This window comes from Papaver somniferum, chromosome 10 (genome assembly GCF_003573695.1).
Source record: "Papaver somniferum cultivar HN1 chromosome 10, ASM357369v1, whole genome shotgun sequence".
NCBI classification, from domain to species: Eukaryota; Viridiplantae; Streptophyta; class Magnoliopsida; order Ranunculales; family Papaveraceae; genus Papaver; species Papaver somniferum.
In genome coordinates this window covers 71,713,282-71,785,370 of record NC_039367.1, presented here as the reverse complement: position 1 = coordinate 71,785,370, position 72,089 = coordinate 71,713,282, and the positions used below count along the sequence as shown (strand labels likewise).

The 72,089-nt window shown below is 36.3% G+C and overlaps 1 protein-coding gene and 1 long non-coding RNA gene across 3 annotated transcripts; both read right to left on the bottom strand.

Annotated features, from left to right (window-relative positions):
• Positions 1-36,794: 36,794 nt before the first annotated feature.
• LOC113318319 (probable pectinesterase/pectinesterase inhibitor 21) lies at positions 36,795-39,100 on the bottom strand. The gene is made up of 2 exons (XM_026566463.1): positions 37,915-39,100; positions 36,795-37,816 (listed from the first exon to the last, which is right to left on the bottom strand). Exons 1-2 carry the CDS (start codon positions 38,933-38,935, stop codon positions 37,089-37,091), a joined length of 1,749 nt encoding a protein of 582 aa, XP_026422248.1. The 5' UTR covers positions 38,936-39,100; the 3' UTR covers positions 36,795-37,088.
• A 9,549-nt stretch (positions 39,101-48,649) lies between these two features.
• Positions 48,650-51,264, bottom strand: LOC113319092. Of its 2 annotated transcripts, none has more exons than XR_003345077.1 (8): positions 50,948-51,264; positions 50,642-50,695; positions 50,324-50,399; positions 49,885-50,042; positions 49,717-49,793; positions 49,265-49,632; positions 49,032-49,136; positions 48,650-48,947 (listed from the first exon to the last, which is right to left on the bottom strand). It is a non-coding gene; the product is annotated as an uncharacterized LOC113319092 (long non-coding RNA). The 2 variants fall into 2 exon arrangements; XR_003345078.1 differs by having other exon boundaries at positions 50,354-50,399.
• Positions 51,265-72,089: the final 20,825 nt, after the last annotated feature.

Sequence of the window (72,089 nt, the reverse complement as noted above, 5' to 3'; positions counted from 1 at the left end):
CACCCCTTCTATGATACCTTGTGAACATATTTATACGTGATTGCGACATTGAATCTCCTCCATTAATCCAAATAATCTTCATTTACTCGAGATATTTTCTTTCTTTTTTTATCAATGATTTTGATTTTTTCACATCTTCAGCTGGATTAAATTCCTTACAAATCTTCTTCACGTTCCAAAGTGTTGATTAAGGCTTCCAAACACGTGCAGTACACGTTTAGATTCACCACAACTCGTGTAAGCTCATATTTTTCCTCCAAATACCTGTTTGGATTAAACCAAGTTATCCAGACAAATTTGATCGAAACAAACACCCAGACTAGCTTTGTTAGGACATATCACAACTACCCATTAAGTTTCAGCCCTTTATTCTACCCAGAACTCCTTCAAGAATCGATCGAAAGTTACACAGTTGAGAATAAAATTTTCCCGCCAAAACGAATTTTTGAAATGTTGAATATGGTGTCCCCCTAACCAAACTGGGGTTGCGAATAGCAGGTGCCCAACTGAGGTGCCCCTTATCCAAATTGAGGGTGCCTTTAGTACTTTTCTCGGGGAGTCCAAATAGCACTTTTTGAGAAACTTTTTACACACAAGTGTATTTCTCCAAAAACACCTACAAACACACAAAGCATCAAAATTAGTACAAAAATCGAGCACTAACAATAGAGACATTGAGTACAATTTGGACACAAAAATGTGTCTATCAATCAGCACGGAAGTTATTTATGAAAGATACTTATAATATTCTTCTCCCAGAAGAGTCCGTAGAGCGGTCAACTAAGATATCTCTAGAAGAGACCCTCAAGAAATTTACTGAGAATACAAATAGGATTGTGGAAAAACTTGCTCAGGATAGTCTTAATTTCCAGTGTAGTTTTCCCAATACCACCCTCGAAAATAAGGATAGTTTTTATTCACATAATCAAGATGACGAGGTTAGAATTGGTAACACTACTTGTTTTGATAAGGTTCGATCATTTTCATGTTATTATAGTGATGATTATGATGAGGATAGTATTGATGAAGAACATGAAATATGTAGGCATAGTGATCAGGAATTTGTTACTCCGATTGAGCCCCACAACATGCCACGAGCCATGCGGGACCCAAGAAACCCTATGAATGGCGCCATATCATAGTCACTCGTAGCAATTCTTGCTCCTGTGGCCGTTTCCACATTATGGCCTTACTATAGTTCCCTTGGCATGACTATGGGGCCGTTTGCACAAAAAGCGTTACCATGCCGTGACTGCATGCCACACGCACTAATTAGAGTTTCGGCATGCCAAGCCCTAATTTAGGCGAAGTTGCTACGCCAACCAAGCCAAATCATGCTACCCAGAGCATTGGGATTGATGTGGCAACTAGAACTAATGTTGCCGAACCATATTTGGGTTTAACACCAATATGCCAAAAGCTAGCGGTCATGGCTACGCCAGGCGCTACTTGCACCACCGTGCCACTGGAAAGCACAAAATATGCCAAACACGCCATTGTGTCATTATCATGCGCCAACAGAATGTGGCCATAATCAATGGCCACCCTTTCTCATGGGTCACAATCTTAGCCGTCCAAATTCGCCACAGAATTGACAGGCATGTGGCAAGTCTTAGGCGACCATCCAAGACAAGCCTAATAGCATCACATGCTATTCTCCTACGGCAAGTCTCCTGACTTTGACTTTCCACACATAGCAACCTGCTACACGTTTTCCACGAAAACACTCTAGACATCAAACATGTCACAAACTGGGGGATACTCATCAGGGTATTGGTATGGCGGTTTACAGTGTGCGGCGTGCAACACGCCCTTTACAAGAAAGTGTCAGAAAGCAGGGCAGTTAGTGGTTGCAAGAAGCAGCGGGTGTAAACTAAATCGTCTCCCTCATAATGGGAACGTGGTTTTCTGGCCTTTACACACGACCCCACTTCTCCATCACTCAATCATTCCAACTTTCTACAAGATCAGGGTGCGTTCAATATGACTTGTATAAATAGGTTCTACCTATTTCAACCAAACGACAACAGTTTGGTTAACAACAATACAGTATCCAGAAAACACCACATAACTGATATCTTACATTCCACATTCTGATACAAGTCATAAAATAGCCACACCTTCAGAATTAACCATTCTGGTCTCAACACCTTCTTCGCTTCCCTCCCTAAGACCAACACTTCTCCTCCACTTTGTGACTGAAGCAAAACTGGAACGGCCATTTCTTGGTTTAGGCCAGGATTGTACAGATTGATCTCTCGAATCTAAAGTACTCCTGAGCAGTGCATTCGTTTAAGGTTTAGGCTCGTTTCTCATCCACACACCCAAATTGACCAAAACCAGCAGAAACAGTTTTTACCCACAAACAAAAAGATAAGCATTATACTTCATATTGTATTCATTAATACTACGTCTAACTAGAGTGTAATCTTTCATGCTTCGCAGTTATGTTTTTAATATGCACGACTTGAAAGATACGTTAGGGAATGAAACAGTTCAAGTCAAATATTACTAACCTCAAGTGGAAGGATGATGTTGTCGTTGTAGCTCCTTACTTCTTCACTTATTCAAGTCTTCGCATTACTTGTAATGTCTCATATCCTAATACTTTCAAGCTAACCTATACGAAGTTGATTCTAGTACATAATCAAGCGACTCCTTAAATGATTTTGGTTCACTAAAATATGACAACCAAACTTGACATACCAACGCTTGGTGGGTTAAACCGAGCTATGCTCTAACACCTTGTAACATCTTACATGATTTTTGTGAGACAGTCATTTGATGTAGACTCGGAGTGTTCTGTATTGATCATTCGATCACTTGAAAATTGCCTTAAATCTAATAGTTTGTGTGAGACAGCTATTGTCGCCTTCTAAGAATGTTTCAATGATTGAAATGGGAGTTTAGATCAATTAACCCTCATTGGATATAACACAGTATGTGTACTTGTATGCTAACTGTTGCAAGTTATTCCAAGTTCGGGAACCATAGTATGCGTACAGGTTGATTAATAAAAGTCCGGGAACTTAGTATGCATACCGGTATGCGTACTGGCGTGAGTTTCGAGTTCCGGAAATTCAACTGAGTTCGGAAGGTATGCGTACCCGTTTGCATACTTGAGTAGGTTATGTTCTAAAATCGGTTTGTTCATGAACTAATACATTTAAGGAATGCAATCTTTTGCAAAACGTGGCTATAATGTTCATGAATTGATTCGAGAGAATCAAAATTGATTTTGCTTCAATTGTGTCTTGTATACTTCTATGAGAATATAAACAATTGAATAACTCTAGAACTAGTTTCATTTGAGTCATTTGAAGTAGTTATGATTAAGATGAATATGGTTGATATGAAAGTATTCATATGGCTAACTTCTGTTAACTATTGTTGAGCCAACAAGGTGTACATGTTTAGGTACGATTAATCATATCTAAATGAAGTCACTTTTCATTTGTATGTAACAATCTAAGTTCGATCTAACGGTTGAAATACATTAGCTTGAGTCTAATCAGGTTTTCATCTAACAGTGAATATTGAATGCTTTGTTACCAAGGTAACATTAATTGCAAACCCTGATTGGAAGACTATATAAAGAATAACTCTAGCAACTGGGAAACCTAATCCCCACACCTTTTGTGTGATACTAGTTGTGACTAGAGTCGATTCTCCTTTAACCTTAGGTTTTTTCCAAAACCCAGTAGGTTAACGAGTTGAAGACTTCAATGGGATTGTGAAGCCAGATCCAACTATTTTCTCTGTAGTTATGTGTTCTGATCTTACTGTACTCTACCATGTTGAGTACTATCTTCTCTAATATTTGCTCGAGATTTAATCTCCGATAAGAAAGATAAAAAGTAGTCAAAAACATCTTCGTCTCATCGTTTGTGATTCCACAGTATCTTGTTTCGCTACCATACTATTAAGATTATTGTGAGGTGACTGATATTACTAGGTTGTTCTTCGGGAACATAAGTCTGTTTATCAATTGGTTCATGTTCACCTTGATTTATCAAAAGACGGAACAAAACTCATAGGTATATCTATGGGAGACAAATTTATCTATTCAATATACTTTTCTGTGTGAGACAGATTGGTTAATCAAGTCTTCGACTTTGGGTCGTAGCAACTCTTAGTTGTGGGTGAGATCATCTAAGGGAATCAAGTGCGCAGAATCCGGCGTGGTTCTAGAGGCGTAAGGAACGAAACTGTACCTTGATCAGTGTGAGATTGGTTAGGGATCAACTACATTCCAGTCCGAAGTTAACTTAGAGTAGGCTAGTGTCTGCAGCGCTTAATACAGTGTGGTGTTCAAATTTCTGCATTTGCGGTTTCCTCGTTAACAAAATTTCTGGTGTCTGTGTAATTTCTTTTCCGCATTATGTTTGTTTATATAATTGAAATATCACAGGTTGTGCGTAAGATCAATTGTGAATCCAACCTTTGGTTGTTGATTAAATTGATTGGCACTTGGATATTGGTTTTTGATATCGTACAAGTTATTTCTTATATTCAATCGGGCTCGCAAATTCCTATTTGTTTGATTGCAGATTGAATTGAGAAATAGAGATATAACTCTTGGATGTACTTTTCTTATGATTGAGTTTGGCTGTCTAGTTGATTCTCTTGAAAGTGTATTGGAGTTTGTCCATACATATTGATAAGCGAAATATTGGGTGTGGTTGTTGACCCCCATTTTTTCAAAGTTAACCAGATCAAGTCAAACAAAAATACCAGATTCGGATACTGAAGAGTACCACCAAATTATAGCTTGTCGATCTAAATACGACTAGCAATAACAAGTCTATCAAAAGATAAAGTCGATCTCGTCGGATCCCATCACATCAAGTTTGTGCACGAAGCAAATCACAAAGATACGAAACCAATATAAAAAATGTTCTTGTCTTCAAAAGTCTTTTGTACCTGCACAATGACAAACTTGATTCCAACTTATGATCGGTTATGCACAGAACATAGTTTGTTAAAAATGTATGGTCAGAAGTGAATATCAGATCTAAATCTGAGTTGTCGCTAATCTCTTTATCTAGTTTGAGTGACCTTATGTCAGAATAGAAGGCTCTCAAGAGTTAACAAAACGTTAGTCAATCAAATCAACAATTGTAAATTAAAAAAATCTCACTATTTATAGACCAAGGTAGTTTGAACACCAATATCCAATTCGATTTTGTCTAATATTCCAACCAATATCCAATTGTATAACCAAAATCTCTTGGAAAACTTAACATTAGCTAACACTTAACTAATATATCTTTCTAGAGAAATGTTTTGCTTGCTGGTAAAACAAAACATATAACTTCGAAAATCTCAAAAAGATTTTCTACTATTTCGGTTTGGGATCTCACCTTGAGTATCAAAAAATATATTTGAAAAATTAAGAAATAAGTTTTCAGCACATGTTCAAATTACTCATTATGTCGACATCTTGAACTTTCCTATTTTGCAAACCCAATTTCCAAATCACACAAAACCTAAAGTGTACGTGATTTAGATAAATCAGTTCTGCCATTGGGACCAGTTCTACTATGACTCCTAAAAGAATTTTGATCGATTATACCTTGACTCCTAGTATAGGTAGGGATTGTTTCTCCTTTACTCCCAGCATAAGCTAGGATCGGTTCTACCTTGATTTCCTATATAGGTTAGGATCGGTACAACCTTAAGATCTTCAATGAAAACTGGACCTTCAATCCTCTTGATTTCCATTAAACTATGAAACAAGTTCGTACGTCTACTTCCTCATGTAATTAAACATAGTTTTCTAGGTATGAAATCAAACCTATGTTCACTACACAATCTAGTAACGAGTTACAAATATTACGTTGATGTGGCAATTACGGAGTTCAAAAGATAAGCATTATACTTCGTAATTCAATATACCAATATAAAGTACTTATCACTATTGATATATTGTTCCTTGACACTTTGATAACAATATGATGATCAAGTCTCTTATACTAGAGTTTCATGTATATGACTTCGCATATTATGTTTTCAATCAGCAACGACTTGAAAGCTTACGATATAGATTGGAAACAATTCAAGTCATGTATTACTAACCTCAAGTGAAAGGATTATGTCATCGTTGATGTTGATACATCTTCGAAATCTTCAGGTCTTCAGAGTAATACTCGTATGTCTCAACATTTCTAGACTTCCTAGTCTAACCTAACGAAGTTGACTCTAGTAATCTAATCAAGTAACTTATGAGTTTTGATACTAAAATATGACAACCAACCTTGACATACCAACACTTGGAGGGTTCAACCCATCAATGCTCATTTTGATCTTTATAATGTTGCTCATATTTCCGTTCGTATGAATGGTTCACCTACGAATAGTAATTGGGATCATGAACCATGTCCCTCAGAAGGTCGGTACGGGTCCCAAATACTATCCACACTATGGTCATAGTACGGAGAATGTCCATTTGTAAATTCAACAGATAATCATTGTATTGGTTCCCATAATACTAGTTCGACATAGTATTTTGGTGCACGTGCAAATACAGGGTCAACTGTAGTTGGGTAGGCTCATGTCACCTTAACAAAATATACCTACAGTCAAAGACTGGTCAAAGGTACAAGGCTAAGACTTGTGGTGGTTCGACTGATGATGCCCAGAGGGTTCAGCGTACTATCCCACGTGTTTTCCTATATATCAGTAGTAGACTATGCAATATGTTGTGCACGTGTATTTTTTCTAATAGAATAAAGATAAAAAAAATAACCAAAAATAAAAATGTCCTAGTTATTTAAAAAAATAATACTCCCTCTGTCCTAAATTATTAGTCCGCTTTGACTAAGTCAGGATATTAAGGAGACCCGAGGAGTGTACCAAACTATCCTTATCAAATGTTATGTTATTACTAAAATTAAAACGAGTATACGGAGCATGTAAGAAAAATACATTTTTGGTAATTTTATTATTTATAGAAATGTTTAAATAGAAGATAAAAATAAAATTATTTAATGATTTATTTAGTAATTTTGTTTCCTATTAAGGAACATATCATTTAAGACGTTTAAATATAAGATAAAAATAAAATTATTTATGGATTGATTTAGTAGATTTGTTTACATATTGAGGAAGATATTATTTAAGATTTTGGATTGGTATATTTAAAAATAATCTTATAATTATAAAAATTGAAGGATATATTTGAGAGTTTGACTAAAAAATATGACGATAAACAGAAACTGGCCAGTATTTTAGGACAAACGAAAATAAAATAGAGGACAGAAATTTTAGGACAGTGGGAGTATAAAATAAGATAGTACCAAGATTCTACCTACCTTAGATTGCAAATTCTACTTCCACTTTTAGTTTCTAACAAAATCTACACACCAGATATATGAAATACCAAGAATAAAATCTCGAAAATAATAAAATAATAAAATCTAACCTAACCTTATATATACAAAAATTTAACAGTAACTAAAAGTAACAATCTTTTAGTCCCGGCAACGATGTCAAAACTTGATGGAATAAAAATATGTAGAGCGCAAAAGCACGACTGTCGATGAGACAATATGCAAGTACGGGTCCTCTCAGAGACTAATTCATTGCAATTGAAAATTTCTATCAAATCCTAAGCTGAAAAATTAATAAACAAATACTAATTAAAAACAATAAAATTAATAAAGTAGAAAATAAGAGAAAATTAGGGTTTCCAGAATATATTTCAATTGATAATCTCTAAAAAAATTGATAATGTAACTCAGACAATATCGAACCTAATCTCATGTCTCGGAATATATTTCAATTAAAACAGTTATCACGATTTTTCTTTGTACCGAAAAATAGTATAATTTTCTTTGCTTATAAAGGATCAATAGCCGAACACTACTCAATACGCTTAAAAAACAAACCCGTTAAAGAAGAGAAATTGATGAAATCAATTAAACCTTAAAGATAATATTTATTATTGAAACTATCTTAGCGTTTTACATGATATAATCGGCTTTATCTTCAACCCCAATGGAGAGGGTTAGCTACCCATTATTACAAAAAGTGAAAGAAAAATAAAAGAGAATTAAAATCCTAAAATGCTCTACCGTATTGCTCGCACCCCCTTTTTCCATATGCTTTCACCGCTATTTATATAGTTTTTAAAAGAAATCACTTTCCTTTCCCATTTCCACTACCACATCATCGTCCAATGAGAGTAGGCCACGTGTCAACTAATAAAAGTAAACCACGTGCAATCAAAATTTTATTATTTGGAATATATATTATTCTTTATTAATTCCACCCATAAAGAATTATATTTTTCCATAACCTTTATTTTTCTTTTTATTTTATTTTTTATTTTTTCATTAAACTAAATATCTCAAATATCCTTTTATCGTTATTTCTATTTTGCAAATGGTCTCCACACTTCTATACACGTTGTGACACATTTCTACACACGTTGTGGCATATTTACCACATTCCCATATCCAATAATTGGACCAATCAAATAATTCTCCATGTTTTTCCTTTCGGGATTAGCCTATTAAATCATAAATCATTTCATTTCCTCCATTTTTCCAGCAGAATTTCGCATTTGAGTCCATCGAGCTTTATTTCCTAAAAACTGCAAAAATGACCAACTTCTCAAATATGTACACAATGGAAAACGCTCTTTGATGAGCCCACGTAGTATTAGGTAGTTGGTCGAATAAAGGCTGACCAAGCCGATGATGCTTAGCTGGTCTTTTCAAATAATCAGCCACACTATAGTAAATATGTAAGAATTAAGCACTTGTCACCTTGCATGAATTTCCTAAGGGTTAGTCATACATTGGACTAGCACATTGGCCATTTTGTTACCATTAATATGTCGTTAGATTCTTCTTGAACTGCACATACTTTTTCATATGTCTCTCATAAGTCCAATATTGCGTCATTTAATGTTACATTTGTCATTGACATGTTCTTGTCTTCAATAGTTCCGCTGCATAGCTACATTAATGTATCTTCGTAATGATAACACTTAACTAGGGACTAACAAACCTACCCAACCTTTCGATTTAACACCCTTAGTAAATACATTATCTCAGTAAATGCATCATTTATATCTATTGTATATGCTTCAGAAACTCCAATATCTAAAGTTTAACAGCTTATACCTTCTAATGTCATTGTCGACTTCTATGCCTAATACCAGTATCATGACTTATTTTATCGCCTTATCGTCAATGCAATGAACTTAAACTTCGTTGTCTCCTTGTCGATTACGCTCTAAACCAAGTCAAAATATATATTAATAGTCAGATGCGACTCGAAAATTGACGCCTTGTATTCTTTTTTGAACCAGCAACCAATTTTTTCCAAATTAGTATGCACAAAGTACACGTGTAATGATTCCATGTCACCCATTCTTTTATTTTATGTTGTTTTGTTTTGTTTTGTTTTGTGTAGGTCCAAAATTATATTAATGGATCACAAATCACATAAGATGTTTGCATAAGATAGCTACAAGAAAAGAGGTAAAGGACCCCCAAAACTTGCAAACTATTTATAACTATAATACGAAACATAAGGGAGTTCCAGAGAAAGTAAAAAATTTAGGCAGGCCCGTTTTTATATTTATAATACAACCCATTATTTCCCACAACAATCCCGTAAACTTCAGCCACAAAATTAGTTGTTACACCAAGGCTCAAGATCATAACACCTAGAAAATTACAATCAGTATCTCTAGCCACAACACCAACAATTGCAATCCCAGAGTTCCCTCTCGCAACATCATCGCAACATGTAAAAATCTCATCACTAGAAGGTGGCTGTCATAAGTGGTAGGTCGGAAAACCGACAATAAAATACTACAAGTACACAGCGTCTAACTAGTAGACAATGACAAATACATGTCGTTCCCATGAGGAGTGTGAAAATACTTCTACCAACTAATATCAAAAATAACTAATGAACAAGATGATGTTTAACGAGTTTTCAGATATTCAGGACAAAATGAAATAATAAATAAATTTAACGATAAACAAAATGATAATGGGTTATTAAGGTTTTCGGTTTGCACCAATTAGTTACACAAACTCTATTAATCTTTAAAAATATATTCCATGCATTTTCAAGTATTATTTCTCCGCTATAGTTTTCTTCGCTTCATGGGTAGTGATTCTAAAGCATTACCTATCAATCCTAAAGCATATGGCGTCAAAGAATTTAACCAAGCACGCAATATCAATTGAAAAGCATAAGTAATCAAGAAAATCACATAATCGATTAAATACCAAGCTATATGAAGAAAAAACTATTAATCAATCAAATCATTATTTAGCATACAAATGTAGAGTTCACACAATAATTGATTTCTACCTAGACCCTAACAATCAATTTAGCAAACCATCAGAAAAGAAAATTCTAATACACCAAACCCTTGTTTCTCTTCTCTGTCACGGCTCTGCGGCCGCCCTCTCCCTCCGTCTTTCAGATTTGACTTATCTTTTTATTTCTTTTCTTCCTTGCGTCACAAATATAATATCAACCAATGACAGCACGCCACATCATCCCTTCCAACGCCACCGTATTCCAAATTCAGTCCACGTCCAAACACTTTCCAAAACTGGCCGGATACAGTTTTCTTCAGTTCTCTGGCCACGTAACTTCTCGACCTCAGTACATGGAACAACTAGTAACAAACACTACTGCCATACTTTTCATCAGCTATCACACAAACCATAATTCTCATGATGCTGCTGAACCAAATCTCCGCACAAGTATCTCGTTCAATACCCATCTTCCTTCCTGCAAACGTAGAGTCCATCAGAACTCCAGCTGACACACCGACTCCATTGATTGCACAGCAAACAACTCCCATCGATCTTCATCACCATGGGTTGTTAATGGCAGCCGTCATTTTCTTACGTAACCCAAAACTGCACCTCGATCCTGCAATCAACTTCTTCGCAACAGTTCTCTTTTCTTCCGAAGTCAACACCAACCTCGTCCCCTGAACTTCTTGTTAAGTTTCTTCTCCAGTCCATCTCCGAGTTTCCATTGCAGATCTCTTCACTGTCCATAGTAGCCTGACATTCTTAATTCCGGCAAACAACGTCTCCATTGGACCCCTGGTTTCAGCCATCAATACCCACGAATGAATTCGGACCAAACAACATACATCTCTTAAACAGCTCCAATTTCTTCTAGGCCTTCTTGCAAACAGGTTGCAGGCAATTCCCCGTGACATTCGACATATGCAGACGAACTCCATCACTGCCAGCTACCATTCTATCCATGCACAATTTCCATTCAACCACAAACTCCAAAATTCATTACATCCATCCAACATCAGATCGATTGCCTTGGATGCCGATTCATTCTCCATCTTGGCTACAGCTCATCCATAAGCCACCCAACGCATTTGCATGTAAACTCCAACACCACCAGCTCCGTTATTGTCGTTGTGTCATTTCTCAGTTCACTACAAGTATTCATAATACTAGCCATCATCACCAATTTCCATTATGTCTGCTCCTGACCAGCTAGAACATCACCGGAAGTAACAGCCACATCATTCGGTCCATCTCAGAACCGAGCTCCATAACACAGCCAGCCATACGACAACAATTCTTCACAATCCAAACCTATTCGAGATAACACCATTGCCGGCAGACAAAACCCATCATCACCTGCATAAAGCCCCAGAAATCAATTCCATCTTCATTAATTCATCACTTGTTTGAACGGCACCAAAATCTAGTCTTCGTTTAATCTTCTGGCGTACAATTCAGGCGAAGTATGACCCAGTATCAGTTCAAGCCACGAACTCACATCTGCAGACACTAAATTAATCATCACTATCAACTTTTTCTAAACGCCACCTGCTGGAGAGTTTCTTCGGTTTGATAAAGAGATGAGATGTAGTGGAAGGTCTGTAGTCTAGACCCTAGTTAGTAAGTTCGCGAATGATTCGCGAATTATTCGCGAATTTTTCCGTATCACGAATTTTACCGTCTTATTCGTGTACGTTTGCAACTCCGAACCCAAGTCGTGTATTATGTGGCATTCCCGGATTATTCACGAATCGTTCACGAATTTTACGTATCCCGAATGATACGTCCGCTTGATTCGCCATAAATTTTTTAGCTTTTACTTTTCAAAGATTCCACTTTTTGGGCTTTACTGCCTCCCGAGCATACACGACCGAATATTAGACGTGTTATAATTTTTATGAAATAAAAACGACTGAAGAGATTTGAAGGTGAAGGTGAGAGAGATCTCAAACTCACTAACCAAGCATCTAAACCACCATACGACGTCCTCTTGGATAACTAATGTTGTATATATTATTAATATCATCATATTAAGTTTATTTTTTCTTTAAATAACTCACACATGCATAAAAATTGGTCTATGACTTTATAAATACAAATTATTTGTTATATATAGATACCGAATTTTCAGAGCCGAACTCACATTTATAAATCGAATTATACACGTACGTATCCCGTTCCGAATTACTGACGAATCACGTCCCGTTGACCGAATTTTGGACCGAATCTGAATTTTACAAAACCGTATAATACTCGTACGTATGCCGTTCCGTACGTTTGCCGAATTTCGAATTGCTAACTAGGGTCTAGACACGTTATACATTCCTTTGGCTTTAGTGGGCTCCACAATCTTGCCCAAGTGAACAAAACACGATTATGTGTACCATTGTTGATGTGCCTGGCCGTGACATTGGGCATGGTCATCAAAATTAATTACACGCCAATGATAAATTTGGTTCAATCTCCATTTGGTGCCATGAGTTGCTTGAGTGGTTGCTGATATATAGAAATACCAGGCCAACCGTTTTTTGGTGAATTTTGTTGCAAACGCTATTTAGTTGTGCATTTAATCGCATATTCTTTCGATCATCATATTTGCTTGTACTTTCTACAAAAGCATTAAAATAATATCATTAGTCAAAATATCGAGTCCTAACTAATATAGATATGGGTATAAAACGTAGCACTTACGTGCTTATCAATAAGCATTCAACCGGCTCTTTAATCCTCTTGATTTTTCTATGCACCATATGGAAGTAGGTCACTGCACTCAAATCATCCACGATATTATGCATGTGAGCTTTCATTTTTTTTGAATATCCATAAATCTACTGAAAAACTATTGTCTTGAAGAAGTGAATGCAAGCCTTATTTTTATCATATACTATCTTGTTTCTTGTCTTCCAAAACTTTGATTTAATGACCAATATAACAATTAGCCAAAGATCTTTAAACATGCGATATCTTCCTTTTGCAACTCTACAACAAGTTATTAAGCTAAACACGTATCTTAGCCCAAAGTCATCTAAAATCTACGGCCTAACACTAGTTGCAAAAGTACAAATGTACAATACCATAAAATATGGTCCAGGATTCCTTCTGCCTTGTTACACATGAAACATCTGTTAAAAACTATAATTTGATTATGCTTATTACTTTATCAATTGTAATATAAGTATCACGTAAAAACTTCCAGTTCTTATCTGCTAAAAGAAGGATGAAGCACTCGCTTCCAAACCAATTTTGCACCCTCCAAAGTCTCGAATTTATCCCTGATGCATTGTCATGCAAGCGCAGCAAAGAAAAAAAACCCCTTTAGTATGGGCATCTAAACTCTATAATCTGCACCACCCATAGACCTAGGTAAATTTTATAACAACGCTTGTATATACTATAATAATCTTATAATTATGAGAAATAACCCATGTATATTCACGATCTAGTCACTTACCCTTGTCATGAACTGATTTGTTTCAGAACCAGGAATCCCATAGGGATCAACAATGCTTGCTTTCCTATACCAGTTATCAAAGAAAAAAGATGTAGACTTGCCATCCCCAATTGAAGTCGTTGTACTTTTATCTACATCCTTATAGACACAACGAAACCTAGGAATAATTAATGATTTAACATGATAATCAGTGATCTCCCCATTCTTTTTCAAGTATTTGGCTTTCAAGAATTTACCCCAGTCTTTACTATAATTTTTAATATTCCTACAAAGTTTCATAAGAAAATCCTTGTTCATCGGTTCCATTCTTGTAAACCCTAAACCACCTTCTTCATATGGGCAACGGATATAAAGGTATTCTTTGTTTCCTCCCCAGTAAATATTTAGTTAGAAAAACTTCCTCTGGAGTTTGAAAATTGGAAAAACCTCTTATCGTTAAGTTTTTTATCCGCTTTCTAGTAAGATGCTTAACATTAGTATACGCGTGCCAAAGACAAACTACTTTTAATAAATTATCCAAAATACGCTTAGGGATGTGACAAATAATAGTAAATTATGCAAGGAGTATAATTTAAGATAAGAATAAAATGCACGCAAATTTAGGGTCCCACCATCTTAAGTAAACTTACTCGTCATGTTCTTTCATTTCTGCTGCCAGTCGACAACATTATCAACATAAATTCCAATTGAGTTAATGTGAATTAGAGTTTCAATCCTATTTAGGTCGAGTAAATAAGAAGGAAATCTAGAGATTGAGTATCATCAAGATCCAGAACTTCGAGGAAATACTATTGAAAATAAGCAGAAAGATTGATGATTTTAGATAAATTTGAGGGTTTGTTCAATGTAATTGGTCACACAATCATCAGTGTATCCCATTTTAATCATTAGATGAAAGAATCTAAAACAAATTGAAATACATTTAAGGCGGATGACATATTGAACATGTCTATTTGATAATAAAAATGAAATCCATTTTTAATCCTATTAGCAAAAACGTGTAATAAATAATTCCATCATGTAAACAGATCCTACTATGTTAAGAAACTCTATATTGTATCTTAGTTAACACAGATTTCATCATTTTGGTAAAAAAAGGGCTATTACTTTCAATATTGAAGAGATTCACTTTAAAAGTAGTAACTCGTTCTACTCCTACTACTCCTTCGATCTTCAAAAATTTTGTCAATTACTTGTTCCACTAAACCTGACTTTCTAGTAATAATGGGTTTTAAATATAATATTTGACTTGTAACTGTGTTATGGTTGGATAGTGAATAGGTTGGTGTGGTGGCGCGAAAGAAAGGATGACTATCATGGAGAAATTGATGGCAGAGCAGGCGATGAAGTATATGGTAATATTATTTTTAGGGATCTTTGCGGTCCGTCAGATTAGATTGTGAAAGCGTATTTTTTGGTTTTATAAAATTTAATATTTTTATTTGAAAGGGTGCTTTGAATATTTTAGTAAAAATATATTTATCTTTGCCAACAAGAGGTTTTGCTAATTTTAAATCTTTATAGTTCTAGGGAGGGAAAACAAAATACTTTAGGTTTTATTAAAGACTACCAAAAATGCCCTACTAAGAGTCGATTCACTAGACCATAAAAAGTTTCCAATAAATTTTTCACATTGGTGAATGAATTTACTCGACCAATTTTAAACTTCTGTACTATGACCAAAATAGAAATAAATCATTGATTTAGAAAGAACCACTTTATCTTGAAAATATAAAAACTTACCTTTCCAACCGTACACGTGTTTGTCTACTACCTTTTCTTTTCCGACTTATTGTTGTTTAATAGATACTAACAAATAATAATCATTTTACATATCTCACGTCTAAGATTATCTTCCATATCGGCCTATTAAACACCAACTAACCAAGGAATTTATTGTTTTTTTATTGACGAAGCAAAATGACTGAAATGTATACCTATATAAAGGTTATGAATAACTATTATATTATCGTTCATTGAAAACTATTGTGTCTTTCAAAATTGTTAATCACACCCAATTCATTTCGTAATGGATCGTCTTTTCTTCCTCGCGGCATCCTTACTTTCGCTGCCAACATGCCATCATGATCTATGCGACTCGAAATATCAACTTTATCTAAAACATCAAACTGAATTGCCTCACATACTAGAAGATTGGTCATATCCAATCTCATGAATATTATGCTCTTAATTACTTTTTAAGGTAGGCAGTCTCAAATTTTTGGGGACCCAGTACTGCACTATCCAATATTACATTTATATTGGCATGTTTTAGTCGACAATACTACTTGATTATGGACTAACAACAGTGATGCATGGGAAGCAGACTCTAGTTCTAAATGGTTTGCAATTGTTGTGATGCATCCAAATTTAAATAAAAACTCCAACATGTTTGTACCTTACGAAATATGGTTAGTGATCATCGAAAACCTTTTAGTACAACAACAATCAGTGACTTTTCAGATTAAGTAGTTTATCATTGGGAAATAACTAATGATATATGAGATGAAGTTCTTCATAAATTTGTGATTTCTTGTAAATATGTTTTGTACGAAGATCTAGAGTTTTTTTTCTAACGTTTTCTTTAAGATGTTGTACATTTTGTTGGTCAATAACAGTTTCAATATCAAGGATATGAATACGATCATGATAATATCATAATAATGTTACAAGGCTACAACAATTGCTTACAATTTTCCCCTATAAAAGCAAAACTCATTTTTTTTGTTTTGTTTTTTTATAAGCAAGCAAGAGAGGAAGAAACCACCTACCTAATCCAACCTATGATCGCCTCTAAGGGCAGGTAGGATCCAGACTAGTGGGACTGACCATGCCATATGGATGACATTCTTTACGGCCCAGTGGGAAAGTTCATGTGCAACCCTATTACAAGTACGATGAGGATATATAAACAAGATAGATTGAAAACTCAGACTTAAAATTTCAATATCCTGGTAAAAACGATAAGTATGGAGATCCCCCAAGAAAATATTCTTTTTAATCTTCTCAATAATCTTTGCTGCATCACTCTCAACAATGATCTAGTCGAGCTTTCGCTCTTTCGGAGCTTTCGGGGCATTTTTAATGGCATATGTTTTTTCTTCTTCTGCAGAAAAACTGTTAGAGTACTTCTCGGTTGAACCCTCCAACTGTTGGTATGTCAAGGTTTGTTGCCATATTTTAGTATCAAAACTCATTAGTCGTTTGATTAGATTACTAGATTCAACTTATTTAATTTGGACTAGGAAGTATAGAAATGTTGATACCTACAAGTATTACTCTGAAGACCTGAAAAATCGGAAGACGTATCAATATCAACGAAGACATAATCCTTCCACATGAGGTTAGTAATACATGACTTGACTTGTTTTCATTTCTATACTGTAAGCTTTCAAGTCGTTTCTGGTTGAAAACATAACATGCGAAGTTATATACATGAAACTCTAATATTAGAGGCTTGATCATCTTATTATGATAAAAGTGTCAAGGAACAATTTTTTAGAGCATAGCTCGGTCGACCTCGCATGCGTTGCTATCTCAAGCATGTTTGTCAATGTTAGTGATCAAAACTATGAGTCTTTATTTCTAGTCTACATAGCTAAGTCTCAGACTAGGATAGAAAAGTGTAGTTGAGCTCAAGGACTTCATGGCGATTCATCATACAACGACGAATATATACTCAAGGAACCATGGAACTTCATCAACAAAAAGGTATGTGGAGACTTGAACTTATCTATCACTCAAAAGTCTATATCTTCTATCCCCTACTTCTTATGAGACAAAAGTCGTATGCTATATAGACTGGATCATACACATTTGATATTTCGAGGCGAGTATAACTCACCTATCTATATCTCGAAATCATGTGTTGGTAAAGCGTTTCGCTTTGATCGGGTTTATCTTCATCTAATGACGAACTGACGGAAGTTCTCTTGCCGAGAATTTCTGCTGGGATTTTCCAAAAACTCGTTTGCGTGTTTAGTCCGCGAACCTAGTCCGCGAACTGGCGGAAGTCTCCTTGCCGAGATTTTCTGCTGAGTTTGGAAAACTCTGCCAGTTGTCTTAAGTCCGCGAACTTGTTTGCGAACTTGAGTGGGTTATGATCTAAAGATGTGCTCTGAACATGAAACTCAAATTACTAAAGAATACAATATGCAAACCGTGGCTATAAAGTTCATGAGCTGATTCAATCGAATCGAATCATCTTTGTTTCAATTGTGTCTTGTGTAGTTACATTAGATCTCATAGCAATTGAAAAACTCTCTAACTAGTTCATTTGAGTTAATTGAACTAGTTATAGTGAAGAAGAACAAGGTTAATATGAAATGCTCATATGGTTGACCTTTTGGGTTACTATGTTGAACCAACATACACGTACACGTTTGGGCACGGTTTTCACAAACCCAGTAAACGTATATCTCGAGTGTGTGTGACAAGCTAAGTTTTCGATCTAACGGTTGAAAAATATTAGCTTGAATCTAAATCAGGTTTTCATCTAAAGGTGAATATTGATTGCTTTGTAATTAAGGCAAAACCCTGATTTGAAGACTATATATAGGAGACATCTAGCATTGGGCAAAAACAATCCCCCACACGTCTGTGTGATACTAGTGCGCTCGCTAGAGTCGATTCTCCTCTAACCTTTGGTTTTCTTCTCTAAAAACAGGTTAACGACTTAAAGACTTCATTGGGATTGTGAAGCCAGACCGATACTACTTTTATCGTAGTTGTGTGATATGATCTTGCATCTTCTATCGTACGAGTACAAACTTTGATTGGCTTGAAATCGTGAGAGTTCTCCGATAGGAAAGATAAAAAAGTCACAAACATCTTTGTCTCACTGTTTGTGATTTCTCGACGTCCTATTGTGTATTCAAGTAAGACTGTTGAGAGGTGATTGATTCATCTAGGCTGTTCTTCGGGAAAATAAGACCGGATTATCAATTGGTTCCTGTTCACCTTGATTTCATATCTTAAGACGGAACAAAAACCTAGGGTTTCTCTATGGGAGACAGATTTATCCTTTGATAGACTTTTCTGTGTGAGACAGATTTGTTTATTATCAAGTCTGCGATTTTGGGTTGCAGCAAATCTTGGTTGTGGGTGAGATCAGCTAAGGGAATCAAGTGCGTAGTATCCTGCTGGGATCAGAGGCGCAGGAGTACAACTGTACCTTGAATTAGTGGGAGACTGATTGGGGTTCAACTATAGTCCAGTCCGAAGTTATCTTGGAGTAGGCTAGTGTCTGTAGCGGCTTAGTACAGTGTGTATTCAATCTGGACTAGATCCCGGGGTTTTTCTGCATTTGCGGTTTCCTCGTTAACAAAACTTCTGGTGTCTGTGTTATTTCTTTTCCGCATTATATTTTTAAATAATTGAAATAATACAGGTTGTGCGTTAAATATCATAAATTGGAAATCCGACCTTTGGTTGTTGATTGATATTGATTGATCCTTGGATATTGGTCTTTGGTACCGTCCAAGTTATCTCTCTTTGATAAAGACTCGCATATTTCCATTTGCTTGAGTAAAGATCAAATCGAGAGATTGAGATATAAACTCTTTGATATATCTTTTTATTGATTGAGTCTAACTGTCTAGTTGATTCTCATAAAAAAGTATTATTTGAGTTTGTCCATACATATTGCTAAGAGAAATATTGGGTGGTGTTGTTAGACCCCCGCTTTTTCAATTGGTATCAGAGCAGGCAAACACGTTAAAGACCTTATAAGTCTGTGTTTGTAGCGATCTGATTATGGACGAGTCTATCTCTAATAACGTACCAATTCAGAAATTACCAGATGATTCTAAAAGCTTGGATTCAACTGAGAGAACGGTCACATCTAAGTCAATATCTGAACATTCTCTTGATGTAAAAACTGTTGATTGGGAAACTCTCCTAGAAGAACAGTTGGATGAACTTTCTGATGAAGGTGATTCAGATATTGATAGAGATGTTGATGAGGAAGTCTCAGAGTATTTTAAGTTTTTGGATTCATGGAAAATGAAGAAGATTACAACTTCTCATGCCTCACCTCTTCTGATTCCTCTCTGTCGAGAAAACAAGAAATTGAGAAGATGTTACGCAGGTGTTTATTTTTCGAATCGTTCTTGCGAATCGATCCTCAAGGATTCTGAGGAAAACCTACGTATGAAGTCACTTGAATGTGACAATCTTTATCAAAAGTACTTTTTGTTGGAAGACAAACTTGCAGAATCTGAAGAAAGGTTTAACTCTCAACAAATTAGTTTTGATGACAGAGAAAGTGCTTGTCTCGCTCGAGAAAAACGCCTTGAGGCTGATTTAGCTGCTGCTCTTGATAAAATCAAGATGTTGGAAGATGACTTGAAAAAGTTCAATACTAGTTCAAGCAAATTAACCACTATGCTATGAGCAAGTAAAAATCATCGTGATACACGAGGATTGGGCTATAAGGGAATAGATGCTCCATGTATTAGCAAAGAGGTAAAATTTGTCAAGGCTAATGGTTCTTCTCAACAAAAGTTTTCCACTGATGGCAAAAGTGAAATACCTTCACCTGCAGTTAAGGTTCAAAAAAGCAAAGTTTATCAACCTCCAAAGACAGCACACATGGATCGAGGTAAGAACATTCCTTATGTTTGCCACTATTGCGGAAATAAAGATCACCTGGAAAGGAGATGTCGTTTCCGTATAAGGAATGAGAAACTTCATGATGTTCTTGTTTGGGCGTCACAAGAAGTTGTGAAACCAAGATCATACGTTAAGACTGATCCTCTTAACGTTACAGGTTGTAATTGTCCAACCTTTAGGCAAGGGAATCAGTGCTATGATAAACCTAGATTTGCCTATAAACGTCGTACGAATCCTTTTCACAATCATAACGGTTATCAAAAGGATAACTTCGTAAAGACGAAGACAAGATCCGATGCTCCCAACTGGAGAAAGACTAACTTGCAAAAGAATAGTCAATCCAATTCTCTAGAAGAGAGTAATGGGAAGAAGGTTCAAATTGTTCCTAAACGCACTCAGAAGTGGATACCAAAGAAAGTCGATGATGTTTTGAGTTTGAAAAGGAATGATCTCCCAGAAAATTCCATGACTATGGAGAAGGCAATATCCACGATGTTGGAACTTAACAAGTTTTTTGGGAAAATGGAATTGGATTGAAAGGTTCTAAAAGCGATCTCTTTCATGATAATCCAAAGGTCACTTGTGGTGATCAAGACATAGTTCACCCCAACACAACTTGATTGTGTTGTAAGTGCATCCTCACCAAGGAATGCCCTGTTATGTATACGGTGAGGGAAGCACGAGAATTGTGACATACAAATTATGTTCGGTAAGGCTTTAGAATTCGTCTGGATTCATATAAAAAGGTATGTCTATAAACTTGAGCAAGATTTGTGATTTTATTTGCTTAGAGAACTTATAATGATTCATGTACCTTTCTTATCGTTCTTTTCTACCTAACTTGATCTGTGTTTAAGGTTCTTAAATGTTTAGGTTTGAAAATAATAGTTCGGGATGTTTGAACTTCATGGTACACCTACCAGCTATGCATAACATTTTTTAAAATCAAAATCCAGGGGTTTAAGTTCGCGGACTTGAAAATTCGTTTGCAAACCCGTATGCATATTTTCCTGTAGACGTCGATATTCGGTAAACTTGTTTTGGCCGTAACTTCTTCGTTCGAACTCGGATTGACCTAATTCTTTTTGAAATCTCTTCCTATTTGAATCATCTTTAAAATGGAGATGAGAAACCTTGAATTTGGATGAGTCAAGATTTGTATTTTTCCTGTCTCTTGTTTTTGAGTATTTTACTCCGTTTCGTTGCACTTGTTCCACTTCTCTTGGAATTGGGCACTTGGATTATTGGAGTACCACTCTTATAAGCTCATTTGTAGTTTTTACAAGAATTTTGTTGGTGAATCACAAAAAATAAAGTTTAAGATGGGCAGTAGTACGTATTACTATGAGATTCTTGAATGTGCACAATTATCTTGTGTGAACTATGATGCATGGTCTTTATTGACTTTGTATGTTCTTCTTTGTTAAGAAAATATTTTTATACGCCTTTGGTAGCTATTCTTGGTGTAAATCCGGGCTAAAAAGATTGATTCTACCGTCTAAGGACAAATCATCTTATATGTGCATTACGAGTTTGTCTTGATGCCTAGGAAACTTCTTATGAGAATTTGTTCTTGTTTTTGAGAAGGATTACTAGAGTTTGGAATAGCCATTATTGTGATTACAAATAGCTATGTCCAACGATATCATCTTCATGTTTTAGATTTATTGGTTTAAATTCTAAATTGGTTTGGAAGATGTTTTGCAGTATTTAATTTGTTATATTGCAACTTGTTATGGGATGTTGGTGTTTACGTCCGTGAACCATGTTGTCCCATATTTTGTCAAAAGTAAAGTCGTTCATGATCGGTATTCATGTATTGATTTAAGGATGAATAAACTTTTGACAAATACAAAAGTTAAGCCTATATTGTCAATCTTTGACGGAAGATAGGTTAAAATCTTTTGTTTGCAAGGATGATGTCTATTAATTATTGTTATGCATATAATGATTGAAGATAGAATGAATCCTTGAGTATTCCATGGTATTGATTTTCATTGATCCATTCTTTTTGTATTACCGTGAGGCTCCATTATGTGTCTTATGTTGAGCACGATATAACTAAGTCGATTATTTTGATTGGCTTTGTTGGTTGTTCCGTAAGGTACTATATGTTGAGCATTTTGAACTAAGTTAATCATCTTGTGTGGTTATTTAGTTATTACTCCGTAAGATTCTTCTTATGATTGAGTATATGAACAGATATACTAACTATGTTTTATTGGTTGATGTAGTCGTATATTCCATAAGGTTTTCCTTATGTTGAGTATGTGAACGATTAAGTTAGTCATCTCCGTATGGTTACCTTAGTCGTAGCTCCGTAAGTTTACTTATGTTGAGCACAATCAATTAAATTGATCACTTTTGTGGTTTGATTTAGTTGCGTATTCCAATTAAATTAATCATGAGTTACTTGTGATTAATTTGATTAAGTTTTGGATATAGAAAATCATTTTCCTATGGCTTTTGGTGTCCAACTAAAAATCCTTCTTTTATTTCGAAATTAAGGTCGCTCTTGTTGTTCTCTCGGGAATGACATCAAATGGGGGAGAGTTCTTTTGAACTTGTGCTTAATGGTAATATCTTGCGGGGTGTGCGGTTGTGGAATTTTATAGGGGTTATTTTGTATCTCAAAACTCCTTGATGAATGCATTTAGCTTCAGCTTTATGATTGCATCTAAATTAAGTTGGTATGTATTTCTTCTTTTAGTCTATGAAACGTCTTTTCTCGGAAATTTCATTAGGATCCCGTTCTTGTACCTTTGCCAATTTTATTGACAAAAAGGGGGAGAATTAATGTGTGGTTCTACTACATATACATATGGTTTTCGGATCATTGTGTAAGGGGGAGTGGTTTCCATGTGAGATGGAGTATTGACTAAGGGGGAGTGATACATATCACCGTAGTAGTATTGTTAAAGTCGTGATGCAATTGGATTTTGATGTTACATAATAATACTATGTCACTGTATAATGATGATCGAGAATCTCGATTTCTCTCATTTTTATAGATACGGATCTTCAACAACGGTGATGCTAAACTTCTAACCTTTGGGATTATTGGAGTACTTGGAAGGACGAAGATTTCAGGGAACGTTGAAGATTAAACTACGGAATAGAGCATAGCTCGGTCGACCTCGCATGCGTTTCTATCTCAAGCACGTTTGTCAATGTTAGTGATCAAAACTATGAGTCTTGATTTCTAGTCTACATAGCTAAGTCTCGGACCAGGATAGAAAAGTGTAGTTGAGCTCAAGGACTTCATGGAGATTCATCATACAACGACGAAGATCTACTCAAGGAACCGTGGAACTTCATCAACAAAAAGGTATGAGGAGACTTGAACTTATTTATCACTCAAAAGTCTATCTCTTTTATCTCCTACTTATTATGGGACAAAAGTCGTATGCTATATAGACTAGATCACACACATTTGATATTTCGAGCCGAGTATATTTCGCCTATCTATACCTCGAAATCATGTGTTGGTAAAGCGTTTCGCTTTGATCGGGTTTATCTTCATCTAATGACGAAAGTCATAATGTTTCAATCACTTTGAAAATCGCTTTGACGAGAAATAGTATAACAACTACAAACGTCCTCTAAGAATGTTTCAATGGTTGGAATGAGAGTTTAGGTCTATATAACCAATGATGGATATAAGCATTGTGTGGAAACACATATGTGCATAAGTCCTATTCCTTAATCCGAAGTTTGCGAACTTTGTTGATTGAGAGAAACCGGAGGAATTGGCTTTGTCAAGTCCGCGAATTCAGTCCGCGAACTGATGGAAGTTCTCTTGCCGAGAATTTCTGCTGGGATTTTCCAAAAACTCGTTTGCGTGTTTAGTCCGCGAACCTAGTCCGCGAACTGGTGGAAGTCTCCTTGCCAGGATTTTCTGCTGAGTTTGGAAAACTCTGCCGGTTGTCTTAAGTCCGCGAACTTGTTTGCGAACTTGAGTGGGTTATGATCTAAAGATGTGCTCTGAACATGAAACTTAAATTACTAAGGAATGCAGTATGCATACCGCGGCAATAAAGTTCATGAGTCGATTCAATCGAATCGAATCATCTTTGTTTCAATTGTGTCTTGTGTAGTTACATAAGATCTCATAACAATTGAACAACTCTCTAACTAGTTCATTTGAGTCAATTGAACTAGTTATGGTTAAGAAGAACAAGGTTAATATGAAATGCTCATATGGTTGACCTTTTGGGTTACTATGTGGAACCAACATACACGTACACGTTTGGGCACGGTTTTCACAAACCCAGTAAACGTATATCTCAAGTGTGTGTGACAAGCTAAGTTTTCGATCTAACGGTTGAGAAATATTAGCTTGAATCTAAATCAGGTTTTCATCTAACCTTTGGTTTTCTTCTCTAAAACCAGGTTAACGACTTAAAGACTTCACTGGGATTGTGAATCCAGACCGATACTACTTTTATCGTAGTTGTGTGATCTGATCTTGCATCTTCTATCGTACGAGTAAAATCTTTAATTGGCTTGAGATCGTGAGAGTTCTCCAATAGGCAAGATAAAGAAGTCACAAACATCTTCGTCTCACTGTTTTTGATTCCTCGACATCCTCTTGTGTATTCAAGTAAGACTGTTGAGAGGTGAATGATTAATCTAGGCTGTTCCTCGAAAAAATAAGATCGGATTATCAATTGGTTCCTGTTCACCTTGATTTCATATCTTAAGACGGAACAAAAACCTAGGATTTCTCTGTGGGAGACAGATTTATCCTTTGATAGACTTTTCTGTGTGAGACAGATTTGTTTATTATCAAGTCTGCGATTTTGGGTTGCAGCAACTCTTGGTTGTGGGTGAGATCAGCTAAGGGAATCAAGTGCGTAGTATCCTGATGGGATCAGAGGCGTAGGAGTAAACTGTACCTTGAATTAGTGGGAGACTGATTGGGGTTCAACTATAGTCCAGTCTGAAGTTAGCTTGGAGTAGGCTAGTGTCTGTAGCGGCTTAATACAGTGTGTATTCAATCTGGACTAGGTCCCGGGGTTTTTCTGCATTTGCGGTTTCCTCGTTAAAAAAACTTCTGGTGTCTTTGTTATTTCTTTTCCGCATTATATTTTTATATAATTGAAATAATACAGGTTGTGCGTTAAATATCATAAATTGGAAATCCGACCTTTGGTTGTTGATTGATATTGATTGATCCTTGGACATTGGTCTTTGGTACCGTCCAAGTTATCTCTCTTCGACAAAGACTCGCAGATTTCCATTTGCTTGAGTAAAGATCAAATCGAGAGATTGAGATATAAACTCTTTGATATATCTTTTTATTGATTGAGTCTAACTGTCTAGTTGATTCTCATAAAAAGTATACTGGAGTTTGTCCATACATATTGCTAAGCGAAATATTGGGTGGTGTTGTTAGACCCCCGCTTTTTCACTATTTATGAATAGTTATGAATTCTTTATATTGGTATATTGATTTACGAAGTATAATGCTTATCTTTTGAATTTTATAATTGTAACATCAACTGAAAAAGCGGGGGTATAACAGTACCACCCAATATTTCGATTAGCAATCTGTATGGACTAACTCCGAAATACTTTGCTAGAGAATCAACTAGACAGTCAAACTCAATCTATATAAAAGTATCTCAAGGAGTTAATATCTCTCTCTTGATTTGATTTTTACTCAAGCTAAAAACAATAGCGAGTCTTTATCAAATACAAGGAATACTTGGACGGTACCAAAGACCAATGTCCAAGGATCAATCAATATCAATCAACAACCAAAGGTTGGATTTCCAATTGATGATCACGAACGCACAACCTGTATTATTTCAATTATATAAAATATAATGCGGAAAAGAAATAACACAGACACCAGAAATTTTGTTAACGAGGAAACCGTAAATGCAGAAAAACCCCGGGACCTAGTCCAGATTGAATACACACTGTATTAAGCCGCTACAGACACTAGCCTACTGTAAACTAACTTCAGACTGGACTATAGTTGAACCCCTATCAATCTCCCACTGATACAAGGTACAGTTGTACTCCTAAGCCTCTGATCCCAGCAGGATACTGCGCACTTGATTCCCTTAGCTGATCTCACCCACAACCAAGAGTTATTGTAACCCAAAATCACAGACTTGATAATAAACAAATCTTTCTCACACAGAAAAGTCTATAAAAGGATAAATCTGTCTCCCACAGATAAACCCTAGTTTTTGTTCCGTCTTTAGATATAAAATCAAGGTAACAAGAACCAATTGATAATCCGGTCTTATATTCCCGAAGAACAGCCTAGATTAATCAATCACCTCTCTACAATCCTTCCTGACTACACAAGCGGATTGTCGAGGAATCACAAATAGTGAGACGAAGATGTTTGTGACTTATTTATCTTGCCTATCGGAGAACTCTCACGATCTCAATCCAATCAATCGATTGTACTCGTACGATAGAAGATGCAAGATCAGATCACACAACTACGATAAAGTAGTATCGGTCTGGCTTCACAATCCCAATGAAGTCTTTAAGTCGTTAACCTGATTTTAGAGAAGAAAATCAAAGGTTAATGGAGATCGACTCTATCGGGCGCACTAGTAGCACACAGACGTGTGGGGATTAATTTTGCACAATGCTAGATGTCTCCTTTATATGGCCTTCAAATCAGGGTTTGTCCTTAGTTACAAAGCAATCCTTATTCACCGTTAGATGAAAACCTGATTTAGATTCAAGCTAATATTTCTCAACTGTTAAATCGAAAACTTAGCTTATCACACACACTTGGGTAGACGTTTACTGGGTTTGTGAAAACCATGCCCAAACGTGTACGTGTATGTTGGTTCAACATAGTAACCCAAAAGGTTAACCATATGATCATTTCATATTAACCCTGTTCTTCTTCACCATAACTAGTTCAATTGACTCAAATGAACTAGTTACATAGTTTTTCAATTGCTATGAGATCTTATGTAACTACACAAGACACAATTGAAGCAAAGATGATTCGATTGGATTGAATCGGATCATGAACATTATAGCCACGGTTTGCATAAAGCATTCCTTAGTAATTTAAGTTTCATGTTCAGAGCACATCTTTAGATCATAACCTCTTAAGTTCACAAACAAGTTCGCGGACTTAAGTTAATCGGTTGAGTTTTCCAAACTCATCAGAAATTCTCGGAAAGATAACTTCCGCCAGTTCGCGGACTGGGTTCACACAAACGAGTATTTGGAAAATCCCAGCAGAAATTCTCGGTCGAGAACTTCCGACAGTTTGCAGACTTGGCAAGCCAAATCCACAATCCTCCTGATTTCTCTTGATCAACAAAGTTCGAAAACTTCGGTTCAAGGAATACATGGTTATGTAATCTAAACTCTCATTTCAATCATTGAGACATTCTCAGAGGACGCTATGCAGCCGTTATTCACAGACCGATTCACGTCAGAGCAATTCTCAAAGTGATTGAAACTTTTCATGACTTTCGTCACTAGGTGAAGATAAACTTGATCAAAGCGAAACGCTTTACCAACACACGATTTCGAGATAAAATATAAGCAATGAATGCTCAGTTCGAAATGTCAAATGTGTATGATCTAGTCTATATAGCATACGACTTTTGTCTCATAAGAAGTAGAAGATAGAAAAGATAGAATTTTGAGTGATAGATAAGTTCAAGTCTCCACATACCTTTTTGTTGATGAAGTTCCATGGTTCCTTGTATAGATCTTCATTGTTGTATGATGAATCGCCATGAAGTCCTTGAGCTCAACTACACTTTTCTATCCTAGTCTGAGACTTAGCTATGTAGGCTAGAAATCAATACTTATAGTTTTGATCACTAACATTGACAAACATGCTTGAGATAGTAACGCATGCGAGGTTGACCGAGCTATGCTCTAACATCAACATAATTTTTGTAAGTAGTTACTAGATTGCGTAGTGAACATAAGTTTGATTTCATGCCTAGAAAACTATGTTTAATTACATGATTTTAAGGAAGTAGACTCACGAACTTGTTTCTTAGTTGAAAGAAATCTAGAGGATTAAAGGTCAGGTTTTCATTTGAAGATCTAAGGTTGGACTGATCCTAACCTATATAGGGTAGAACCAATCCCTACCTATATTGAGAGTCAAGGTAGAACCAATCCCTACCTATATTAGGAGTTAAGGTAGAATCGATTCTAACCTATGTTGGGAGTCAAGGTAGAACCATTCCCAATAGGCAAAACCGATTTCATTAAGTCACTTAACTTTAAGGCTTGTGTGCTTTGGAAAATTGGGTTTGCAAAATAGGAAAGTTCAAGATGTCGATATAATGAGTAATTTGAACATGAACTTAAATCTAATTTATTTTATTATTCAAATATATTCCTTGATACTCAAAGTGAGATCCCAGACCGAAATGGTTGAGAATCTTTTAAGATTTTCGAATGAATATGTTTTTGATTTACCAGCAAGCAAAATATATCTCTTGAAGGATATATTAGTAAAGTGCTAGCTAATATTTAGTTGTCCAAGAAAAAATTTGGTTGTACAGATGGATATTGGTTTGAAATAGACAAAACCAATTTAGGTGTTTTATTGTATATCTTGAGAATATTTTCGGTTATGGAAATTCCTTGGTGTCCAAACTACCTTGATCTATAAATAGTGAAGTTTGTTCTCCTTACAAACTCATCTGAGACAGGCACTTCATTTCATAGTCACTGTTGTAGCTGACTAATAATATTACTCGTAATTCTATCTTGGAGAGGAGAGTAACCTAATTAGGCGAAATCTCTTACGTCTGCTAGTTTGAAGACTTCTTTGGGATCAAGAAGTGTCTACCAGTACCGTTGGTGGGAAACTAAAATTGTATTGTTATTTTAGTTTTCGATTATCGATTTGATTGACTAACGATTGTTAATTCTTGATTGCACCTAGTTTGATTATTCTTGAGAGCCTTATCTTCTGACATAAGGTTACTCAAACTAGATCAAGAGATTACGATAGTTCAGAGATGATTTTAGTTCTGATGTTGACTTGTGATCATCCATTGTTAATAAACTTCGTTTTGTATGCGATCGATCATAAGTTGGAATCAAGTTTGTTATTGTGCAGGTACAGATGACTATTGAAGATTTAAAGACAAGAAGATTTTTCTTATTGGTTTTGTATCTTTTGTGATTTGCTTCGTGCACAAACTTGATCAGTTGGGATCCAACTAGATCTAGTTTATCTTTTGATAGACTTGTTATTGCTGGTTGTATTTAGATCGACAAGATATCATTTGTTGGTAATATTCAGTATCCGAATTTGGTAGTTTTGTTTGACTTGATCGAGCTAACTTATCAATCTATACCTTGGAAGATCTAAACCCGACAAAGGAGTAATTGATTTTAAACAAAAAAGCCTCTTTCAAGCTTAACAACATATCTATGATTAATTTCCTGAGATAGGAGAGTGGTTACCATAAATATATATTGAGGTGAGAGTCAATTATGACACAAATTCTTTGTGATTAGAAGGTATCCATTTGGTACAAAGACACTGCTTGACCCGCATGTTTTATTAGAGTCGATTTTCTTGCCTGATACAAGAATTGAGTCAACCACACCCTATTCTTCACTGCATTAAGGAGAGGAAGATGAGATTGTATTTGGACCTAAGAATCATAATAGGAGTACCCAAATACTTTTAACCGAGGTTGAGGTTAGAGATACTTAGAATTTTTTCTAGCATTTTCATATGTCTTGGATGAACTTCCAGCTAAAGAGTATCCCTGACTTGCTAAAATTGATCTCTTGACCACCATCTTTGCAATGTTTATGCAGGAAATATTTAATGGCATGGAAATCATGGATTGTGGCCTTAGTGAAAAGTAAGCTATCATCATTAAATAAAAACTGGCTAATAGAAGAGTCAAAGCTAGTACATTTTATGCAATGCGCCAGGTGACTTTTGTTAGAGTCAACTTCGTTTAGGTTAGACTAGAAAGTCTAGGAATTTTGAGACTTACATGTATTGCTCTAAAGACCCAAAGAATGTGAAGATGTAACGACTGCAACAAAGACATCATCCTTCCACTTGAGGTTAGTAATACTGACTTGACTTGTTGCCATTCCTAACATATCTTTCAAGTCGCTTTATATTAAAAACGTAACATGCGAAGCTATATTTATGACATTCTAGAGATTAGACTTGGTCATAGCATTATGATCAAAGTATCAAAGAATTATATTGAATTACGAAGTATAACGCTTATCTTTTGAACTTCGTAAAAACGACATCAACATATTCTATGTATTTAGTTACTTGATTATGTGTGGGATATAGGTGTGATTTTGTCCTAGGAAACTATGTATTATTACGTTGGTTTAAGGAAGTAGATGTATGAACTTGTTTCATAATCGAAAGGGAAATCATAAGTGTGTTGGTCAGGTTCTTCATTGAATAATATTTGGATAACCAATGCAAGATGACAAGGTAGAATCGATCTTAACTTATGTTGAGAATCAAGGTATAACCGGTCATAGACTATATCGCGTAACAAGGTGTAACCGATCCTAACTATCTTTGGGAAGCAAGGTGTAACCAGTCACAACCTACTTTGTGAAGCAAGGTGTAACCGGTTACAACATACACCGGGAAGCATGGTATAACCGGTCACAACCTATATTGTGAGTCATTGTATAGCCGGTCCCAAGAGCAAAACCGAGTTTCCAATATTCACATATTTCTTTATTTTCTGTGTGATTTTGGAATTGGGGTTTGCTAAGATAGGAAACTTCTAGATGTCGACATTATTTGAACATGTGCATAACTCTTATCATTAATTATTTAAAGATATTCCTTAATGCTCAAGGTGATCCCAAACCGAAATTTTGAAAAGCATTTAATTATGATTTTCAAATATATATGTTTTAGTTACCAGCAATTAAAGCATATCCTCTGGAAAAAGGTTTATTAGTTAATGTGCTAAACTAATAGTAGAAGTTTTCTAAGAGGGATTTTGGAAATATTGTTTGACATTTAATTGGAATAGGAAAACTGAAATTAGGTACTTAATGCATATCTTGAGAATATTTTCGGTTTTGGAATTTCCTTGTTGTCCAAACAACCCTGGTCTATAAATACTTGAGTTTGCATTTTTTGCAAACTATCCTAAGAGCCAGGCAAACTTCACTCGTGTTGTTTCTGGTGGAGTCGTCTATCCGGAGAGGAAAGTACCCTTATTAGGTGAAATCTCTTACAGTCGCTCGTTTAAAGACTTTTGTGGGATCAAGAAGCTCGGCGAGTATCGTTGGTGGGAAACTAGATAATTGCATTGTTATTTTAGTTTTCGATTATTGATTTGATTGACTAACGGTTGTTGAAACTTTTACTGCACCTAGTTTGATTATTCTTGAGAGCCTTGTTTTATGATATAAGGGTCACTCAAACTAGATTAAAGCATCGACGGGATCTGTAGAACTATTGTTAGATCTAAAGACATCTTGTTATAATCCACTGTTAACAGACTCCGTTTTGTGTGTGATTGATCACAAAAGGATTCAAGTTTGTGATGTGTAGGTTATTAAGAAGGCAATTGAAGATTTGGAGATGAAGAAGATTTTCTTATTAGTTTTCGTATCTCATGATTCGTGCACACATCTTGATCGGCTAGGACCCAACTAGATCTTGCTTATCTTTGATAGACTTGTGATTATCTAGTTATGTAAGATCGGCATCACTTTATAGTTACTCTTTGAGTTCTATATTCTTTGATTCTGAAAATTAATTATTTCAGTAATTAAATTTGGATTGACCTAACCAGACAAAGGAGTTTATTAGATTAAACAGAAAAGACTTTGTCAATGACTCAACATATCTTTTACCAAAGATTGAATAAAGTGGTTACCAAACAGTCTCGTTCCTTTGCTGTTTGGAAAATGATCAAAAGGAGTAAAGAAACTTGAGATAGTGATTTATATCTTGAGATTCACGTGCGTGACCAAAAGGTTGAAGACGTGGGGATACTGAGGGAACTAAGTAACTAGGGGTAATTTACTTGGTCTCAACTATACGAAGTTGGCTTTTGTTTTTTGTATAGCGGCTTAATTCTGAGAGTATCCAAAACTGAAATAGGTCCCGGGATTTTTCTGTATTTGCAGTTTCCTCGTTAACAAAATCTTGTGTGTGTTATTTGCTTTACTACCGCATTATAATTGTTATTATAATTAAGTACATAATACTATTGTGGTTAATAGTCAATCAGTTTTGTTACCTTAACTATTTGTAAAGTGAATATCAAGTTGTTGTATTGTCTCGACTATTGTCCATAGACGATCACACTTGGTATTGGACTGATAGGTTGATATTAAAAGATTCTGGATTATTTGGATACCCTCATCTTTTCAACTTTCTTCTTGATGTTTGATATAAGATGACAGAGCCTCAGCAAAAATATTGTAGAGGTAGGGGAGATAGGGTCCCCTACCTTAGACCTCTTTCAAGTTGAATTTTTCCAATAGGACTTCCATTTAGGAGAGTGGAATAAGAAACAGTACTTAAACAATTCAAAATTAGTTTAATCTATTTTGAATTGAAACCCAATTTAGCCATAGTCTTCGCCAAGAAGGACCATTTCAATCCGTGGTAAGCTTTGGACATGTCCAACTTTATGGCAACATAACCAACTTTCCTTTAGGAATTTTTTAGGGATAATTGGAGTTTGGTACTCAGGTTTAGACCAACTAGGCTTTGGTCTAACATTTGTCTAACGTTAGGCCTTGGTGCCTGGACTGGACGTTGACTGTAGCTGCTCCGTCATTGACCAGAATTTAATTCATTTATAGAATAAATTACATTGAATTTACACTTTTACCCCGAAGTGGGACTTATATCCAACTATACTACCAGTACTAAATACTAATACCGTAAAAGAAATGTTACAGATTCAATCCCTAAGCCATGATGAATACATGGAGAAAACGAAGGATTGAGAGATAATTTACATAGAAGTTACAAAAAAACCCGATCTCAACAGAGTAAACAATCATTGTACTCCAACGGCCGGAGTAAACAATACTAACCAAACAAACACTTCAGATTTCACCCAAAACGACTTTGCATATCTTGCAATACTGGTGTTATATCCAGTTTGGACGAAAATTTCTTCGAAACCTTTCTCAAATAGTTGAGAGATAATTTACATAGAAATTACAAAAAAAAAAGGTTAATGAATCCTCTATTTTTCCAGTCACTTCCGCATTTATGTGACTAAGGTATTTTCTAAGATACAAAATACCGTAAAAGAGGAAATGTTACAGATTCAATCCCTAAGCTATGAGAGTCCTTTGACGAAAGACGCGTCTCTCCGAACTCCGGCATACATGGTCGACATTTACAATAATCTCCATTGGGAAGATGGTACAATGATTGTTTACTCCGGCCTTTGGATTTAACATTTCTGATCCAAAACAACCTTAGTTTTGTTTAGTCTTGAATCATTCTCCACCAAGAAGATTCATGTCAGACTTGTCTTCATCCGTATATCCAAAATCAAGGTTTATATTGTTTGGTTAGTATTCGTACAATGATTGTTTGCTCCGGCCTTTGGGTTTGACAATTTCCTCTTCTCTCCCACCTCCATCTGCAGAAACCAGTGGGTTCGATTTGTGGTTTAGTGTGGATTCTGGAAAGATGAGTAAGTTGGGTTTACATTCAATTTGATTTTACAGCAAGAATGGTATGGAATTGGGGGTCGTTAAATCATTGGGACGTTGCAGCTGATAGAGATTAAAGATTGCATGTGTTGTTACCATGAATCAACTTGACTGAATACCAGGGATTGAGAGCCACTCAGTGGTGGTAGCATTACTGAGATTAGAATGAAGATGATGACAGCGACCAAGATGGGGTTCTGGGAAGGTTTTTCGGTGGGGGTTCTCGGAGGAAAGGAAGAAGATGAAACGGAAAAAGGGATTTCGGAATTATAAGGATAATTTTTTTTAGTCCGTCTACGTATAGGTAAGATCAACGGTCAGGAAAAATTAACATAAAAATATTGATATTATTAGATTAAAATTACACTTAACCTAGTCAATTACAGTCAACGTCTAGTCCAGGTACCAAAGCCTAACGTTGTACAAATGTTAGACCAAAGCCTAGTGTTGGTCTAAACCTGAATACCAAACAACAATCATCCCAATTTTTTATGGTGCGAATGATCTCATGAGCACTATCTGTTATTTTTATCTTAGGAACAAAAGCGTTTTGATTGGGCAATATCACGTTTTCCATCATTGGCTACATTTTGTTTGCTAAAGTTTTAGATACCACTTTCTATGATAAATTACAGAACCCAATATGCCTAAACTGATCCGCAGACTCAGCCATAGGAATCTTAGGAATTAGGCAATTGTCTGTGATATTAAACTAAGTTAAAATATGTTCTGTCTCAAAAAAATTACTTAACCATTTGAGTGACACCATCACCAACAACATCCCAACAAGATTGGTAAAACATGCCCGTGAATCCATCGGGTCCAGGGGCTATTTTGGCCCTATATGGAAAGTTGTTATCTTAATCTCTTGGTTCTGATGGACATGATACAGTAGTAAAGCAAAACTCGGTTGGAAATAGTTTAGTATACACAACTTCTTGTGCTACAGTTAAAGAAAAATTAAGCACTTTTTCCGAAGTTGTTATAAAAGTTGTCAAAAGGCAAGTCTCACATCATTAAATGGAAAATGAATTTTTAACTGAGGACATCATGTTTTGTGAATTTACAATTTATGTCTTGCTTTACATAGGTCTGGAAACTTTGATGGTTAGGAATAATCATCTAGAATTTCATACTTGGTTAGTAGACTGGTTCCATAGAGAAGACATATGAATATCATGTGCATGATTGGCCTGAGATAATGGCAACTTTCTTATGTGGTATATGGAAAGCTAGATGTGATTGGGTTTTCAAAAACAAAAAGCTCTCAGTCACTAGGACTGGGCAGACAATTGTATCAATGATAACTTCCAATAGAAACATGTTAAATAACAAAGAGGGAAAAGATAAGATTGACATAGTTAAGTCAAGTAATAATGTAATAATAACTAGCTTTCAAGTCAAAGTGAACATTGTTGTTTTATTTTCTGTATGCAAGAAAAAAGCAGCTGTAACTCTTATTTCTTGTGACCATGTAGGAGGTTTCCTTGGAGCGAGGAGTTTCCTAGCAGTTGCTTCTACGGAAAGGAGCATAGAACATCAGGCAGCTTCCTTCACAATCCAATGATCACATCAGATGAACTTTCCACATGTACAATTTGAAAGTGACAAAGTGAAAGTGTTAGAAGCAGTCCGAGAACATGTTTTGGAAATGAAAGACGAGAGGAACAGATTGTATATAAGCAATTCTCCCAATTTTAAGCTTTGCATGTTGGGCGTAAAAAGCTTAAGTCTTGTTCCTAGTTCTGCAAATCCTATGGCCTGTAAGCTTGCAAAGTACTGTATGGGTGCATCTTATTTTAGAGAGTGGGATTGCAACTCTATCACTGCTCTTCTGATTAACTTCATCAGGCAGGAAAGAAACAATGTTAGTGGTACAGTTTCTAAGGGGTAATTCCCTGGTTTATTCATTAAAAAAAAAAAAACTGAGGACATCATGTTGGAGATGAAGTTTTTTCAGTTTGTAGAATCTAACATTACTATGCAACACAATAGTCCTACCCCACAGTCTAAGTCGTATTAAAGAGTCTTTGGCTCCCTCATGATCCTAGCATAATAAAATAAGTTTAGATCGAGAAATGTGTTGATTTGTACAAATGTTGCATGCACTGCTACTGCTAGTATTAACTAAGAAAGCTGATCGTACAAAATTCTACTTACGGTGAATTAAGATTTATCCATTATTTATTAATTTAAGTGTTTGTAGTTGCTAAAAGTCTAACAACTACAACAAAATAAAGATGAACTTTTTAGCAAACTAAAAAAACAAGTAAAGTGGCTGGAACTATAGACAGAGTCTTATTCATGAGAGACTTGAAGCCAGGGATCTGGAACTACATAAGTATATGCACATATGTAAATCACTTCCGTGTTCTTCTTTATGTAGCACAACCTTAGGCCTTATGAAATGGCAAGGATGCTATGTGATTATTTTACCTGGATAGACATTCAAATCAGGATCTGTGGCACAATGGTAGCACGTCTGACTCCAGATCATAAGGTTGCATGTCAGATTCATATTTTTTGAATTGTGAGGTCTATGGGGCATTAGCTCGTTCAGGCATACACACAAATTGCAGTGCTTTTTGTCCGTGCAAAGTGCATAACCCGCTTTAGAAGAACAGCAAGTGGCGTGCACCATGACAAAGCAGTAGATTCTCAAATTTGGCCTATGAGGTAATACATATTTATGCAATAATACAATGCAAGTTTTATTTGTAATTTTCAGTTTATAATGCTGCACATCGAAACAGCAACAGTATCAGTTCAGCAAGAGAAACAACAAAAGATTTTCGTTGTATAATTTCACTAGACAGATCAGGACTATCCGTAATATGCCCGTTGATCAGTTCAGGAAAAAACAGAAAGAAAAATGGAGAAAATTATAATACAAAATTTTAAGTAAAGGATTAATAAATTAAACTTCCCAATAGTACATACATCAATGAACAGAAAAAACTTTTATTATCTTATCTTCTTCTTCTTCTTCTCAATTCAGAAATAGTCTTTGGTTTTGTATTTTGCTGGTGCAGTTAGCAAACGTTGATCTTTTTGGTTGTTTAGTGAGCTGGTGGTGGCGAGGCCAACATACCTGGTGTGTATGGAACACCAGATTTGGTAATCCATGAATCACCACCCTCTCCACCGAGGAAATTACCAGGAGTGAAATCTAAGAATGTCTTCTCTGACAATGTGTTGGTTTTGATACCAGGCCATCTTACTCTTCTTGTGTTCAAAGCTCCAGGTCCAACATTTTGGAACTCGGCGTAGAAAAGAGTGTTCAAACCAAAATCACCCATCCATGGCAACCATCCTTCTTCTGCGATGCAGTCGTCGATGCTTGTCTGCATGATGATGGTTCTTGAGTATTCCTTCCATGGTCTACCAAGGTAAGATTTAATGGTGTCTCTTACTGGGTAGTACAATGGGTCGGCACTGATGGTACATCCTTGAAGAACAATTGCAGTGTTTTGTCTTAAATCTTTTCGGCCTTGAGCTGTTACAATACATTGTTGGTTGTCGAGTGGCTTTCTTATGATGATTTTACAGTTTTGGAAAACCGAAGCAGCGTCACCGAAGATGAAATCGATTGTACCAGAGATGGTACAGTCACGGTAGAACTGACGGTGGGTGTGTGCGTAAAGTGTGTCTTGGTATCCGTCCATCTGGCAGTTGTAGAAGATTGACATGTCTGATTGCACCCTCAATGCAACTGCTTGATGCTTGATTGCACCAGCACTGTTCTCAAATCCAATGTCCTTGGCAATGAACCCGGGTCCAACAGCAGCTGTTTTCAATCACATAAAATTGACAAGAATTAGAACTATCAAGAAAATGCATCAGAAGATTACATGGTATAAGCAGAGTAAGCTGAGAAACACATACCAACTGTTGCGGTCTTGAAGGTACCGACACCATCAACAAAGTTCTTGTTACCAGTGATCTTAGTCTTTGTAGGTCCATCTCCGATCAACATAACATTGGGCATGCTCTTGTTGATCAAAATGTGTTCATTGTAGGTACCCTGTTTAATGTACACGATGAAAGTCGCGTTGTTCTTTGTCTTAGGGTAAGTGCGGAGTGCTGCGTTAATGGTGGTAAACTGTCCAGACCCGTCCTTGGCCACAACTGCGTTAGGCTTGATATCAGCAGCAGAAGATGATAATAAACGGCGTTTACCTGCGGCAACCCATGTGGGGAAACCATCCTCTGTTGGGTATGGTAGTGCGGATTCGTCAGAAAGTAAACGACGGCTAAAGAGTGGGATTTGTAGAGACGTAAGAACAGTAGAAATCTCAGAGACAATGGCTAGTGAGTTTCTTGTCAGCTCAGCTGAACTGTTCAAAGCTTTTCTCATGTTCTCTCCTGCATTACCAGTTGTGTTTTGGAACGCATCTAAACATGTCTCTTGATAAGTAACTGCTCCACTTAACCAGGTTTTGAGATCGGCAAGCATTTCATCAACTTTACTGACATCAAACTCACTCATCTTATCGAAAGAGTGGTTAAGGTCATCAATGGCATAATCCATAACCTCCTTACAAGTCTCGAGAGCTTCTTTATTTCTTGGATCTTTTTCAATTTCATGCAAAGTTGCAGATTTGTTAATAGCATCAGTAATCTTCTGAACCGCAACTTTGAATGCAATCTTGACAAGTTCTTTAGGGTCAGTGGTGTTTCCTGCTGCAGAAGAGAGACTGTCAACGCAATTCTTCTTGAATTGTGTTGGCTGACAAATAGCTTCTATTGCTTTTTGTGATTGAGAGATTGTATGACCAGCATCTTTATTGTCGTCATCGGCCGAATAATGATGGGTAACGCTAACGGTCACCGCAACAACCATAGCAACAAGTAGTAGCGAAGATGCGCTAATTATAGCGGCTTTCTTTTTGTTAAAGTCTCCCATTATTTGAGCAGCTCTATGTAATGCCCTACGGATGGGATATATCGGGATTCAACGATGCTTATCGAGCTTTCGGAAAATTCCCAACCAAGGCAAAAAAGAGCTGCTACTTGAAAAAAAAAAATAAAGAAGAAGAAGAAATTGAAATGATAGTAGACAGGAACTGCCTGTACTTTGGTAGGATGAATTGATGAGTTGATTTATAAGGCATGGATGTGAACCTAAAGATAGGTAGTGAGGATTACAGTTATGTTTGTTATCAGACATGAATCCTAAGACAGAGGAGAGCCAAGACAAAATAGTAAGTAGTTAGTTAATGTTCTTTGGAAAGTCATATGAAGTCCTTACCACCAGTTTTTAACTGTTTCTGTTCTGTTGAACTATTTTGGGACTGAGATCCCCCACGTTCATGTAGCTCATTAAGTCCAGTTAAGGTTTAACAAAGTTATAGACCATGAGTTTTTTGTTGGGCTTCTTAGATCCATCTTAAAACACGTTGCAAATTTGAAGAGTGGTCAAGTACTGACCAGATACTTGACTTTTGCATTAACGAATATACCGTGATGCGAGTGATCTGCAACTTCATTACTTAATAATCAATGATGAAGAGCTACGAATCAAAAATGGGTAGGCATCCCATCAGTTAATCAACAAGGATCTGTACGAGTAAACTATTTTTAGGTGATGCTACCAGCATTTGCCAAAATCTCTTTGCGGTTCGCGAGTAGGCCCAGGTTTCATGTACTTGCAGAACTTTATCTATGTAAATTTACATCGACTCGACTGCTAAAGTCACCCCTTTGAGAAAACTCCACTTGAGGCTTGTGATTACATAGCTTTCATGGAAGATTCCTATGACGGAAATGGTGACATCAAGTAACATGAGCTCATTACAGAGGAGGATCCGTAGACACTCTTAGATTGACACTATCATACATGATTTTGCACCATTTTTTCTGCAAAACCCAAACGACAATGAATTTGAATCTAATATTTAGATGATACATTTCTCCTATAAGACTTTACATTCCTTCCAAGAATGAGCACAATTCAAGACGTATAAAAGCACAATCTACCCCTTCGAATATCAGTCGTTAAAAATTAACGGTTGAAATTAAGATCAGTAGATGGTGAGGTTTGATATCTCGAATTGTGCTCGTTTTTGGTAGGAATGTAGAGTTTTATAAGAGGAACGTATCATCAAAATATTAGAGCTAAATGCGCTGTCGTTTGGGTTTTGCAGAGAAAATGACACAAATCATGTATGATAATGTCCATCTAAGAGTGTCCATGAATCCTTCCTCTTACTTAATGTAAACAACAAATGAAGATGAATTATAAACAAAACCTTTAGAGATTTGTGCCACTGATCAAGGGACACAAAAGAGAACTCGGCCTCTATAAAGCAATGATCAATTACACAAGGTTGATGCTCGAGCTCGACTTATTTCGCGTCTCACATGACTCAGACTAGTCCTGATGTACAAATTAGATAATATTCCTCCACCTTAGTCAACATCAACTATGACGAATATTGTTATCATGGCAACACGACGAATATTGTTATCATGGCAACAAATCCTACACGAAGGCTGACTAACATACACACATGAGGGTATAACTTTTAAGTTTTTTTTTGTTTGGTATTTTAGGATACATGTGCAGAATACCCAGTTATATTTATCACCGCCAAAGAGACTAGTTGGTCGAGAGGTTACATGAATCAAGTGATGAACTCAACTTATCCTTAGTTATTTCTCCGACCAAGAAAGAGAAGCTTATAGAGCCCTCATCCTTATCCCACCTATTTGAGATCAGAGTTCAGATATAAATACGTTATCAATCGACCCTGTTGAACACATCTCATGGAGCATTCTTTTACATCAAAATAATTACTTTGATCTCTCTCTTCTTTCTGCTTCCCTTCCCGAGACCAACCCCGATTCCTTCATCCTGTGGATGAAGCAGTCTTTGAACGACCATAAGCTTGGTTTAAGTTAAGTTTGTTCGTGCTCAACCTTCCACAACTCATCTCAAAACCCTAAAAACTCACCTTTATCCCTTCACCCAATTTTCTTAGGTATATATAGTTTGTTGATCACGGTGGGAGGTTAATCACTCAGTTAAGGTTTTAGGTTCAAGCATGGTTGTTATCAGGCAGGAGACAAGTTATTCAAACAATAACCTCCATGCGAAACACCCAAGATATAGTAAATCTGGAAATGATACCAAAAGAAGGATCTCCTACCTTCTTCGCCGACTTGCAGACTGTTGCAAGAATTCTGAAGACAAAATCCAGGAGACTTCACCTTAATTCCAGATAGTTCAACATCCATCAAAAATATATTAGAGACGGTGAATCTCAATTAGCGTCTCTCTCATCTAAAAAATGCTTAGCCTCAGTGAAATAGAGATGGCCTAATTGACTCGAGTTTCCCCATAGGACCTCAAGAACGATTCTTTTGTCGTTAATCGAAAAACCACCATCTATATTAGTATTTTTAGCGCTATCTTTTTTATATCTCATTTTTGGTTATACATTCAATTTTGTAGTTAACAATCATAATATTTAAAGTGCACACACAGTTATCTTACCTCATATCCGTATAAAATAAGAGTTGCAATATACAAATATTATGGTAGAGATGATCAGGCGGATATGGAGTACCCAATACATATTACACTAACTAAAAAACTGGATACTCAATACCCGCCGAGTCATATTTTGGTACCAAGTATCTTTAAGGTCCCTACCTTGTCCCTCACTCGAGAAAAAGTAAGGAAATAAAAAAAGATTCATATGGTTTTTTTCTTCTTAAAAGTTTGTCATTTGCATGCTTAATAAGAATGTGGAGTGAATCCCTTCGTGTAATTTTTCACTCAAATAATAGTTAAGAATATTTGTCTAAAATAGTTTTTAGTTGATCAAATTCTTTTTAGTGAAATAACGGTGGTTGTAACTGTTATAAGATGCCACCAAAGCATTAACCTTCATAATGATTGTGTTTGCAATAATGGATCAAAACTGCTATATCGTTAGAAATTACCCACTTAGCTACTTTCGGATAAAGGCTAATTTGAGGTTGTGGTGAAAAAAATTGGGTCTCTGAATAAAACGAAAAATGGCCACTATATGTGAAGTAAAAGATGATTTCTCTTATCCAGATATTTTCATAAATGCCCAAGTTATCCTTGTTATTTCGCGTAACTAAATAACTTAGGTTGAGATTTTATACCCGTTTTGTTGATCGAATTATGGAAAATTGGGATCAACCTTTTTCCACCCAAAACAAAATAAAAACCCCAAGAACATGAGTAACTTCAAGGCTGACGCTTGGAATTTTTTCCCCGGACGAACTTCAAGTTTCGATTGGATTGTTTCGTGACAGAGACGGACCAATATGATGCTGACGAGTTTCGAACTCTAGCCACCGGTATCATCACCCAGTGACTTTACCACTATATTACAACGACATCCGCGTAGACTTGAGGTTTCAGATGGGATGTTTTCTGCCTATTTTTTTTTAAGTGTTGAGTTATTTATAGTTTTGGATTTAAAAGCTAATTTAATATTTTTTAGTATTAGGTTATCGTACCATCCTGAACAGATAATGATGCATCTCCAACATAATTCATTGCAGTCTTCCTTCCTATGGTACTTAGGTCCATTATAATACCTAAATGTAAAAATCAGGTGGAGTTTGTTTAGATAATAGACTAGGATACAATTGACACGATCCTAAATCAAGAGTAAAATGAACAAACGATTGAAAACTTCAAATATTTGGGGGTTGCATGGTTTTTTTAGGGCCCATGCAGTCGGATAAGGATTTCTTTGAGACATTGAAATAAATAAGTTATCCTTTGTGTTTTAAAATTACCCTTCAACCCATTTAATTATACAAAATTTAAATTGCCTCGACATAACTTAATTGCCTTTTGTTCTGTGCATTTTGATTGTCACTATGGAGGGAGTCTCGCGGGGTAGTAATCGTCCTATGTTGCGATTGACATAATCAAAATCGTCTAACTCGATTTGGCTCGACCGATTTTAAATTTTGTACTTCAAAATGAAGAAAGTAATACTAGATCTACCGAACCGATTATGAATCTTGTTCTTCAAAAATGATAAACACATTACATCGTAGCTGATTTTGAGTTTTAAGAAATTTTATTAATCTTTTTCTCCTATACAGCCACCTAGCTGATTCTAAAAGGAGTTTCGACCATTAAGTACAATCAATGGATAATGATCATTAGAATTTACTCCATTAGCATTCAATATTATTTTATTATGCACTCTCCAAAATAAACTTAGTAGCCCAAAGAAATGTTCAAAATAAAGGTGCATGACTTGATTGAAGCTCAAACCTACTAAATTGCAGCCATGATGCTAATTTAGTTTGACCACCGCCATGATGCTAATTTCAGTAGTAGGTATGTAGTACTCATACCAAATGTTAATCCTTTGATACAGAGCTCCTGATCATCAACGACGTGTATGTATTGGTTTTATAATGCTACATACAGTTACAACATTGATATCTCAAGCTTGTTATCAATGTTAGATGCAAAAAAATATATCTTAATTTCTAGTTTGCTAAAGTCAAGTCTCGGACTAGGATTAGAATATGATAGTTGAGTATTAGACATCACTACATAACCCTCAAAGATTGAAGACTCAAGATCAACCTAAGACATTTGGAGAACTTTATCGACAAAGAGGTATGTTAAGACTGAACCATCATGTTTACTCATAATATTTATCATTCTATCTTATGAGACTATGTTGTATGATTTTAGTAGATTTAATATTGGAAAGAAGAAATTTCGAGTCAAGCATGTCATAAATACCTCAAAATATGATTCAAGCAATCTATATTCATAGATCCTTAACAAGATTGGTTAAGAACAACATATTGTTCATAAACTATCTTTGTTTGAAGTTGATCATTTGGAAATTGCCCAAGCAATGATATTTATTATCTATAGAGATTGGCAATGATATTAAAGAGAGTTTTCAGAACTTTCTGAAATTCTGGACACAGGGTAGGTACACATACCCAGTACTGATAGGTGCTTAATTTACATGTTTAGAGTGTCTAAGCCATACTAATAGTTGCTATGATTCTTGTTAGAGCACTGCTCGGTCGAACTCGCAAGCGTTGCTATCTCAAGCTTGTTTGTCAAGTTTAGTTGTCAAAACTATAAGTCTTGATTTCTAGTCTACTTATAGCTATGTCTCGGATTAGGATAGAATCTTTAGTTGAGATTTAGACTTCACGGCATTCATCGATTAAAGACGAAGATATATTAAGGGGAGCTTGGAGGAACTTCATCAACAAAAGGTATGTGGATACTTGAACTCACCTACCACTCAGAATTCTATTCTATTCTATCTCCTATTAAGAATAAGTCGTATAGATATATAGACTTTACATTATACACATTTGATATTTTGAGTTGAGTTTAACTCGCTTATATCTTTCTCGAAATATGTGTTGAAAAGATTTTTTCTTTAACTACGTTCATCATTATTCTAGACGAAAGTCAAAAGATGATCATGTGAAAATCGCCTTGTAACATCTTACATGATTTGTGTGAGACAATCATTTGATGTAGACTCGGAATGTTTCGTATTAATCATTCGATCACTTGAAAATTGCTTATAAGCTAATAGTTTGTGTGAGACAACTATTGTCGTCTTCTAAGAATGTTTCAATGATTGAAATGGGAGTTTAGAATAATTACCGATTCAGGTCTGGGAACCAAGTATGCATACCCGTATGCAAACTATTGTCAGAATGATTCAGGTCTAGGAACCAAGTATGCATACCCGTATGCGAAGGGATTTAACTGTGAAAGTACGGTAACTAAGCTTGCGTACCCGTTTGCAAACTGTTTCACCTGACTTCGGTCTGGAACGACAGTATGCGTACCCATTTGCGAACTGTCGGAAAAGATAAAGTCTGGAACTTAAGTTTGCGTACCCGTTTGCAAACTTATGCGGTTAAGTTCTAAAATCGGTTAAGTATGATTTCATACTCATGAACACATAATTTATATATTAAGAAATGCAATCTTTGCAAACCGTGGCTAAAGTTTTCATGATTTGATTCTTTTGAATCAATCCGATTTTGCTTCGATTGTGTCTTGTATACTTCTATGAGAATATAAAAAATTGAACAACTCTATGAGTAACTGTTAGAGCACTGCTTGGTCAAACTCGCAAGCGTTGCTATCTCAAGCTTGTTTGTCAAGTTTAGTTGCCAAAACTATAAGTCTTGATTTCTAGTCTACTTATAACTAAGTCTCGGATTATGATAGTAAGTGTAGTTGAGCATTAGACTTCACGACATTCATCGATTGAAGACGAAGAACTACTAAGGGGAGCTTGTGGAACTTCATCAACAAAAGGTATGTAGAGACTTGAACTCATCTATCACTCAAAAGTTTATCTACTCTATCTCCTATTTGAGACAAAAGTTGTATAGCTATATAGACTTCGATTATACACATTTGATATTTCGAGCTGAGTTTAACTCGCTTACATATTTCTCGAAATATGTGTTGGTAAGCTTTCTCTTTAACCAAGTACATCTTATATCCTTGACGAAAGTCAAAAGATGATCATGTGAACATTGCCTGGTAACATCTTACATGGTTTATGTGAGACAATCATTTGATGTAGACTCGGAATATTTCGTATTGATCATTCGATCACTTGAAAATTGCTTTGAAGCTAATAGTTTGTATGAGATAACTATTGTCGTCTTCTAAGAATGTTCCAATGATTGAAATGGGAGTTTAGAACAATTAACCATGATTGGATATAACACAGTATGCGTACTTCTATGCTAACTGTTGCAAGTTATTCCAAGTCCGGCAACCATAGTATGCATACCCGTATGCGTACTGGTTTGATAGGTTGAAATTCGGGAACTTAGTATGCATACCCGTATGCGTACTGGCGTAAAGTTCATGTCCAGAAACTCAACTGAGTTTGGAGGTATGCGTACCCGTTCGCATAATGGAGAACCCAAACTAAGTCCGGCCACTTAGGTGTACGTACCCGTTTGCATACTTGAGTAGGTTATGTTCTAAAATCGATTTGTTCATGAACTAATACATTTAAATATTAAGGAATGAAATCTTTTGCAAACCGTGGCTATAATGTTCATGAATTGATTCGAGTGAATCAAAATCGATTTTGCTTCAATTGTGTCTTGTATACTTCTATGAGAATATAAACAATTGAACAACTCTAGAACTAGTTTCATTTGGACAAGTTATGGTTAAGATGAATAAGGTTGATATGAAAGTGTTTATATGGCTAACTTCGGTTAACTATTGTAGAGACAACAAGGTGTGCACGTTTAGGTACGGTTACTCATATCTAAATGAAGTCACTTTTCATTTGTGTGTAACAAGCTAAGTTCGATCTAACGGTTGAATGATATTAGCTTGAGTCTAATCAGGTTTTCATCTAACGGTGAATATTGCATGCTTTGTTACCAAGGTAACATTGATTGCAAACCCTGATTTGAAGACTATAAAAGGGAGAACTCTAGCAACTAGAAAACCTAATCCCCACACCTCATGTGTGATACTAGTTGCGATTAGAGTCGATTCTCCTTTAACCTTAGGTTTTTTCCAAAACCCTGTAGGTTAATGAAGACTTCATTGGGATTGTGAAGCCAGACCCAACTATTTTCTCTGTAGTTGTGTGTTCTGATCTTGCTGTATTGTATCGTATTGAGTACTATCTTCTCTAAGATTTGCTCGAGATTTAATCTCCGATAGGAAAAATAAAAAATAGTCACAAATATCTTCGTCTAATCGTTTGTGATTCCACAATATCTTGTTTCGCTACCATACCATTAAGATTATTGTGAGGTGATTGATATTACTAGGTTGTTCTTCGGGAATATAAGTCAGGTGTATCAATTGGTTCCTGTTCACCTTGATTTATCAAAAGACGGAACAAAACTTGTGATATTTCTGTGGGAGACAGATTTATCTATTTAATAGACTTTTCTGTGTGAGACAAATTGGTTTATCAAATCTTCGAATTTGGATCGTAAAAACTCTTAGTTGTAAGTGAGATCATCTAGAGGAATCAAGTGTGTGAAAACCTGTTGGGATTCAGAGGCGTAAGGAACGCGACTGTACCTTGATCAGAGTGAGATTGATCAGGTTTCAACTACAATCCAGTCTGAAGTTAACTTGGAGTAGGCTAGTGTCTGTAGCGGCTTAATACAGTGTGATGTTCAAATCTGGATTAGGTCTCGGGGTTTTTCTGCATTTGCGGTTTCCTCGTTAACAAAATTTTGTAGTGTCTGTGTTATTTCTTTTCCGCAGTATATTTTTTATATAATTGAAATGTCACAGGTTGTACGTAGTTCAATCAATTAGATAATCCAATATTTGGTTGTTGATATAAATTGATTGACACTTGAACATTGGTCTTTGGTACCAAAGTTATTTTTCTTACTGATCCGGCTCACAGATTCCTACCTGTTCGATTGCAGATTGATTTGAGAAATTGAGATATAACTCTAGGATGTATTTTTCTTGATTGGGTCTGACTGTCTTGTTGATTCTCTTTGAAATACATTGGAGTTAGCCCATACAGATTACCTAAACGAAATATTGGGTGTGGTTGTTAGACCCCCGCTTTTTCAGTAACACAATTAGGTTTATTTGGTTATCATTTGGTTTAGAAGTGTTAAGATGAACATGTTTAATACAAAAGTGTTCATATGGCTAACTGCGGTTAACTGTTATTGAGCCAACTCAATATACACGTTTAGGTACGGTTACAACATATCTAAATGAAGGTATATTTCATATGTGTGTAACAAGCTAAGACCATCTAACGGTGGAGAGATATTAGCTTGAATCTTAAATCAGGATTTCATCTAACGGCGAATATTGGTTACTTTGTTCCAAAGTTATCAAACCTTGATGTGAAGACTATATAAGGGAGAACTATAACAACTAAACCTAATCCCCACACCTCTTGTGTGATACTAGTTGCGACTAGAGTCGATTCTCCTTTAATCTAGGTTTTTCCTAAAACCATTATAGGTTAATGACGAGGTGTCGAACTCGCAAAAAATAAATTCCTTACTTCTCTTTAAACTAACTAGTAATATACGAACAAGCAGGTTCGTTCCTAAGAGAGAGTTGAGCTAAAGTTGTCAATTCAATTTCTGAATATTAATGCAAATATGAGGATGAGAATATGATCAAGGACTCTTTCTCGGTCACAAAACAAGAATCTTATCAATATAGCTATGTTTCTGCAAAGTACTCATTACTAATAACCCTAAAATATTTAGTAAGCTCAAATACTCTGCAATCTCTTAATTCACCGGGCACGGAAATGCTCGACTACCGGATTCTACTTGCCAAGTTTCTTAGAAGTACGCTCTCTAGGTGTGACTTAAACAAATGCATTAAGTTCTATGAGATAGGCTATTCCTAGTGACAAATACATAGGCTCGACTCATCTACTAGTGTCAATTTTTACACATGGATACTTAACAAAGTCCCATCATCAATACCCACATATTACTACTTGTATTCGGAACATCTAGACAATTACGGGTCGAAGAGTTCTCGAATTAGCATGAGAATTATAAATTAACCATCCAATTTACGGGTCGAAGAGTTCTCGAATTAGCATGAGAATTATAAATTAACCATCCAATTCGCGACTTAAACGATTCATAGATAATTCACATAAACAATATTAGCATGGTAAAGAATGAACAATAACAAGATGATTTACAAGAAAACAGACACTTTAAATATCAATTATGAATCATGTTCGGACATCGAAATCGTCCCTAATGAAGATGCTTAGCTACTGGAGTTCATGACAATAATATTACTAGATGACCGCTGCCACGGTGGGACGGCCGACCGGAAAAATTGACGCAAAACTAAATTACCTAAAGCTGGTGAACTTGGAGGAAGAACGGCACTCGCTTGGTACAAACCCGTTTCTCTAAAAAAAAAATACGCCACAATAGTTAATTAATGTTTTTAATACATTACGCAAGGAAACCTTTGAATTATTGATAATACTTACAGGAGCAAATAAGATTCCTCTAAGGATCTTGCCATTAACATTTGCAGTCATTAGGAATCCTGAATCGAATGCTCCATCCACATTACCTCAAACATCAGCTCCAACCTATAACATTAAACAGATGTGGGTGGTTCACTAAAGTTTACACACACAAATAAAGGATGGTTCAATTAAAAAAGACTAAAGCGATAATAAAGCGAACTTGATAAATGTACGAAAAAATGAAGTTTTACCAAGGAATGCACTGGCATAGCTTCAATTGGTTTGCGATCCATGGAAAATTGTCCTTCTGGCCAGCCTACGTTCATATGTAGAAACTGTTCCTGCTTTGGGGGTGTCTAGGATTTTCTCCAGACACAAAATGAAAATCTTGTGGGCTACTTCGAGTGCTACTAATCTGATCGGGTTGAGTCTCTACGACATTGTTTACATTTGGATTCTGAAAACGTTGCTTCAACAAAAATAATGGACGAGGTGTTGCTTTAATCGGTGTCTGCTCTTGGTCAGATTGGGAAGGAGATGAATTCTGCGACAATGAAAGCGAGTGTTCTTCTTGTTCGGATTCCACTTCGCATGGCTTAGAATCACTTGTTTTCCGTTTCTTTGCGTGTACAGCATGTGAAGAATATTTAGGAAAGGTTGCAAAATCAGTTTTATGTAATGTTAAATAATCAAGAGAACGAACCTGAGTTGCGCAACACAGCTTGCTTTGGTTCTGTTTCACTAGCTCTCTTATGTTGCTCTTCTTTATTCACATAGACCCTCCAAGAGGTAAATGATAAGTGTTGTTAGTTTTCCGGAGAATTCAAAAGAAAAGTTGAATAAATCTAGTTTCATTAACAGCATAGCATACCAATTCAGTCTCTGCTCCTTGTGGAAACCTTTCTTTTCTCATGGTTCCAATGACTACCAAAAATCTTACATAAAGAAATGTTGTAACGGCGGTTAGGGTGCTCGGATCCGAGCTGCAAGATGAGTAACTCATTTAATGGACGCTCGTCCTCACCACAGCTGCAATTTGACCCCAAAAAGTTACATTAGACACGAGAGAAACAGATAGGGACGCAATATATACTTCTCCCGCTTGGTCCTCGCAATAACTGACAAATTTTTTCATCCAGGCATCTCATTCTTCATACATGCATCTCATTTTTCTGTAATTCTCTTTCACTATTTATAAAAATTCTTCATAGTATTGAACAAAAAAAAAATCTTATCTTTCATACCCGCAAACTCAAAAGCCTATATGCATTGTATTGTGTGCATGTGCATCTCTAGAACTCACAATTTACCTGCCATGGTCAGAGTTTTGTAATTGTCACCTGACATGCAAGTGCTTTTCCATCTCGACATGATCTCGCCAATTTCCTAGTCAGTCATGTTGAGACGGTAAGAAACTGATTGGAAAGTAACACAAATGAAGAAACTTAATCGGAATCCCATGTCTGAAATTCCAATACTTAATGCAAAATTTCCCACTACTTCTTAAAAGAAAATGGATAGAACAACAACCAAATTTGTATGCAGAAAAAGCCCATTTCACTTTATTTTTATCAATAATAATTTGCAACCATCATTGAAAAAATTCAATAATGTAATGTAACCCTCACCTGAACTCCTCAACCCTGTGTAAACTCCATTACCATAGACTCTTGGTTCAATACCTATGATACACAACTCAAGGCCAGACATTAGTTTTTATATAAACGCATGGCTTGTTTGAGAACCAAAGCAAAATTGTACATTCTGTTCTATCAGGCATTTCAACAAATAGTTTTAGGAGTATAAAACAAATTGAACAGTTAACCCCTAACTGAAAATTAGAGGATTTGATATTTTAAGTTCCAACTGAAATTTTCAACTCATATCCAGAATTCAACTAAAACTATCAAAATCATACAAAATCTGAAACTCACCCAAGATGTAATAATAACAATTGAAGTTGAAACCCATATTGAATTTGATATTAAAATTAGGATGGGTGCAATAATTTTAATTTCCCCCAATGTCGATTTCCTTCTCTCTGAATTATCTTGTTTCCTTGAGTCAGATACAGCTATTGAGAACAACACCGCTACCGTTACTTAATGCAGGATCGATCTCCTCTTATTTCAATCTCGAAGCCTCTAATTCATCTCTGGTTGATAAAGATCGTTGTTCTCAGAAGAAATCGAGAGGAAGAAGAAGAAGAAAGAAAGGGAAAAAAAGAAGGAAAAAAAATGAAAATTTGGAGGTCGTCATGTTCGACCCTCTAACCTCTACCAAAACACCCTCAACAATTAACATATTTCCAACCTCCGTGTCCTTTTTTCAGACTGCCAAATTTACGTCGTTACCCTTCAGTTTTTGTTTTATTTACACCAATTTCAGAGGTGATTAAAAACAGGGAGGGCTACTTTAGTCCTTTCATTGTTGATTGAAATCTGTTTGGGGACCGCTGTTTGGGACACCAAAATCCAATCTTTTTCTTCAAATTGGAAAAAAAAGTCACGTGCCACATTGACACAAAGTCACCATTTATGGAGTCCTCCCTCGCTTCGCTCGGTAGGCCTAATAAAGAAGCAAAGACATCAAGCAATTAAACAACTCAAATTCAAATTCAATTCATCAAACCAGGTTGTTGGTGTTGTGCTTGATGGTTCCTGGGAGATGTCTGCTTGCTTGTTGTGCTGGTACTCCTTGTTTGCGGCAATGTCAGAAACCAAGGCTTGCTGCTAGTGGTATGGCAGTAAACTTCCTCGAGCAGCTGGGGATGGTTGTATGGTGACTGGGGATGAGAAGTGGACTGGGGATGCTGATGTTGATGGGCGGCGGAGCAATGGCAGCTGCTGAGTTGGTAGTACTGTGAACTGGTGGTGGATTGGATATGCTGGTGAAGATATACTGGTGCAGATGCAGGTGGATGGAGATGATTATGCATTTGGTGATGCAAGAGATGATGAACTGGATGGAGGGTTTTGAGAGGAGCAAAGCTCCTCTCTGTGGAGGTGGAAGCAGTTGCGAGCGGCGGGTGTAAGATTGATATCTGTGACTTTCCTCCTCTCCTTTTTATAATTTTTGATCCCGTGTTGGCTGTTTTTACTGTCAGAAACTTGTCGAATACTTCTCAAACTCTGTACACTTCTTTCCCTGACTTGTCGCAACTGTTTCCTTGTTTATCTCAACTCCTAAAGTAAGTCCCATCCACCACCAAACACACAATATTCACTGCTCACAGAGCCATGGATCGTAGTTGCCTAAAACCAAGGGAAACTGGCCACTTTCTCGCTGCTTAATTCCTTTCTGCCAAGTTATTTGTTTCTGAAGTCATATGTCCTGCTCAGTCTCTTATCTCTTGAAATCCCATTGCGAACAATCATCAGAATTAGTCACAACGACAACAAGTTTTCAGCTGAATTTTAGCTCAAGATACAACTCAGATAATCCCCAAACTCTAATGACACGGCACTAATGGTTATCAATCTCTCATTTGAATTACAGGGAAGCTTGAACTTCATTACAGAAGATAGAGAAAATATTACAACCAATAATTATTTCAGATAGATTTTAACAATTGACTAATTCTCAAAATACACGTGTAGAGATAGAATAGCTGGCAGATCATGTGAGCAGCACGTGAGAGCATTGAGAGTTATTTTGCACTGCTACAAGGATTTATCCTGCACCACTGCTGTCATATCTTGCGCTTCTGTCATTTCCTGCACTACTGTGTTAGTTGTGCTAATACCCCCCTCAAGCTCATGGGTGGAGATAGCACACTGAGCTTGGCACGTATCATCTGAAATCTGGGTCCATGCAAGGCCTTGGTGAAGATGTCTGTTAACTGATCAAGGGTATGCACATAGAATATGTCCAAGGCCTTGGATTGTACAAGTTCTCTGACAAAGTGGAAGTCTAGATGAACATGTTTCATGCGATAGTGCATGACAGGATTAGAAGCAAAACTGATGGAGTTGATATTGTCACATCCAAGTTTAGGGATACCGGAAATTTTGAAGTGCAAGTCTTGTAGAAGTAAACACAACCAAGCCAGCTCTGCAGCACTGTTGGCCAGAGTTCTGTATTCTGCTTTAGTACTAGAGCGTGCCACTGTTGCTTGCTTTTTGGAGGACCAGGAGATGATATTAGAACCTAGAAAGATGTAGTACCCACCAGTAGAGCGTCTATCATCCTTGCAGCCTGCCCAGTCTGCATCTGAAAAGCCTAATAAGAAGTTATCACCTTGAGTGAAGTGTAAACCATAGCTGATGGTGCCTTTGATGTCGCGTAGAATTCTTTTTGCAGCTAGCAGATGAGGTGTCCGTGGAGTTTGCATGTGCTGGCAGACTACATTGACTGCATAAGATATTTCAGGTCTGGTCCAAGTCAGGTAGTGAAGAGCTCCCACCAATGATCTATATTCTGTTGGGTTTGGAAGTAGATCACCTTCATCCTTGCTGAGTTTCTCAGAAGCTGCAAATGGAGTTTGACAAGGCTTGCAGCCTTCCATATGATGCTTAGTTAATAGGTCCACTGCATACTTGGTCTGAGAAAGAAACAATGAGGTGGCATTTCTCTGTACTTCAAGGCCCAAGAAATAATGTAAGTCACCTAAGTCCTTGATGGGAAATTGGAGATGTAGATCAGCAATCACGTGTTGTAAGAAAGTTGGAGAGCTTCCTGTGAGAAGAATGTCATCTACATAAACCAATGCTACTGAGATATGTGGACCATCTTGATGAACAAAGAGACTTGAATCAGATACTGAATTGACAAACTTCATAGATAAAAGTGCAGCACTCAATTTAGCATACCACGCTCTAGGTGCCTGTTTGAGTCCATAAATAGCCTTGTGAAGAAGACAGACATGATGAGGCTTAGATTCATCAACAAAGCCTGGGGGTTGAGTCATGTACACCACTTCCTTTAGATCTCCATGCAATAATGCATTGCTGACATCCAGCTGGTGGATTTTCCAATTGTATTGCATTGTCATGGACAGAATAACTCTTATGGTGGTTGGTTTAGCCACAGGACTAAATGTTTCTTAAAAATCAATGCATGGTTGCTGGTGATACCCTTTGGCAACTAGTCTAGCTTTATGGGTGTCAATAGTACCATCTGCCTTGTACTTGATCCTAAAAACCCACTTACAGCCTACTACATTTTCAATTCCAGTTGGATCTATAAGTGACCATGTGCCAGCATCATTTAAGGCCTTGTACTCTCTTGCTGATGCTCCTCTCCAAACTTCTTCTTTGTGAGCAGCACTTATGCAGGTTGGAACTGTATTGACTGTACTAAGAAGAGCCACATCCAAGGGATACAAGGTAGCAAAATATGATTTTCTTACTCTTATGCCATGTTTACCCCTAGTAGTCATTGCATGATCATTTACTGTGAGAGATGAAGATGAATTTAGAGGTGGAATGAGAGGAGCAGTAGGAGTGAGAGTGGCACGAGGAGCAGTAGGAGTAGCATGAGTGGAAAATGTAGAGGAAAGAACTTTGTAAGGATAAGAATCTTCATTGGATGATACATGCCTGGATATGTAAACAGTTCCAGAGTGAGGGTCTAGGCATCTGTAACCTTTATGTTAAAGGCTGTAGCCAAGAAAGATGCATTCCTTGCTTCTGGGCTCTAGTTTGTTTGTGGTGTACAGTTTAAGCCACGGATAACATGCACAACCAAAAACTTTGAGAAAGTTGTAATCTTGTACTTTCTGAAAGAGTTTTTGAAAGGGGGATGAGTAATTGATAGACCTAGTAGTAAGTCTATTGATCAAGTAATTTGCAGTTTGTAATGCATCAACCCAATACTCATGTGGAAGACCAGATTGAGACAACAAAGTCCTAGTGATGCCTAACAAATGTTTATGCTTGACTTCTGCCACTCTATTTTGCTCAGGTGTATGGGGGCATGACAGTTCATGAGTAATACCCTTGTTTTCACAAAAAATAGCTAAGAACTTATTTAAGAATTCTCCACCATTATCAGTTCTTATAGTTTTTATTGAAAATGAGAGAAGATTTTCAATTCTATGCACAAACGAAGTAAAGAGATGCTTAAACTCAGATTTAGCTGACAAAGGAATAACCTAACAATATTTAGAATATTCATCAATAATATTGGCATAGTAAAGATTGCCTGAAACAGAAGCAACTTGACAAGGGCCCCAAAGGTCCATATGTAGTAATTCTAAAGGTTTAGATGCAATAGCAGTAGAAAGTTGAAATGGAAGTTTTTGACTTCTACAGAGTTTGCAATCTAAGCAGGAAAAGGATTTATTTGAAACATTAGATAAATGCAGTAAAGTACAAAGCTTCTGAAGTGTTTGAAAACTTGGATGTCCAAATCTATGAAGAAGAGCACTGTCACTGGTTGTGGAGGAGAGAGAAAAAGAAGCTTTGTTGAAGGATATTGGATAGAGGTCATTTCTATGTGGTCCTTGGAAAATAGTCTTCCCAGAGCTCAGATCCTTCACATAGAAGCCGTGAGAATCAAGAGTTAAGGAGCAATTATTGTCAGAGGTAAACTTATGAATGGACAGTAAATTGTGGGAGGCTTGAGGAACAACAAGGACATTATGAAGATGAAAAGAATGATCATAAATGAGCTTACTAGAGTGTCCCTTATGAGTTATAGGCATACCTTCTCCACTTGCATTTTGAATTTGTTCACTGCCATCATAAGAAGTGATTTCATGCAGGTTTGTATCCGTTGGAGTGATGTGATTGTTGGCTCCACTGTCAGCAATCCATTCTTCAGTGTCAAAAATATCTGCAGCTGCTAGCATAGCACTGAGATTGGCTGGAGGTGCTCTGCCCTTGTAGGAAAAGTTGAGTCTTTGTGTGCAATTTGGTGTCAAATGATCTTCTCCAAGACAGAGTTGACATTGTTGTTGCTTCATAGGTGGATTGTAGCCTCTGCCAGGATTGAATCTGTGAAATATAGCAGGGTTTGGAAAACGACCACCACCTCCATAACCTCTTCCTTTAAATGAGCCTCTAGAGTTATAATGAGAACCTCTGTAAGCAGTTCTACCAGCATTTGCCATGAATGCTTTGGCATCAGTTTCATCTTTGAGAGTAGCTGCTCTTTCACTCACCACTGCTTCCTCACTAAGCAAATTGTTGTGCAATTCAATACTAGTAATGGGTGGATTACGGTGTATCATAGCAGTGGCAAAGGGTATGTAATCAAAATTTAAGGCTTTGAGGGTAATGACAACTAATTTTTTGTCTGAGATAACTTCACCAGCAACAGCTAATTGATCAGATAGTAATTTTATTTCATTGATTAATGCTGGTATGGGTTTGTTACCTTGCGTGATAGATAGAAGTTTTGTACGTAGTTGGATGGAATGAGTTGAAGAAGCCCTTGCAAAACGTTCTTCAATGCTAACCCAAAGTTCATGAGAGGTGGTTGATCTTGAAAAATAAGGTATGACAGAGTCAGAGATTGTCGAATGAAGCCACATCATGATGGAAGAATCTTCATCTATCCAATCGGTGTATAAGGAATTTTCAATTCCATTGAGTTGATTCCTTGTATTTGTGTATTGTGGAGGACAAGGGTAGGAACCATCAAGATACTTCATAAGTTTGTATTTGTGAATTACAAGATTCATCAGATGTCTCCATGTAATGAAGTTATCCTCCTTGAGCTTAAGATGAACAAAGTTGCTCAACTGATTCAGAGGAATGTTTGAAAAATAGTTTGAGGTAGGATTTTCCATGGTTGATAAGAAACCAGAAGAAGAAAATGATAGAAACCAGATCTGAAATTAAGACCAAAGTAGTAAACAAATTATGGAATTGAAGGTACAGTTTAGTAAAGGACACGGTACTGATACTAGATCGAGAAAGATTGAACAAAAACTGCAGAATTAAATGATGAAAACAAAGGAAACAAGAGATTGCTTCTCGGTAATAAATGGGGGTGGGTAGAAGAAAAATTAAAAATGAGCTGGAAGCTGGGATCGATTGAGATTTGAATCAAACTCTAACCTATCTGATACCATAATGACACAGCACTAATGGTTATCAATCTCTCATTTGAATTACAGGGAAGCTTGAACTTCATTACAGAAGATAGAGAAAACATTACAACCAATAACTGTTTCAGGTAGATTTTAACAATTGACTAATTCTCAAAATACACGTGTAGAGATAGAATAGCTGGCAGATCATGTGAGCAGCACGTGAGAGCATTGGAGAGTTATCATGCACTGCTACAAGGCTTATCCTGCACCACTGCTGTCATATCTTGTGCTTCTGTCATTTCCTGCACTACTGCGTTAGTTGTGCTAATAAACTCGAGTCTAAGGCAGTCCTAACCCACACTAGCAACAGTTGCTTCTAAACCTTGTTTCTTCTCAACTGGACTTAACATGAACCCTTGGAAACGACTAATCAGACCTATTGGCTAGTTGTTGTTGTAACCTGGTTGCAAACAAGCCACTCAGATCTTTTGACAAACACCTTGTGAGCGTTTAGCCAACTGGTGAAGGCTGTGTACTGCCCGTATATTGGATATTGCACAAGCTCCTTCCCTGCAATTGAGACAAACCCAATGTTCATAACATTCACAGACAATAGCTCTGAATCCTCTTCGTTCATCACCTTTATTCAGCTGCAATGAACGGCAGAAAGTTGTCTTCTTCCCTGTTTTCTCGACTGCAATACGACCCAGAACTCTAACAATTTCATATTCAATGTCCCTGAATCTCTTAGCTTCGAGTCAGCAAGCAAAATCCACTTAAAACATCCCTTTATTCATCACCGTGAATCAACAGTAATCGGCTTCATTTCTTCTCTATCTTTCCGGCCACAACACAAGCCCAAAAACATCACAGACTCGTACCAACATTCCTTTTCTTGTCTTTAACTCAAAATCCTCTCTATTCCCCTGGTACTCAGCTTTCGGACCCATGGAGCACAAACCCATCTGACCTGAAGTTTCCAACGTGGGGAACTTGCAGCAACAAACTTGTCTTGAACTGTGAAGGGCTGGTGAAGTAATCGACCTAGTTGCTAGTTTAAATAAGAAGAGAGGTGGCCCTGAGTAATCACTATATGGTGCTTCAACAAATTGCTTTCTTGGAGCCTGTCCAAGCACGCTTCGACTCTGTCAATTCCAAGTTCGCCAAATAATGAATTAAGCTCTTATTCTCCTTCTTTCACGTCACATGACTCCAAAACACTTACAAAATGAAAACAAAGCATAATATACAAAAAATAAAAGAAAAATAGTTAAGAAAAGATAGAAAATCGATATTCAAAAGATGTATTTTAGGCTCCGATCAAATTCCCCCACACTTAATCTTTGCTAGTCCTCGAGCAAACAAAACAAAACTGAAATACAAGAACTCCATCTCGTCTAGATTACGGTTACTTTTAGCGAATGTAACAAGCCTTTGAACCCCTAGGTGTCCCTAGTGGACGAGTTATAGTCTCGTGAAGGTTTACAAGAGGTGTACCTACAAAACCTTTTACTTCAAATTCCAACTACCTATGAAGAATCTATGAACGAATCCAAAATGATTACAGGAGGAAGTACCCAGATGCGAATCAAATTCATATATAGGTACAAAGCTCTACTCAGAAAGTCGAACAAACCACAATACTCGGAATCTAACAAACCACAATCACAGATGAATAGATTAAAAAGATGGATATAGAGATAGATGGTTGCGATGTTGACTAAAGTGAACGGTGTTTCCCATATTTGTCTGAAGGTCACTGCCAAGATGAACCTAAAAATCCTATTGGATTGAGATATTGGTCTGAATTCTAATATCAACTCAGCTGGCATATACAAGGGAACCAGTGGTCGATAATCCTAACTCTAGATCAACTCGACTGGCAAATACAAGGAAACCAGCGGTCGATTTATTAATTGAACAACAATAATAATAAATTCTTTTTTTTTTCCTTTTTTTTGTTTTTTTTTTGTTTTTTTTTTAATTGACAACATGATTAGATCTTTTGGATCCAAGCGCATGCTTCTTGTCAGCAGATTACATGGTAATTCCCGTGGATCCTGCATTCCACGCTTGTTTAGGCGACGGAGACAGGGTGAACACACACATATTGTTATCCAAGTGTCAATCCATCTTTTTTTTTGTATATATACTCTGATTGGTCAAATTGATCTGGTCTCTCCTTTTTTTTTAGTAACTCGATCACTCTATTTCATCCTAACAGTAATAACAACTCGATGTTAGTGACCCACCAAATCACTTAGAGAAACAAAAAGTTTGCAAAAATAAAAACAGAAAGTGATATGGTGACGATTCCGAGATATGGTAACAACTATCATGTTATTTCTAACAACTGAGCTCTGTCCTTTTAGTCTATTTTCGGGTTCCTCAACTTCTGCAATCAAGATGGTTCCATCCACTAAAATTGGTAGTGTCATCCTAAAGGCACAAGTTTCTAGATTTCAGAGTTTATAAAGCAAATTTATTTATTTATTCATAACTAAAGGCATCAAACTCTACAAACTATATACAAATTACATAAACTGATACTCCAACTCATAGCTACTTCTGAACAATAGAGAATAAACACTAAACTAGCTATTTAGTTGGCATTTAATCCCGACTCATCTAATATATAACTTATCATCAAGAAAAATTTCCATCTACTTAGAAAGGCTAGTGTTTATTCTAAATTGTTCAAAAATCTCTAAAAGTTAGAGTTTTGTGTATACGTCAATTTTTTTCTTATTATACCCTACCCCCACACTTAAATCAAACATTGTCCTCAATGTTTCAAACCATCGCAAAAATAATAAGAGGAATACTTGAAAAAGACAAGGAAGTAAGAATTGGAATTGTTCACCTGATTGACGCATACGAGTAACGTTCAAAAATAGACTCCCCATATATCAACAATCTGAAAATTTGGGGATCCACCTATAAAACAATCTGCAATTCTAACAATAGCTTCACAAGAATATTAGCGCAAAATAACAAAAGTGAAACCATCATCACATAAGAATCACCCCCACACTTAGTTCTTTCTACACTAGGAAATGTATAGGAAACAAAAGTGGAAGGAATTCTTGTGGAAACCTGCGCGGCGCTAAATTCATACATATATGGTGGATACTTAGAAGCAAGGAATTTAGAAAGAACTTTAGAAGCATTCAATTCCATCCCCAAATGAGGTACCTTCTTAAAAGATGGATTAACAACTCTTTGGGAAGCTACTTCTAGTTTGGGAGGATCATCGTTAGATAGAGATTCATATAGAGGGTTAGACAAACCTTGCATAATCTCACGCATTACGGGATCCTCGGTACTTCTGAAAAAGTCCATTAATTCTCCTACATCATAATTATCGCAATTCTCATTCAAACTCTTTACGAGCCATTCTTCATCAGTTTCTTATATATCTATAACTTGCAAATCTTCATCATCAGAATCGAAATCTGCTCCAAGTAAGTCGTCGTAATCCTTACGGTCTTCATCACAAGTTGACTTCTCATTCAAAGTATTCACAATCTCTGAATTAGGGATATTATTCACAAAGAAGTCATAATCATCATCGCTCTCATACACAACATAAGTCTTACCATTGATAACTTTAGTGTTCCTAGACTCAACTTCTTCCTTTTGAATAGGTGAATGATCATTATCACGATCAAGAGTTGAGCTAGTTACACCATCACTATCAACATTTAAGTATTCGTCATCTTCGGAATCATCATACCCTATATTGGCTTCCATGGGAATGTTAGAATGAGTTTGAACCTATTCCTTGTTCCACTCTTCCTAAATTTGATTCATGCCATTTCTGATGTGGTCTATATTACATTGAAGTTATTGGAGTGATTCATTATAACTCAGCTGAAATTCACAAAATTGTTGTGTTGTTTGAAGCATCTGTTGCATCACGGGAATAGCAGATTCAACAAAACTATCAAATTTCTGATTTGAAGATTGCTCCGCCAAACTTGGATAAACACCACTTTCACTCAATACATAGTTTCCATCCCAAGTCTCATCCCTTTGAATGAGTGAATGATCATAAAAAACGATCAGGAGCTGGGCTAGACTCGTTGTATCCAGGTCCGGTTGGTTGTCTACCAAGTTGTTCCACTGCCTTTAGCTCATAGAGAATGTGATCGAGCATCTGCACATGTCTAGAATTAAACTGATTAAAAGTACAACTATCCTCCCATCCTTGTGATTGTTCATCATATCCAAAAGATTGGTTTTGATTATATCCCAAGTATGGTTGGAAGTCATAAGAATGGGAATTAAATTGCTCACCGTAGTATGCATGGTTTTGTGAACCATATGCATTACTCTCAAAAGGATTCATCTTGCACACAACTAGTTTAGAGACTTACCTCTTGTTCCAATTGTGCACACTCAAAAAGAATGATTTATGGTACCTGAAAATAAAATTCTAAAAAGATAAATTAGTAAATGCAAAGAATGAAACTAAATGCAAAAACAGAAAATTAAATAACAACTCAAACTACCGACTGCTCCCCGGCAACGGCGTCAATTTTGACGAGGTGTCGAATTCGCAAAAAATAAATTCCTTACTTCTCTTTAAACTAACTAGTAGTATACGGACAAGCAGGTTTCTTCATAAGGGAGAGTTGAGCTAAAGTTGTCAATTCAATTTTTGAATATTAATGCAAATATGAGGATGAGAATATGATCAAGGACTCTTTCTCGGTCACAAAACAAGAATCTTATCAATATAGCTATGTTTCTGTAAAGTACCCATTACTAATATCCCTAGAATATTTAGTACGCTCAAATACTCCGCAATCTCTTAATTCACCGGGCACGGAAGCGCTCGACTACCGGATTCTACTTGCCAAATTTCCTAGAAATACGCTCTCTAAGTGTGACTTGAACAAATGCATTAAGTTCTATGAGATAGGCTATTCCTAGTGACAAATACATAGGCTCGACTTATCTACTAGTGTCAATCTCTACACATGGATACTTAACAAAGTCCCATCATCAATCCCCACATATTACTACTTGTATTCGGAACATCTAGACAATTACGGATCGAAGAGTTCTCGAATTAGCATGAGAATTATAAATTAACCATCCAATTCGCGACTTAAACGATTCATAGATAATTCACATAAGTGAAAAATACTAGAACCCCCTACTATATGGGTTCAATATATAGAAGCCCCACAAAATGGATCCTTCACTATCAACTCCATACTTTAGGAAAATGATACTGCTAGGCCCAAAAAATCAAATTTTTTTCAGATCTGGCCCATAATTAATTATTATAAATTTTAATAATGACAACACTACCCTTTACTATACATACAAGAGGAATCTCAGTAGATATTTTCATTTATCTGTTCTTTTTCTCTCTCTCTTCTCCTTTCATTTTCTCTTTCAGCTCCGGCGGAAAAACCCTAGAAAACTTCTTCGTCGTCTCCAAATTTCACCGATCTTCATTTTTTTCATCGATTTCATCTCCGTAATCTCATATTTCGAAATTATTCATCGATTTATCATCATTTTAAGCTTAGATTCATCCATTTCGTAATCCAAAACCTATAAAAATTCAGTGAAATGTCTGTGAAATTAACTCATAATGCGATTTCTGCTATTCTTGGAGGCGATTCAAACTTAAAACCTCTAGTTCGAGTATTTAGATAGAAAATCTACTGGTAAATCACAAGATCGGCTTCAATTACTTGTTTCTGACTCAGTTTCGTCTGTTTTAGCAACTCAGTTGAATGAGAAAGTGTTCAATGGCGATATTCGTAAAGGATTTGTGGTTCAATTGATTGACTACATGTGTAATATTAAGTTTTCTCTTAATTCCGATCTAATTTTAGGCTTGATTTCAATTTTTTGGTGTTACGAATCTTTGAAATGATTCTTAGTAGGTTTAAACTAATACAGGTGTTGCTTAAACTAGAACTTTATACCGTGTTTTGTTGTGTTTGAATGATTTTATGATTGTGTTTTGTGTTGGATGTGGAATTGTTGCAGGGAAGGTGATACAGAGAGGCTCAAAAATTACTGGAAAAGTTGTTTATCCATTAACAAAGACAGTACACATCGTATGTTTGAGAAAATGCATGAATGAGCTCTTCTTCACTATTTCAAGCTCATCTGATTCTTGTTGAGTCTCTATGCAAGTGTTATTCCTGCAATTGTTTTGCCATGAGTTATTGGATTGGATTTGTTTAATCTTAAATTAATAAAATGAACTCAAGCGACAATAACAGCTTCAATCATTTACATTTTGTTGGAACAAGAAGCTTGAGAGCCTTGAGGTAAACTAATTCCTCATGATGTATTAATATTTCCTCCTGATTTTATGATTCTTATAACTTTGACTTGCCGTACGTGTTTTGGTGATTGACACTCTAAGCATCATCCTTGACAGGCACTAAAGAACACATTTAAGAAATTGGACCATGACGTAAATATACAAGAGTTTTTTGGCACAAGGTATGTATGACTTTAAGCATTGTCGAGAGACACTCTGTAAACTTACCATCAAGTGTCTTTTTTAACACCATTCACCATTTTTTCTTTACCAGACCAAAAACCAGATATCACCCTTTTGATAGGAAAACAAGAGAGAAGGGTCCATTTTTGCAGTACTCAAGCTGTTGAGGTATGCCTCACGAATGACAGTAACTATATCATTCATTTTTATTTTATTTTATGGAATTCAATATGTACTCCATGTTGTCATAAGTAAATCTAATACTGACAGGTGCTGACAAATCAGTCGAGACTCTTGCAAGCTCAACTATCGGAAATGCGTAATAGACTGAGGTGCCACTCCATAAATATTTCTCATCTCAATTATTTGGTTGTTGTTTGTATTAGCGGTCATGTACTTAATTATTTGAATTTCACTTACCTCATTGCACTAGCCCCCAAACTGATGTTTAAATGAATGTAGGGCCCTCTGCCTTCTTGAATTATAAAATTATCCATTTGTGTCAGCCAACACTGCTTACTTGTTGCAGCTTGCTATACAAATTCAAAATTTGGATAATTATATGATTAAGTTTGCGGTCGGATGCACTGTTTCGGCTGTTGGAAGGATCCAAATAAGATAAACAATATAGAGGATCTAACAATAATGGAAAATTCTATCAAGGAATCACTTGCTCGGGTCAGATTACATAAGGTATGGTTATATTTTTGATTGATTATGTTTCCTTCACTTAGTTATTTTGTGGTATTATCAGCTATTCATGGTCTAACTTTATTGATATTGGCATTTTTTATGTGAAAGGAAAATTTTGGGAAGCAACCACTTACGCCAGTAGATTGTGACCAGGTAGCAATGTGTCGTCAATTTTATTTCTGATCTTAAAAGTATAAATACAGATATGGTTTAATCTTGTTAAGTTATTACATTTTGTAGCTCCCGAATGAAATGAATCTTCCACCTTGTAGTTACATACTTTCCTTTGGATTTGTTTTAAGCTAGGCATGTAGTTATTGGATTGGATCCAGACGTGGCTTGTGCAGATTCAAATGACTTACATATGTAACTAACAATTACACATGCCATATGCATGTGTAACTGCTGATTACATATGAATTTTTGTATGTATAAGGGTCTTAGAGCAATACTGCTGGTATGTCCTTTTGTCAGTTTTCAATAAAAAAAATTCATTGTTTGGTTGGTACATTTCATAGTTCATGTTGTTTAGGAACAATGTTAGCATCTTTCATCTGTTTTACTAGTGTATGATCAGTTAGTGGCGGTATGCTGTTGTAAATTTTAAATCCACTGCAGATACCATGGTGTGCGCTTGATGAGATTAATGCTGGAGTTTATAATGGACGTATGCGTGATTCTAACTTGGCAAGCTAAGATTGATCTGTTTTTTACATATCAATTGCTGAGTGTGTTAACTTGGAAGTTAAAAGTATGTGTAGCTACTAGTTACACATGCTAATTAGATGTGTAACTTTTAGGTACACTAACTAAATGGATGTGTAGCTACTAGTTACACATGCTAACTGATAGACATTAAGAAGCTTCAAGAAGCGGGAGTTTACACCTGCAATAGATTGACGATGCATACCAAAAAGATAAAACTCACTTTTTGATTTTGAATCTTAAGTTCTTGAGAATGTCATGGTTTTGTAAAAATTTTAAATGATTTTCTCTTTTTTTTTTTTGTAGAGTTTAAATGGTCTTTAAAGGATTATTAAAATCCAAAGTCGATAAAATCTGTGAAGCAGCCGAGAAAATAGTTGTAAGTATTTAAATCATCTTCCTAAACTACTCTGGATTTTGGATTTGTTGATTGTGTGATTTTCTTTTCATTTTTGTTCATTTCTTAATATTGCATATGTAACTCCCAGTTACACATTTCATATCATGTGTAACTCCAAATTACACATGCATTTTATGTGTACCAGCTGATTATACATGCTTGTTTTAAGAGTGTTTAGTTAGTGAATTTCATTTTAGATTGGTAGATGTAATAGCAGCCTAATGATGGATTTGTTACTTTGGTCTTACTATAATGCAGTCCTTGAGCCAAATCCAAATGACCCTGTGTCTGCCTATATGCAAGTAATGGAAATGGTAAATTGTTAGTCATTCTAGTTTTGTTAATAAGAGCTATGTTCGTGGATTTCAGGTGACACGTTTTGTCGGTGATGTTGTCTCTCCGGTAAATCTCGTGACCTGCATCCTTTCTACTTTGCTTTCTGTATCCTGTCTTAAATGAAGTCCATTGTATTTAGCTCGTATGCTTTCCTTAGTAATTAGGAAACATTTATAGCTCGTATTCGATTTAGATGTTTCCTAGTAGACCTTGTGATATACACAAGTTATTTATATATGTAACTCATGTTATTTATATGTGTAACTTCTGGTTACACATGTTATATGCTTGTGTAACTCCTAATTACACAATTAGGATGCATGTTTAACTGCACATCACACAAGCCATATGCATGACAATTTGCACGTTTAACTAGCATTGGCAGACTATGGATGTGTAACTAGTAGTTACACATGCTAATTAAATATGTAACTTCTAGGTACACAAGCCAAATAAATGTGTATCTACTAGTTACACATGCAAATTAGATGTGTAACTTATAGTTACACATGCTAATTTGATGGGATATGCATATGTAACTTATAGTTACACATGCTAATTTGATGGGATATGTTATAGTGGTTATATTTATGAAATTGAGAAAAGAACATCAAGTCCTAGTAGTAGGGAATAGTAGTGGATGCAGATTAGACTAATTAGATGCAGGTTATACTTATAGTTACACATAATAATTAGATGTGTAATTTCTAGTTACACATGATGATTGTTGATTAAATATTTTTCGTGGTTGTAGTAATGATGATAAGGGGTATCGTTCAAACTCGAACTTGTGAAGGTAATGGATTTTTAGATTTAAAAATATATATACAAATATTGACAAATTGGTAGAGAGGTACTGGGACTAATGATTCGGCCAATCTTCATAACATAAGGCTTAATGATTTATTCTCAACAATAATAGCTCAAAACATATATGGACTCTTATTTTGCCAAAGTCGATTCTCAAAACATTGGTTGTAAATGTTAAGCATGGAACATCAAATCACCTAAGCTAAGCATGAACCATCTAATCAAATAACACACAATTTAATCAAATCATATTTCACTTAATTTTTAATGCAAAAGTCTTAAAAAGAATTAATAAAATTACCCATTTATGAATCCCGGCCTCCTCCGTCGCCCCAGTGTTGGGGTTTAACTCATCATAGTAAAAATGCTCTCAAAATATTTCATTGATGCTCAAAAGTGTTTTACAATGAAGAGAAATACGAGAAATTGATGTAAAACAGAACTCTGCGACCCACAGAAGGCGTCCAGAATCAACGACAGAGCTGAGGTGCTGTTGTCGTTGAAGAACTACGACCCACTATCGACAGTCGATTTCACTGTTGAGGAACGACTGCTTCAGCGAGTCCGTTCTTCGTGTTCTTCAGGCGTGTTAATGGCAGCAGCAGCAGCAGGTAACTTCTCTGCAACTCCTCCTGCGCCTCTCTGCTCGCCTCCAAACCTCCCCAAACTCTCGACAGCCTCTCTAGTACTCCCAGGGAACATATTTATACACCTACAGCTCGTTGAATCTCCCTCAATTACTCCATATAATCTTCATTACTCGGTGTTTAAAGAAAATATTTTCCGAATATTTTCTTCCCTGAAATGATTCTCCACGCGTAAACAGCCTCTGATACTCCCTTATTTAGCTTCTACACGGTCCAAAAGTGTGCTAGAGTCCTCCATGCATCATCATAACACGTCCGAATCCCTCAAAAAATCCTCTCAAACCCGTGACTGCCATGTTCTCTGATGATGACTTGTTTAGCCGATTCTAGCCAAATTCGATCGATTCTGACACACATACTGTATTCCTTAAGCTATATCACATCTTACTACCAATTTTTAGCCATTGAATCGCACCACAACACCTTCATTTTGTTGATTGAAAATCTGCCAGAGAGAGAATATATTTTCCCGCCAAAAATGAAATTTGAATTATGAGAAGAAAAGTGTCCTCCCCCTAATCCTGTACGGGTGTCCCTTTAGCAATTGGGGTGGAAATAGTAATTTTGGGGTGGAAATAGTAATTTTTCTGGGTTCCTCCGGTACATTTCTGGGACGCTTCCTGTGCATTTCTGGGGTGCCTTTAGTACTTTTCTCCGGGGTGTAAATCATCACTTTTTTGAGCTCATTTCGCCGCAAAGGCTTATTTCTCTAAAAACATCTACAAAAACACAAAATAACACAATAAGTACTTAATCGAGTCTAACAATACAGAATATTGAGAACAAAATAGACACATAAATGCGTCTATCAAATACCCCCAAACTTATTATTTGCTAGTCCTCGAGCAAAATTTATTCTTGAAAAGTGACCGAGTTAATCTCGGGTGGGTTTATCAGAGGTGTACCCACAAAAACCAATACTCCAGACCCTAGCTATCTACGCAGAACCTTGGAAAGCACTAAAGAACCTCCTTGGTTGGCATACAATTATTGACTCTAAGAGGAAGAACCCTGATGCGAAATTCCAATTGGTGTACACGAGTTTGCACTCAAGCATACTAAAATTCATATAAGTGATAGAGCTCTACTAAGATAGTTTCACGATGGACATCATACTCGGAGTCAGACTAATCACATGAAAAGATTAAGAAGATGGAAAAAGAAAAATGTAGATGGTTGAAAAGTGAACGGTGTTTCCCATATCTGTCTGAAGGCCTCTGCCAAGATGAACCTAACCTAAATGACTGAGATACCGGTCTGACTAATATTAACACACTGGCATATACAAGGGAACCAGTGGTCAATAACTTAAATCTAGATCAACAAACTGGCAAATACAAGGGAACCAGCAGTTGACTACACATAACAATAACCATTTTTTTTTTTTTTTAACTTAACGGCATGAATAGATCTTTTTGATCCAAGCGCATGCTTCTTGTCAGCAGATTACACGATAGTTCCCACGGGTCCTGCATTCCACGCTTGCTTAGGCGACGGAAACAGGGAGAACACACGCATATTGCTATCCAAGTGTTAATACTTATTCCGATTGGTCTAACTGGTCCGGTCTTTTTTTTTTTTTTTTTTTTTTTTTTGGAAAAGGTAACTCAGTCACTCTATTTCACCCTAGCAAAGGTAACAACTTGAATCGTGTGCCCCACCAAATCACTTGAAACAAAAGAAAACTAAAAATAGAAAGTGAAAAGGACTCGACAAGATATGGCGAAACTATCATGTTATTTCTAACACCTGAGCTCTGTGCTTTTATGAATAGACTCTATAGATGTTTCCATCTAGTCAGATTGGTTCCTCAACTCCTAAAACAAAAATGTTTCCATCCACTTAGATTGGTTAGTGCTATCCTTAATAGGCATAAATTCTAGGCTCTGGAGTTTATTTATTGCAACTAAAAAGTTTCTCCCATACCCCCAAACTTAAATCTAACATTGTCCTCAATGTTCTAAAGATGAAACTAAAAGCATGAACAAGGAGAACTGTTACATTTGAAGCAAAAGAGTAAGGAAGGATATTACCGTTGCAAGAGATTGGGTTACCTCCCAAGAAGTGCTAAGTTTAAAGTCTTCAGCCAGACTTAGGAAAGGATTAGTCAACTCGAACCATAAAGTAACAGTCGAAATAACTGTGGGTCTTCAAAACGAGCTGACCAAAGGAAACTGCATAACCAAGAAAGGACAAGAATACATGCCCTTACCTAGTTTCCTGAAAACTATCTAATTGCGGTTCAGGTTCAGGTTCTATGAAAGGGTCTAAATAAATATTTTTGGCTGTGTTTCTTCATAGATGGGATCCAAATCATTAGGTCTAGAGTCTGGAAAACTCAAATACGACTTAGAATCACGAATAATAACCTAAATAATGCGGATCTCTAAGTCAATCAGATTGACTTAATTTGACCACATGAGAGTAGTGGTCATTCTTAGAAATGTGTCGATTCATTAACCTAAAGCTTAGGTTAGTCTCACAACTTAATATTCGACTCATTTGAAACGTTCCCACAGTTGGAAGAAAACTATTTGGTGGGAAAACAAAGTCAATCTGGGATCATAGCCTGGGAAAACCACATCAACCAGAGGATGGGTTTCTAACGACTGAACTCCTTTGGACATCATTAGGTTCGGGAAAACGAGTATGAAGTAATCTTGTAAAATGGTCGAGGCAGAGATATCAAGTCCTAAGTGTGGGGACTTTCTGAGAGTTAAAGGTAAGGCACTAGGGAAGTGATAATCACCCCCAAACTTAGAGTTTTCAGTGTCTCTAGATAGACCTCTAATTATTCTTGAATTTCCGTATCTTCAGAGTCCTTAAAATATTCAAGAGATTCTTCTAAGTTATTATCAGGTAGTGCATCTTTACTCATCTACGGGTCTATCTTCTTCTTCCAAGACTATTGTTTCTAAGTCGCTAGACTCTAAAACAGTATTTTCGAAATGAACCCGTTCCTCTAAACCACTATCGGCTTCGTAAACAGGAAATACTACGTCGTCTAAAACGGTGGTATCCCTAATCAAATCCTCGTCCTTTTGAATAGGTGAATAATCATAAAAATTATTTGGATTTGAACTAGAATAATATAATCATTATACAACTCATTGGATTACTAGACTCCTGATCACTATGCCTACATATTTCAGATTCTTCATTACTGCTATCCTCATCATCATAGTACGAAAATGATTGAACCTTATCTAAATAAGTAGTGTCTTTTATTCTAACCTCGTCCTCTAAATTAGGCAAATATTCACTATTTACATCAAGGGTAAAATTGGAAGCACTATTTTGGAAATTTAGATTATTCGAGCAGCATTAGCTAACTGTTCATTTTCTGCCTCTAAACGTGCTTGAATTTCACCGAGTGTAACACTTATACTTTCACAAGTCTCATTGAATATCTTAGACCGCTGTGTACTCTCTTCTCTTGAACTAACTGCACGTTCATACTCCCTTCGAATTTGTTGGTAGGTTTCTTCTAAAGATTGAACAGGTTTAGAAATGTCATAATCAGGACTAGTTTTTAAGTAATTTTCCAAAAACGCATGACTAGTACTATAATATTCCTGATTTTCTTGCTCGTAAGACCAATTCGTGTGTGGATAATAATTGGGCTCACTATGGTATGAACCATAACCTTGAAAAGGTTGGCGTTCCCAACTATTCCCACCATGGTCATAAAACTGATGATGTCCATATTCAAATTCAGGTCGACACTCATTGTATTGGCTTCTATCATACCAGTTCGACATTCTTAGTTGCAAGGGAATTCTACACAATCACAACAAGGCCGACTCGACTCCACCAAAACAAACCTAAAGATTTCTAGCAAACAAAAAGCATGATGGCTCCACTTAGATTGTTTCTAGACCAGCTTCTATCTTTCGAAAGGGAATTCGTTGCAATTTGAGCAAACCCCTCTGGAATCAATCTGAGTCAAAGTAAGTTGAATAGAGGCGAGGGAAGCTTAGTAGAGCTTTGATACCCAAGGCCTCACCGCTATCACAAGGCGGCGCAGTCACGCATTCAACTCAGAAACCATCATGAACTTTGGAGTGTGCTTAAAGAGCAACCAATATTTTTCGAACGAGTTTCCTATTAAGCTCGTTACCCTATCGGTCTCGTTCTATTCCAAATTTTAAGCTTAGGTTCGCGTTCGGTTTCGTTTTCCTAAGGCGGGCAAGAAGAGAACGGTGATGAAATCCGAACCCTTATCTTGTTTAGGCCAGGCCTTGCCCTTTACTAGGAAAATAAAGACAGTCCGGTTCGTCCTCAAACAATTATCACCTTAAGGCAGACAGTAACCCGCTTGCAGGAGATTCGCGGGTGTTTCGATTGGACTTACCTCCCGTACCAGACGGGCGATGAACCGTTGTCGTCGACTCGGGCCACGACTCCTATGCCGTGTGCGAACCCGAGGGGCCGAGACGATATAGTAATCGTCGTCCTTCTCTGCAAACAATTTGTATTTAATTTTTTTTTTTTTAATTATATAACCCTTCCGTAGGGTTTTAAAAAATAATGTCCAAAGTCCAGAATAAAGTCCAAAAAAATCCAAATTAAAAAAAAAAAAATTACAGTTTTCCTCACACACTCTAAAAAAATTAAAAATTAAAAATTAAATCCTAAAATTGTCCTTTTTTCTTCTCTTTTCGCTTTAAGCTTTTTCCTCTCCAAGTCCTTAGTGCTCCACTTCGAACCTGTAAATCAAAGAAAAAAAGACAAAGTAAAAAGGAACAAATAAATTAAAAAAAAAAAAAACCTAAAAATTCTACCTAAGCACAAATCCGCGTCGGCGGCGCCAAAATGATTAAATATTTTTCGTGGTTGTAGTAATGATGATAAGGGGTATCGTTCAAACTCGAACTTGTGAAGGTAATGGATTTTTAGATTTAAAAATATATATACAAATATTGACAAATTGGTAGAGAGGTACTGGGACTAATGATTCGGCCAATCTTCATAACATAAGGCTTAATGATTTATTCTCAACAATAATAGCTCAAAACATATA

Excerpts from the sequence above, each read along its gene's own strand:
- LOC113318319 (XM_026566463.1), bottom strand. The coding sequence starts at position 38,935 with ATGGGAGACTTTAACAAAAAGAAAGCCGCTATAATTAGCGCATCTTCG. Across the intron at positions 37,817-37,914 it reads CTTCAAGACCGCAACAGTTG|CTGCTGTTGGACCCGGGTTC; the intron begins GTATGTGTTTCT and ends GATTGAAAACAG.